Source organism: Lactuca sativa, chromosome 4 (assembly GCF_002870075.4).
Source record: "Lactuca sativa cultivar Salinas chromosome 4, Lsat_Salinas_v11, whole genome shotgun sequence".
In the NCBI taxonomy this organism is placed as follows: domain Eukaryota; kingdom Viridiplantae; phylum Streptophyta; class Magnoliopsida; order Asterales; family Asteraceae; genus Lactuca; species Lactuca sativa.
The window spans coordinates 403,201,667-403,273,755 of NC_056626.2; the positions used below are offsets into that span (position 1 = coordinate 403,201,667).

General features: G+C 36.8%; 4 protein-coding genes across 6 annotated transcripts; all 4 read left to right on the top strand.

Annotated features, from left to right (window-relative positions):
* Positions 1-829: 829 nt before the first annotated feature.
* Positions 830-29,426, top strand: LOC111920477 (uncharacterized). The gene is made up of 10 exons (XM_023916052.1): positions 830-848; positions 926-1,055; positions 1,380-1,401; positions 25,797-25,869; positions 26,296-26,657; positions 26,767-26,949; positions 27,071-27,311; positions 27,397-28,030; positions 28,175-28,349; positions 28,416-29,426. Exons 1-10 carry the CDS (start codon positions 830-832, stop codon positions 29,424-29,426), a joined length of 2,850 nt encoding a protein of 949 aa, XP_023771820.1.
* A 78-nt stretch (positions 29,427-29,504) lies between these two features.
* On the top strand, positions 29,505-30,011 carry LOC111920478 (uncharacterized). The gene has a single exon (XM_023916053.1). The coding sequence runs from the start codon at positions 29,505-29,507 to the stop codon at positions 30,009-30,011; it is 507 nt and encodes a 168-aa protein (XP_023771821.1).
* A 28-nt stretch (positions 30,012-30,039) lies between these two features.
* LOC111920479 (uncharacterized) lies at positions 30,040-30,573 on the top strand. Its single transcript, XM_023916054.1, has one exon. It carries the CDS (start codon positions 30,040-30,042, stop codon positions 30,571-30,573), a length of 534 nt encoding a protein of 177 aa, XP_023771822.1.
* Positions 30,574-40,351: 9,778 nt separating this feature from the next.
* Positions 40,352-47,912, top strand: LOC111920499 (serine/threonine-protein kinase BLUS1). Of its 3 annotated transcripts, none has more exons than XM_023916079.3 (21): positions 40,352-40,737; positions 41,458-41,881; positions 42,749-43,003; positions 43,089-43,213; positions 43,330-43,374; positions 43,706-43,787; positions 43,873-43,941; positions 44,010-44,180; positions 44,345-44,410; positions 44,499-44,567; positions 44,662-44,805; positions 45,057-45,130; positions 45,258-45,512; positions 45,599-45,699; positions 45,793-45,869; positions 45,990-46,100; positions 46,216-46,258; positions 46,340-46,380; positions 46,477-46,538; positions 46,647-46,698; positions 47,582-47,912. In XM_023916079.3, exons 2-21 carry the CDS (start codon positions 41,717-41,719, stop codon positions 47,630-47,632), a joined length of 2,058 nt encoding a protein of 685 aa, XP_023771847.1. In that variant the 5' UTR covers positions 40,352-40,737; positions 41,458-41,716; the 3' UTR covers positions 47,633-47,912. The 3 variants fall into 3 exon arrangements, with proteins under 3 accessions (XP_023771847.1, XP_023771848.1, XP_023771849.1); XM_023916080.3 differs by having other exon boundaries at positions 40,352-40,722; XM_023916081.3 differs by having other exon boundaries at positions 40,352-40,608.
* The last annotated feature ends 24,177 nt before the right edge of the window (positions 47,913-72,089 follow it).

The window sequence follows — 72,089 nt, forward strand, 5'->3', positions numbered from 1 at the left end:
ACCAAAATGAATTTCAATATGCTGCTTTAATGTGTTCAGTTGTTGTTGTGATTAACAAAATATAGAATTCAACCATTTTACATTTTATCTTTCTAATTATAGATTATGTTTTTAACATATTGATACTTGTAGAGTCATTTTCGTTATTAAAATATCAAATAAGTTAGAGTAAATTGCACGAATGGTCCCTATGATTTGGGGTAATTTCCATATTTGGTCCCTAAGATATTTTTTAACTCGAAATGTCCCAATTGTTTGTTTTTGTTGCGTTCTTGGTCCCTGTCTCACCTAAAAAGACTATTTTGCCTTTGATTTTTTATTTTATGCCTACCACATCTTATTTAAATAAATTAAAAAATCAATGGAAAAGTAGTCTTTTTAGGTGAGACAGGAACCAAACACGCAATAAAAACAAACTATAGGAACCTTTTAAGTTAAAAAAATAAGTTAGGGACCAAACGTGCAAATTACCCCAAACCACAGGGGTCATTCGTGTAATTTACTCAATAAGTTAAATACTTATTTTTTTCTCAGAAAAGAATTTTTTTAACCGGAAATTATTGACAACCTGGAAGATTTTCTATTTAATAATGACTTAAATAACATTATTAATTTTAATTTAACCCTTTTAAATTTTATCTTTCCAATTAATCTTTTTTTAAATATTGATGGTTGTAAAGATAATACCGATTTTAAATGATTATATAAGTTGGTTCCTTATATTTTGGGATAGAATTTAGTTTGAGCGGGAAAATATTGACACATGGGTACTAATTCTACTACAATAAATAGCCAAGTACGCTACTGTAAAAGTAGATTGTGACGAGAAATGTCAAGCTTTCAAGAAGGTATGTTCTCGTATATATTTTTTTTCTTTTTCATTTGTTTTGTTGTAATTAAGACTAATTTTATCATACACAATCAGCCATAATCCAGAACTTTAGCAATGATAACAAGAAGCAACAACAAGAAACTGTTCAAGAAAAGCTTCAACAATTTAAGGTCGAAAAACAAAGAAAAGACAGAGAGCGTTGGAAACCTGGAAATGGAATGAGGTTGTTGATCTTCTAAGTTTTGAAGATCAAGAGTTGGATGTTGAAGCTGTGGAAACAACTGATACAGCAGATTCAACAGCATTAACAACATCAACCTGACCAACCAAGAGGCCCCGTGTCACAATTCATAAACAAAACAGATTTCATCAGCTTCATGATGAGGAAGATAGTGAAAATCATGTTGTTATGGGGTGAAGATGATGTAGTCATGGACACCTAAGTATTTTATTTATTAGAGTTTTCTTCTTAGTGTCTCATTTTAGGGTCTTTTTTCTTAGGATTGTTTTTGTTTAAGTTTTAGGTTGTTTTTTATTGATTTTTCAGAATTCTAATGGTTATGGAGCAGGTTCTTTTTTTAATGACATTTACTATTTTAAAAAAATATTAAATAACAAACTGTTTGGAATTAATTTTAAACCAAAATGAACAACTATACTTTTTATTTATGGATCTTTATTTGTGTTATTTGTTGGTCAAATAAAAGAAGTATCTCCTCTTAATACTCAACAAAACTATTTATGGGTAGTTATATTTGTTGGCAAGTACCACGTGCAATAAAAAAAAATATTAAATAACAAACTGTTTGGAATTAAATTTAAACCAAAATGAACAACTATACTTTTTATTTATGGATCTTTATTTGTGTTATTTGTTGGTCAAATAAAAGAAGTATCTCCTCTTAATACTCAGCAAAACTATTTATGGGTAATCATATTTGTTGGCAAGTACCATCTGCAATAAAAAAATGATTAGGATATCATAATAAAGGGATGCAAAATAGCATTGTACTAACCATTTGGGCGGACAATCCAATAAATGTAAGACAACGCAATAAGTAACAATGTATTTTTTTTATTTGACACTTGTTACTATCAATTTTTTGCAATTATTTTTTATTTTTATCTAAAGCCCGAAGTAAATTGCTAATTATAGCAATAACTATTCAAGTACATTCAAATTCTTATAATCAGATATGTTTGGAAACATATTTATTCAAGATGAATTTAGAGTAGGATATTGTGATATATGATAGCTTATTATAGAATCAAACTTTTATTTTTTATATAAAATATTAACATTTTTTAAAGGACAACGTCTAATTGCATAAAACACTGAAAGTAGAATTTGGTAATAGAAAAAAATGAAAGTAGGATTCTGTGATTTCTAAAAGTAAATTATATACAGAAAAAAATGAAAGTATGATATTATTTTCATGTTATATTACACAAATTAAATCATTACCACAATAGAGAGTTATCTTTAATGACGTTTAAAAAAAAATTGGTGGTCAAATTCATCTGTTATATCTAAAATGGTTATATTGATAAAATGTTCTACTCATATTGAGTTGTAGATAAATGACGTTGGTGTAACAGTAAGTAGGTCATTAGAAAATGAAAATAACATATTTTCAGGTTAATTACAAGTAGCTTTTGTTACCAAACAATATTGTTATTTCAGAAAGCACCATGCATTTCAATGTTAAACAGCTAAAAAATGAAAATTGATTTTTTGTTAAATTAATACAGAAATTTTGATTATTTATTAGATAAAAGGATAATGTATATCCAAATAGATGATGAATTTTCAAAACAATATTTGAATATTCATGCACATATATATGAATTGCATCTTATCTATTCATAACAAACTTTAAACATATAATATTAGATTGTATATTTATACTATCCATATCGTAGATGCATTATAGTCTGTCATTGACAAACAAATTTCGCAATTCAGATAAAGAGAGAACACCCTCACCATTTCCACAGTCTGCACATACGTATGTCTTCCATATTCTTAAACTATATTTTTTTACTTACTCATGTATACAAAATATTCATTAACTGTGTTTTTCGTTCTACATGCATTAACAATAGGGCTTCTTAACAACAATCTATTCTACAGGCATTAAAAAAAGGTATGTTTCTTTTCCATTAGATTATATGTTACTAAAGTAATATGTATTAGCAATGAAGAAAGCATAATTGCTTGTAATTTCTATTGAGTTTATGTAGTAGTTACACAAAGATTAAGCAATATTATTGTTATTATACTATTAGTTAATTAAGCATATCTGATTGACTAAGAAATTTAGGATTTACCTTTTGAAACCATGAAAATAACACTTACTTGTAAACGTAGCTTTGTTGCAGTTAGTTTCTACCCTTACCAAGTTGATGATTCTCCCTGAAAACATCATATATAATAGAAATATTAAACATACTGTACGTAATATATATGTATGTATTATGATTGGTAACATGATTTTATATAATAGAATAATCCATACTCCAATTCCATCCTTAATTTATAAAAACAAAATCACCATAAAATCCACAAAGCTAAAGAACAATAAATTTACATTTAAACAACTTCATAAATTTAGTTACCTTTGTTGCATCTCCATGTAACTATCGGACCAATGATCCTCTTTTGATCCCTCGACATATAACTCGTAATCATGAATTAAAGCCAACACTTAAAGCCATAAAACCCTCAGTCGAGAGCATCGAGATGTAATTGATGAATGCATCTCTCAATTTGTAGAAAGCATAACTAGATCTGCAGATATGATTTTAGGGCATAACGAGAGTAATAGAGAAAATACGGTCTTATGGCATCATTGATTTATACAAATGAGGCAAGAGAGAGAGATGAAGAGTTTCGCCGATTCAAATTGTAACATCCCGAGTTCAGGAGTGCAAGTTTAGGGTTCAAAGTGAAAATGTGAATGGACAACTCGGCGAGTCCATGGGTGGACTCGGCGAGTAGGGTCGCGATTCTGGTCGCGTGTTAAGTGGCCAACTCGGCGAATCGGCGGCTGGACTCGGCGAGTTGGTGCTGTGTGGAGAAAACCCTAATTTCGGGGGTTGAGCCCTATATAAAGGACATTATACCCTCTCCCCAACCTCCTTACTCTCCCTTGAAGTCCAGGAAACCCTAATGTGCGTTTGTGAGTGATTTTGAGAGCTTTTGAACCTTGGAGAAGTGTTGTGGAAGAGATCTTGGAGAGATAAGAGGCTTGGAGCAAGGGGCTTTGCAAGGATTTGGATTTCTCTTCTGTTGGAGCTTTCTTTTGAGGTATTATTTCGTTGCTTGGGCTATTATTCATCTATATTCATCATTTTGGAGTTTTGGGAAGGCATAACTTGTGATATTTTGAGTGTGGAAGTTAGATCTGAGGTTGCTACCTCAGATTTGGAATGGAGAAGGTCTAGAGTGCATTAAAGTCCCTGTTCTTGAGTGATTGGTGAAGCCATCTTGTCCCAAACCCTAACCCTAGAGTGTTATATGCTTAGATCTCTTTGGATTCACGTAAAGTTTGCCACTTTATGTGATGGATGGGTTGTAGAAGGGTAGATCTATGGTTTGGATCATCTGCATGGCCTTGAAAGCCTCTGTATGGGTTAAGACTTAGAGGTACTCGGCGAGTCACAAGGGTGTATTCGGCGAGTTGCATGAAGATAGGCAAGAACTCGACGAGTTGGAAGAACAACTCGGCGAGTTGGTTAAAGATAGCCTTGGACTCGGCGAGTCTGATCGTGAGGTCCTAACCTTTTTCTGGTTAAGCTGTGAATCGGTGAGTCAAGGGATGACTCGGTGAGTTGAGTGAGAAAGGACTCAGAGTTTGTTGGACTCAGCGCGTCTTGGGGCGACTCGGCGAGTTGAGTCGCGGATTGGGAGTTCTGAGCATGGGGACTCGACGAGTCAGCGGGTTGAGTCGGCGAGTAGAGTCAGTCAGGAGGTTGACCTTGACTTTGACTTTGACCAAGGGTTGACCAATTGACTTCCAGGGGCATTTTGGTAATTGTTGGCATTTGTTTTGAGTTCAGTGTTTTGGTGTTGGCTTGTGGTGGAGATCGTGTCAGTGGTCGAAGCAGCTTGGTCTTATCTCTTCAATCATCAGTTGTAGGTGAGTTATCCTCACTATATTGACAGGGTCTATGGCACCAAGGTCGGCCCTTTATCGGATTGTAATCCGGGTATCGTTGTTATGTTATTGCTTTGCTATGTTTGCATCCTGGTAGTTAGGATGGTATATGTTAGAGACCTGGTGAAGGTCGAAATCCTGGTATATAGGATGATGCTATGCTAGTGACCGGTTAGGTCGGTATCCTAGTTAGGATGATGTTATGTTATGTGATCTGCTAGATCGGTTTGATTGGATGTGAATTGTTATACGATTGAATGTTTATGTGCACATGGTTGTTGGACTGGGGTTGGGTTGAGGCGGGTCCTACTTTGTGCTGTAGGCCAACATACCCAGGGCGGACCGGTTAACCCGAAGGCCCCGCGAGCGGTCCGGATAGGCTGTAGGCCCCAAGAGCGCGGAGTAGACGTGTCGAGGCTCGGAGAGTGGACCAGGCCGACTGAACGCCCAGTGCGGGCGGACCAGTCATACTGTAGACTCAGAGAGTGGACCAGGTGGATTGAAGGCTCGGTTCGGTGGACCAGTCACACAGTAGACCCGAAGTGCATGGCTGTTCTGTGTTCTGTTATGATATGGCATGTTGTGCGTGTATGGTATATGTGGTTGTTATTTTGGGGGTATCTCACTAAGCTTTCGAGCTTATAGTTGTGGTTTAATGTTTTTCATGTTCTTCATGAGACCATAGCAAGGCAAAGGCGTGATCGTACCGCTCATCATGATTATGTTTTATGATGTGGTTCTGGGAAGACTCTGATAATAATTGTATTGAAAACCTTTTTGTAATAACTTTATGAAACTGGGTTGTTTTTGAAAAGTTAAAATGGTTGAAATTTTTAGAGTGTTACAAGTTGGTATCAGAGCCTTGGTTTGAGTGAATTGGAGGAACATTCATGTGAATCCAGTCTCAAATCAAGGAGAGTTTTCAAAAGAGAATTTAAAAAAAATGGTTTTCAAAATGAGTAAAAGAGGACGCAGGGGTGTGATTAGCCGGGGCCAATAAGTAACCCCAAAATACCATACATGATATTTGTTTTTGAGCTATGATAGAATAGCATGCTAGTATTAGGCTAGGGATCTTCAGGATTTCATGATAATGTTGCCTGATTTATGATGCCTGCTAGCCTAGGGTTTCTTCCATGGGAGATTTCCAGTGTTCCTCTAGGAGTGAGGGTTGAGTGCTTGTTATGTATGTTCTTCACTAGGGTGTTGTGGTGATACTTGATACAAATATGGGTAGGTGTGGAAGGTAGTATGGGCCCGTACTACTGAAAGCACAGGACCCATACGCGTATCAAAGAAACCACAACCTCTAGGGTTGGGTTGGGGGTTGGTTCCCGGGTTAGTGGGAAGTATCTGAGATCTTGCGGTGTTTTTTAGTATGGTGGGTACGAGGCATGCTGGGAGTGGATCCGGGTCAGGATCGGGAGCAGGAGAGGGCGGTCAGGGTGGGTCAGTACCGCCCAAGGTTATTGGTCAGATGAGCACAAGCGAGTTGGATGCTAGGATTCGTGAGATCCTGCATGATGAGGTTGTTGCGTTATTCCGGGCCGAGTTTCCGGAACTGTTTGGGTCGATCAAGACCGTTATGGTTGAGTATTTTGATGAGCGCTATGCGGCTCTCACAGAGACGGCTGTCGCGACGGCTACATCGGTTGTAGCAGCGGCAGGGGGAGGAGCCAGTAGAGGTTTTCAGTATCGGGACTTCGATAATACGAAGCCCCCTACCTTCGATGGGGTTCAGGACCCGATTGTTGCTATGAGATGGTTGTCGGATGTGGAAGGGTGTTTCTTTACGTGTTCATGCCCTGCTGATCAGAGAGCGAGGTGTGCTCTGAACCTGTTGAGGCTCGGGGCGAAGGATTGGTGGAGGTTGACCACGGGGTCATATTCGGATGCGTAGAGGGTTGCAGTTTCTTGGGATCAGTTCCGGAAGATGTTTAGCACTCGTTATGTTCTGCGGGTTGAGAGAGAGAGGTGGCTCAGGAGTTCTTGGAGTTGAAGCAGGATTCAGAGTCGGTGACGGAGATCACCAGGATGTTCACTGAGAGGGCGATGTTTTGCCCTGAGTTTGCTTCGGAGCAGGCTCAGATGTCCCGATATCTGAGTATGTTCAAGAGGGATATCAGGCAGTTTGTGTCCATGCAGAGGTGCGAGACCTTGTTAGAGTTGCAGGAGGCCGCCAGGCGGCGTGAGTTGGAGATTGAGTTGCAGTTGAGAGAGTAAAGGCAGGCCCCAGCACAGTCTCAGCCGGCGCCGAAACGGTTCAAGACCGTTGATTCTAGATTGGGAGATCAGAGCAGCCGCACTTGTGGGAAGTGTGGGAGGGGTCACATCGGAGTTTGTAGGTTCGGTGGTGCGTGCCGCAAGTGCAGAAAGGAGGGGCATTATGCGCAAGATTGTCGGCAGACAGCCCCGGTTCAGGATTTGAGGATTTGTCATCACTGCCATCAGGTTGCACACTTGAGGGTCAACTGTCCATAGCTTGCTGCAGGACCGGTGTAGGCTTTAGCACCGGCCACATTGAGGATTACGGGTGGAGGTCATGGTGGAGTGGAGCCCCCAAGGGCTCAGGGTCGTGCTTTTCAGCTTTCAGCAGAGGAGGTCAGGGCAGTGTCGGATGCAGGTGCGGGTATGTTTATTTCTTGATATCTTGATGTATTGTGATTATTATGGAGTGGTGTATATCTGCTAGTCTCGTTGTGTGATTTTTGGTATTATATTCGTTTGTTCCTTGAGGGTTATGGTATGATTAGGGTTTGGTATTGGGAATTTCATTGGTTATCAACCATGGGAGCTATTAGCGGAAAATCAGGCTTTTGGTCTGAATGTCGGGTAGCATCTGCAGTCTGAGGAGTGGTTAGCTGAAGTTCAGGCTTCTTTCGAGTCCGAGATGATCAGTGCTGATATGTGATTTGGTGAAGGTTGCTCGTTCTTGTGGGAATCAGCTCGCATGTAAGGGAATGTTGTGTGTAGGGTTGTTAAGGGAGGTCGGTTATGGCGACCGGTGGTTGTTAGTCAGTGCTCTAAGTGGAGGAGAATTGGAAATTCTCCGGAAGATCGATAAGCATGAGTAGTCGATTAGCTGTTGGGGATTCAGCAGTGGTTCGGTCAGCCAAGAGCATAGGCTGGTATGAGCAAGTGACAGGCAGACGGGGTGGGATACAGACCAAGGGTGATTGATTGTGGAAGGCCTGGGATCGGGCCGGGATTGAGTATGTAGGATGGAGATAGAGTTCGGAGCCCCTAGAAGGCTAGAACAGTATGCATGGGAGAGTTTTCCTAGAAGGATAATTCGGGATAATGAATGCTTGAAGAGCGGTCCGGATAGACTGAAGGCCGGTGGGCGTACCAGTCAGGCCGAAGGCTCGGAGGACGGTCCAAACAGGCTGAAGGCCCTGGAGGGCGGTCCAGACCTGCTGAAGGTTCTGAGAGTGGTCCAGATTGGCTGAAGGCCTGGTAAGGCGGTCCAGTCTTGTTGAAGACTCTGCATGTGTTGATTGATCTGTATGAGGAAATGGAATGAGTATGTCGTGATGTGATAGCATCAGAAGGTCTGGCCCTGGGTATTGAACGCGATTAATGGAAGGTAGTGCATGGACTCGAGAGTCCTTTCGAGCGGATTCAGAGCATGTGTGGTGCCTGGGATAGCGGTTATGCTATAAGGGAATGGCGTAGCATTGGGTGAGAACCGTGGCACTTTTTGTAGTGATAAGGCGGCCAAGTAAATTTCCTTGGATAAGGAAAGGGAAGGGTATGTAGCTCCGAGAGGGAGTGTAAGTTCACGGAAGTGAAAGCGTTAGTGCGGAGGTATGATTGGGGTGTTCCAATTATGGTTATTGAGCAGTGTGTCTGCGGCAGTGGTATGGTATCATATCCGGGTTGGATGTCTGCTGAGGTCACGGAAGGAATTCCGAGGGTGTAGAGCCAAAAGGCTCGGAAGGGATGCAAATATGGAGTCTTGGATTCCCAGTTGATTTTGATCAAGGAATTTTGTATGTAGTGGTAATTCATCATAGGGGATGTTTGGAGGTGTCGTCAGTGTGTCGGATTTTCCCAACCTGAGGATGCTAGAGCCAGTTCAGCATGTGTATGTAAATGTGGATGAGAACTCATGGGAGTTACTCTGAAGCTGAAGGATGTGTCCTCCTGTCAGTATGGAAGGGGTAGATATGGGCTCAGGAAGGGAGCAGGTTAAGCCTCAGCAGTGAATTCAGTGAAAGATATGTCTGTCAAGGAGAAATGATAGCAGTGTGGTACCGGGTCGGGATCCCGGTGGTTTGGGGTTATCTCCAGCTCGTATGAATCGAGTGATTGTTGTGATCTGGAACAATTGAAGTATCGTGGAATGGTACTCGGTTGATAAGTGTGGTTATCAGAGGATGAGGCCGGTGGCCGGCTTGAAGCGGTGGTCAGGACACCGCAGGGGGAAAGTCGGGTTTTGGGTTTCGATGGTTGTGTTTTGAGGAACCTAATCTGGTTAATGCTAGGTGATGCATTGCGAGAGTAGTTCTGGAGTTGTGTTGCCGCAGGCTTCGAGGACGAAGCCTAATTTAAGTGGGGGAGAATTGTAACATCCCGAGTTCAGGAATGCAAGTTCAAGGTTCAAAGTGAAAATGTGAATGGGCAACTCGGTAAGTCCATGGGTGGACTCGGCGAGTAGGGTCGCGATTCTGGTCGCGTGTTAAGTGGCCAACTTGGCGTGTCGGCGGCTGGACTCGGCGAGTTGGTGCTGTGTGGAGAAAACCCTAATTTCGGGGGTTGAGCCCTATATAAAGGACATTATACCCTCTCCCCAGCCTCCTTACTCTCCCTTGAAGTCCAGGAAACCCTAATGTGCGTTTGTGAGTGAGTTTGAGAGCTTTTGAACCTTGGAGAAGTGTTGTGGAAGAGATCTTGGAGAGATAAGAGGCTTGGAGCAAGGGGCTTTTCAAGGATTTGGATTTCTCTTCTGTTGGAGCTTTCTTTTGAGGTATTATTTCGTTGTTTGGGCTATTATTCATCTAGATTCATAATTTTGGAGCTTTTGGAAGGCATAGCTTGTGATATTTTTGTTGGAATAGTGTCTAAGGTTGCAACTATATTAGGCAAGTATTTGACCCGGTTGTGCATGGTCCTTTTGGGTAGCCTTCACCATAGCAACTTGATAGGATGATTTATTAAGAGAGAGTAAATATTATTAGTATATTATGAGAATAATATAAAGAATAATATATTGTTATTTGATTAATATAAGTCATAAATTAATTGGAATTAATTTGGTGACTTAAATAGATTAATTAAATAAGAGGGTATAAACTGTCAATTGTTTAATAGTTAAACTTTAGACTGTAAATCCATATTGATATGTATTGGACGGATTCTAGAAGCTAAGGATAGCTTCAAATCGTCCAAGGGGTTATCTAAGGAATGGATTTGGATAGCCTTAAGAGAAGATTATCCAATTAGGGTTTAGGTTGTAACCCTTAAGGAGTCTACAAGTATAAATAGACCCTATGGCATGAGGAAATCGGCACTTCATCAAAAGTAAGAAAACCCTGGCCGATTTCCTCCCCTCTCCTCTCTCCCAAATCATCCTCCTTGCTATTTGGTGTTTGTAAGCCATTAGAGGAGTAACAATTGTGACTCTAGAAGCTCCAAGACAACAAGATCAACAAGGAATTCAAAGGTATGATTCTAGATCTGTTTCAATATTGTTATTACACCTAAATAGTTGTTAGAAGTCTTGGATTCAAAGCATGTTTAATTAGAAAGCCTAGATCCAAGCATTAGGGTTTTGCATGCGCACATAGGAAAGTTCTTATGGCTAAAACTCATCAGTGGTATCAGAGCCTAGCTTGGTTTTCATTAAATTGATGCTTATTTGTTTGAACCGAAACTGAAAAATTCGATTTTTGTGTTTCTGAGTCATGGACTCGGCGAGTTGGCCTGACTCGGCGAGTCCCATGGTGCACTCGGCGAGTCCAAGCGTCAGGAATGGCCAGATTCGGGATTTCTTCATGATTATCTTATGGAAACTTACCTTAATCATATTAGATCAACCCTAATCCGATTTTTTGATATATATGACTATTATCTTGATCTAATTAAAGATATTTATCAACTAATAAAATATTTAATTTCCTTATATGATAATTAATTAATTATTTTGATTATTTTGGTAATTATCTTGAAAGAAATCTTGAATAAATCAAATATAGATAATTAGGAAATTAATTGTTAATTAAAATTTTTTTTATTTAATCCTTCATGTTTTAAAAGTTTAAAACTTGTCCTCAAGTTTTGAAATTTATATTTTGTGATTAAAAGTTTTAATTTAGACAATTTAAATTTCAAACCCTAGATTTTAAAAGGTTTAAAATACAACCCTATACTAATATAATATTACAAGATTAATATATATATATATATATATATATATATATATATATATATGTATGTATGTATAACTAAAATGCTAGTCTTACCGTTAGTAGGCCTCATTCACGAAGTCGATCTGTAAGGTGTGTATAAGGTTGCGGCCTATAAAATGGCGCTTAATGGGTGTACACTCACACCCACCGCTTGCTTGATCGGTGGAGGGTCGTTAGTCGAACGGGTAAGATAGGGCAACCTCATCCTCTCATTAAAAGTATAATAGGAAATACAAAGTAACTACACATATTTTTAAAATTTCCCAATCTTAGTTACTTTAGGAAAAGTGAATTGATGCAATCCCATGAAATTACACTTTGCACCCTTGCTAAGAAGTTAGTGGAGCGTGTGTGGTTTACCGGCACACTAATTGGTTATAAGCAAAGGTGGCAAAGGGTGATTCATTGTTTATCATAGTTCGATGGAGCGTGTGTGGTTTACCGGCACATCGAATAGGTGATCGTTACAATGAAGGCACCATGTGAATTTGCATGGTAATTCACACCCGCTTTGTGATCCTCGGTATCCCAGTCACAAACAAGAGGGGCATATCGAAATTTAAACATGCCATTGAATAGTTTCAATGAATCTCATCCGAACCTAGGAATTCTCAATACATTTAGGACTTAAAGTTATGGTTTTATGGTGGAGAATTAGTGAATCGTCATTCACTTACCTTCAATTTATTTGCATGTTAGATTACGGCATCCCTTTTCTAATATGTAAATGTTGTTGTTGGATCCTAGCCCTAATTTTTCTTATTGGGTGATAATTAGGGATTCATATTCTAATCTATCTTTGTCCTTTCTATTTGTAGATGTCGAACGCCAACAACGCTGCTGCTAGTTCTTTCACGTTGATGAGCCTTTGCCAAAAGATCACCTTCGATGGAAAGAACTTTAGCGAATGGATAAGATACATTCGCACCATTGCTCGCTATGAGGATAAGGAGTATGTCCTCGATGAGAAGCTCGAGAAAATCAACCCTGAAATTGCTACTCCGGCTGAAATTACCGCTTTTGAAACTCATGAGCGAGATGCAACGAAAGTACATTGCATCATGATAGCCACCATGAACTCCGAATTCCAAAAGTCCTACGAGGACATGTACCCGTACGAGATGCATCAAGACTTATTGGAGAGATACCACCAAAACGCGAGACAAGAGCGTTATGAGATTTTCACTAACATGATTTCCGCTAAGATGGGTCATGGAGAGTCTCTTACCGTGCACCTGCAAAAGAGGCAAAGGTATGTCGACCGCCTTCGCAAGTTAAATGTTGACTTTGGGGAAGACTTGGCGATCGACATGGTGCTTCACTCTTTGCCTCCGATGTACAACCAATTTAGGATGACCTACCACATGAACAAAGAGGAGGTCACCCTAAGCAAACTCCAAGGTCTCTTGAGGGTCGCTGAGAGCAACTTCAAAGACAAGTCTGTTGCACCAACTCCCAATCCACCCGCTGCTCCTGTCTTGGCTATTGGTCAAGGAAAGGGAAAGAAGAGGAAGGCTTTGGCTAAGAACTATCGCAAGGTTAAAGCCCGAGATGGTGCCTCTTCTAGTGGGACCAAAGTTGATCCCGCTAAGCCCTGCCCTAACCCTAAGGAGGCAGAGTGCCAACACTGCCACAAGATAGGACATTGGAAGAGAAGCTGCCCAGAGTACCTGCAAGCCATCAAGGAAGGAAAGATCAAGCCATCTTTCGCAGGTATATATACAATTAAATCTAACGATTCTAATCATGCTATTTCTTGGGTTCTTGATACCGGTTGTGGTTACCACATTTGTTCTAATGTGCAGGGAGTAAGAAGAAGTAGGGATGTGGAGCAAGGAAGGATTAATCTAATCATGGGGAACAGAAGATCGTCACCTGTGACCAAGATTGGAGTATATTCTTTAGTACTTAGGAATAATTTATGTTTAGATTTGAACAATTGTTGCTATTCGCCAGAAATGGCTAGAAACATCATTTCATTTCATGGTTTATATAGACAAGGTTTTAGATTTTCTTTTAATAATGAGAATGGTTCTATTTTGGCTTATCTAAATGGAGTCTTTTACTTTGAAGCTATACCATGTAATGGAATTTATGAAACTGTTATGATTGTTGATAACTTAGGAAATGATGTTTTGAACATAGATTCTTCCACTAGTATGGATAAAGCATCCTTGTGGCATTGTCGTCTTGGACATGTCAACAAGAAACGCATAGCCCAACTCCAAAAGGATGGAGTGTTGGAGTCATTCGACCTTAGGGAAGATGACACATGCGAGTCTTGTTTACTTGGAAAGATGTCTAAGTCACCCTTCACGAGTACGTGTGAAAGGGGTGAGGGTCTATTGGACTTAATACATACCGATGTATGTGGACCGTTTAGATCAACCACGAAGGATGGGAACCGCTTCTACGTGACTTTTACCGATGATTATAGTAAATATGGCTATATCTATTTAATCAAGCAAAAGTCAGAAACTTTTGAAAAGTTCAAAGAGTTCAAGAATGAAGTGGAGAATCAATTGGGAAGGAAAATCAAGATGCTTCGATCCGATCGAGGAGGAGAGTACCTAAGTCTTGAATTCCACGATTATCTCAAGGAGTGTGGAATAGTTTCGCAATTGACGCCTCCTAGGACACCGCAGTTGAATGGTGTGGCAGAAAGGCGTAATCGAACCTTATTGGATATGGTTCGCTCTATGATGAGTCGTGCTTCACTACCAATCTCTTTTTGGGGGTATGCCTTAGAGACTGCCGCCCATATCCTTAACCGAGTCCCTACTAAGAAGGTTGCCAAAGCAACTCACGAGATGTGGACAGGGAAAGCTCCCTTGTTGGCACATATCAAGGTTTGGGGTTGCGAGGCTTTTGTAAGACGAGATACTCACGACAAGCTCGAACCTCGAAGTGAGCGATGTATTTTCGTCGGCTACCCGCAAACATCCTTTGGATATCTCTTCTATAGACCGAAGGACAATGTTGTCTTTGTTGCGAGGAGAGGAGTTTTCCGAGAGCGAGAACTCATAGGACAAGGAGACAGTGGGAGGCAAATCGAGCTTGAAGAGATTCAAGAGTCGATAGATGAAGGAACCTCTATCGCTGGCACTCAACCCGAGGAGGAAACTCCGGTTGATCCGATTGACGAATCCTTACCTCTTAGACGTTCCGATAGAGTTAGAGTTCTACCCCAGTTTTATGGTTTTCATATTACTACCGAAGGGGACACGTATATTAGTGATGGTACACTAATAAATCTTGATGAACCTAATAGCTATAAGGAAGCCATGGCAGGCCCGGAGTCTGCGAAATGGAAAGAGGCAATGGATAGCGAGATCCAATCCATGTATGATAACCAAGTTTGGAATTTGGTTGATAATGTGCCCGGACGTAAGACCTTTGGGTGCAAATGGATCTTCAAGAAGAAGATCGACGTGGATGGGAACGTACACACATATAAAGCGCGATTGGTTGCGAAGGGATTTACTCAAACTCCCGGAGTTGACTATGATGAGACCTTCTCATCAGTTGCGAAGATAAAATCTATTAGAGTGATGCTAGCGATTGCCGCATTTCATGATTATGAGATTTGGCAAATGGATGTCAAGACCGCTTTCCTTAACGGAAAGTTGGCTGAGGATGTTTACATGGCTCAGCCAGAGAGGTTTGTGGATCTGAAGCATCCGAATAGAGTGTGTAAGCTTGAGAAGTCCATTTATGGACTTAAGCAAGCGTCTCGCAGATGGAATCTTTGCTTCGATGAGAAAGTCAAAGAGTTTGGATTTATACGAAGCGAAGATGAATCATGTGTGTATGTCAAAGCCAGTGGGAGTATAGTTAGCTTCCTCGTTCTATATGTCGATGACATATTACTCATAGGAAACGACATTCCGACTCTGCAGGAAGTTAAGTCCTGGCTCGGGAAGTGCATCGCTATGAAGGACCTCGGAGAGGCTTCTTACATTTTGGGAATAAGGATAGTAAGAGAAAGAAGTAAGAGACTAATAGGACTTAGTCAGAACACTTACTTAGAGAAGGTACTAAAACGTTTTAGTATGGAAAACTCAAAGAAGGGAGAATTACCAATACAAAGTAATGCCAAGTTGAGTAAGACTCAATGTCCGAGTACCGAAGCTGTGATAGCAGAAATGAGCCGAGTACCATACGCTTCCGCAGTTGGCTCAATCATGTACGCTATGACTTGTACTCGCCCTGATGTAGCCTTTGCTTTGAGCATGGTTAGTAGATATCAAGGGAATTCTGGCAGAGCCCATTGGATTGCGGTGAAGAATATCCTTAAGTACCTTCGGAGGACGAAGGAATGGTTCTTAGTCCTCGGAGGGAGTGATGACTTGAAGGTGCGAGGGTATAGTGACGCCAGTTTTCAAACCGGCAGGGACAACTGCCGTTCGCAGTCGGGCTGGGTCTTTACCCTAAATGGAGGAGTGGTGACATGCAAAAGTTCCAAGCAGGAAACCGTAGCTGATTCAACCTGTGAATCAGAGTACATTGCAGCGAGCGAAGCGTCGAAGGACGCAATATGGCTAAAGAACTTCATCGGTGATCTTGGAGTTGTACCTGCCATAAAGGAGCCCATGGAGATTTTCTGTGACAACGAAGGAGCGGTTGCCTTGATCAAGGAACCAAGGGATCATGGTAGATCACGACATATCGACAGAAAATATCACTTCATTAGACATCGTGTAGAAGAAGGACAACTCGTAGTAAAGAGGATATCATCAGAAGATAACCCAGCAGATCCGCTTACGAAGGGACTGAGTAGGGATAAACACTTGCAGCATGCTAGGAGTATTGGACTGAAGGATGATATTAGCATAGATTAGATAGTATTAGAAACGTGTAATAGATAAATGTAATTAACATTTGATGATTAAATAAAGGAGTTTTATTTATAAGTAATGTTACTGTCTTATGTTAATTGTTTAGCTATTGTTTCACTTTGCATGTTTTGACTTCCAGAATAATTGAGTTTATTAGGAATAATCGAATTGTTCAAATTGTCCATAATCGTTCATATGTTGGAAGTAGATATGAATGAAGATTGTCATGAATTGGTGTGTAGATTGTCTAAATGGTGTTAGACATAGCAAAGGGTTGTTGCAACGTTCATGAGTGCTTATGAACTAGTTTTGAGCATTAGAACAAACCCGCGCTTGCTGGAATCACCTTATGGAATATGATATAAAAGGGTGATCGCAAGACGATAATATCATATAGTCTTAAAACCTAGATATATGGTTTGTTATTTGCTAATTGATTGTACATTGATAATGCGAAAACGCATTGGTAACTCAATGTTATAAAACGCATTGTTGTGTATAGTTGATTATTGAATAAGTAAATGCATATAAGTCGAAGTTTATCTGTAACTTTTATCTAAGAAGGTAAAAGCGATATCTCGGCCGCTCGATGATTTGATTTGACTTATGTGTCGGGCCCAGTCAGAACTGAATTGATGTGTTCGATTAAGTTCTATGTGGAATAAATCAGAGATCGAGAAACCTAAATGCATGACTAACCATTCCATAGGATTGTCAGCATGATATCTAACAGAGGACTGTACGATCCCTTATCTAAAGGACAATATTGATTAGATCAGAGTTTGACAGCGTCTTTGAGAGCTATGATTGCAAACCGAGTTGTACTTGAGCATATAGTTACTAGACTTATCCAAGTGGGAGACTGTTGGAATAGTGTCTAAGGCTGCAACTATATTAGGCAAGTATTTGACCCGGTTGTGCATGGTCCTTTTGGGTTGCCTTCACCATAGCAACTTGATAGGATGATTTATTAAGAGAGAGTAAATATTATTAGTATATTATGAGAATAATATAAAGAATAATATATTGTTATTTGATTAATATAAGTCATAAATTAATTGGAATATTTGGTGACTTAAAGAGATTAATTAAATAAGAGGGTATAAACTGTCAATTGTTTAATAGTTAAACTTTAGACTGTAAATCCATATTGATATGCATTGGACGGATTCTAGAAGCTAAGGATAGCTTCAAATCGTCCAAGGGGTTATCTAAGGAATGGATTTGGATAGCCTTAAGAGAAGATTATCCAATTAGGGTATAGGTTGTAACCCTTAAGGAGTCTACAAGTATATATAGACCCTATGGCATGAGGAAATCGGCACTTCATCAAAAGTAAGAAAACCCTGGCCGATTTCCTCCCCTCTCCTCTCTCCCAAATCATCCTCCTTGCTATTTGGTGTTTGGTAAGCCATTAGAGGAGTGACAATTGTGACTCTAGAAGCTCCAAGACAACAAGATCAACAAGGAATTCAAAGGTATGATTCTAGATCTGTTTCAATAATGTTATTACACCTTTATAGTTGTTAGAAGTCTTGGATTCAAAGCATGTTTAATTAGAAAGCCTAGATCCAAGCATTAGGGTTTTGCATGCGCACATAGAAAAGTTCTTATGGCTAAAACCCATCAATTTTGAGTTTGGAGGTTAGATCTGAGGTTGCTACCTCAGATCTGGAATGGAGAAGGTCTAGAGTGCATTAAAGTCCCTATTCTTGAGTGATTGGTGAAGCCATCTTGTCCCAAACCCTAACCCGAGAGTGTTATATGCTTAGATCTCTTTGGATTCACGTAAAGTTTGCCACTTTACGTGATGGATGGGTTGTAGAAGGGTAGATCTATGGTTTGGATCATCTGCATGGCCTGGAAAGCCTCTGTATGGGTTAAGACTTAGAGGTACTCGGCGAGTCACAAGGGTGTATTCGGCGAGTTGCATGAAGATAGGCAGGAACTCGACGAGTTGGAAGAACAACTCGGCGAGTTGGTTGAAGATAGCCTTGGACTCGGCGAGTCTGGTCGTGAGGTCCTAACCTTTTTCTGGTTAAGCTGTGAATCGGTGAGTCAAGGGATGACTCGGTGAGTTGAGTGAGAAAGGACTCAGAGTTTGTTGGACTCGGCGCGTCTTGGGGCGACTCGGCGAGTTGAGTCGCGGATTGGGAGTTCTGAGCATGGGGACTCGATGAGTCAGCGGGTTGAGTTGGTGAGTAGAGTCAGTCAGGAGGTTGACCTTGACTTTGACTTTGACCAAGGGTTGACCAGTTGACTTCCAGGGGCATTTTGGTAATTGTTAGCATTTGTTTTGAGTTCAGTGTTTTGGTGTTGGCTAGTGGTGGAGATCGTGTCAGTGGTCGGAGCAGCTTGGTCTTATCTCTTCTGTCATCAGTTGCAGGTGAGTTATCCTCACTATATCGACAAGGTCTACGGAACCAAGGTCGGCCCTTTATCGAATTGTAATTTGGGTATCGTTGTTATGTTATTGCTTTTCTATGTTTGCATCCTGGTAGTTAGGATGGTATATGTTAGAGACCTGGTTAAGGTCGGAATCCTGGTATATAAGATGATGTTATGCTAGTGACCAGTTAGGTCGGTATCCTGGTTAGGATGATGTTATGTTATGTGATCTGCTAGATCGGTTTTATTGGATGTGAATTGTTATACGATTGAATGTTTATGTGCACATGGTTGTTGGACTGGGGTTGGGTTGAGGCAGGTCCTGCTTTGTGCTGTAGGCCAACATACCAAGGGCGAACCGGTTAACCCGAAGGCCCAGCGAGCGGTCCAGATAGGCTGTAGGCCCCAAGAGGGCGGATCAGACGTTCCGAGGCTTGGAGAGTGGACCAGACCGACTGAAGGCCCGGTGCGGGCGGACCAGTCATACTGTAGACTCAGAGAGTGGACCAGGTGGATTGAAGGCCCGGTGCGGCAGACTAGTCACACAGTAGACCCGAAGTGCATGGTTGTTTTGTGTTTTGTTATGATATGACATGTTGTGCGTGTATGGTATATGTGGTTGGTATTTTGGGGGTATCTCACTAAGCATTCGGGCTTACAGTTGTGGTTTAATGTTTTTCAGGTTCTTCAGGAGACAGTGGCAAGGCAAAGGCGTGATCGTACCGCTCCTCATGATTATGTTTTATGATGTGGTTCTGGGAACAACTTCATAAATTTAGTTACCTTTGTTGCATCTCCATGTAACTATCGGACCAATGATCCTCTTTTGATCCCTCGACATATCGCTCGTAATCATGAATTAAAGCCGACACTTAAAGCCATAAAACCCTCAGTCGAGAGCATCGAGATGCAATTGATGAATGCATCTCTCAATTTGTAGAAAGCATAACCAGATCTGCAGATATGATTTTAGGGCATAACGAGAGTAATAGAGAAAATACGGTCTTATGGCATCATTGATTTATACAAATGAGGCAAGAGAGAGAGATGAAGAGTTTCGTCGATTCAAATTGTAACATCCCGAGTTCAGGAGTGCAAGTTTAGGGTTCAAAGTGAAAATGTGAATGGGTGGACTCGGCGAGTCCATGGGTGGACTCGGCGAGTAGGGTCGCGATTCTGGTCGCGTGTTAAGTGGCCAACTCGGCGAATCGGCGGCTGGACTCGGCGAGTTGGTGCTGTGTGGAGAAAACCCTAATTTCGGGGGTTGAGCCCTATATAAAGGACATTATACCCTCTCCCCAGCCTCCTTACTCTCCCTTGAAGTCCATGAAACCCTAATGTGCGTTTGTGAGTGAGTTTGAGAGCTTTTGAACCTTGGAGAAGTGTTGTGGAAGAGATCTTGGAGAGATAAGAGGCTTGGAGCATGGGGCTTTGCAAGGATTTGGATTTCTCTTCTGTTGGAGCTTTCTTTTGAGGTATTATTTCGTTGCTTGGGCTATTATTCATCTATATTCATCATTTTGGAGTTTTGGGAAGGCATAGCTTGTGATATTTTGAGTGTGGAAGTTAGATCTGAGGTTGCTACCTCAGATCTGGAATAGAGAAGGTCTAGAGTGCATTAAAGTCCCTGTTCTTGAGTGATTGGTGAAGCCATCTTGTCCCAAACCCTAACCCGAGAGTGTTATATGCTTAGATCTCTTTGGATTCACGTAAAGTTTGCCACTTTACGTGATGGATGGGTTGTAGAAGGGTAGATCTATGGTTTGGATCATCTGCATGGCCTTGAAAGCCTCTGTATGGGTTAAGACTTAGAGGTACTCGGCGAGTCACAAGGGTGTATTCGGCGAGTTGCATGAAGATAGGCAAGAACTCGACGAGTTGGAAGAACAACTCGGCGAGTTGGTTAAAGATAGCCTTGGACTCGGCGAGTCTGATCGTGAGGTCCTAACCTTTTTCTGGTTAAGCTGTGAATCGGTGAGTCAAGGGATGACTCGGTGAGTTGAGTGAGAAAGGACTCAGAGTTTGTTGGACTCAGCGCGTCTTGGGGCGACTCGGCGAGTTGAGTCGCGGATTGGGAGTTCTGAGCATGGGGACTCGACGAGTCAGCGGGTTGAGTCGGCGAGTAGAGTCAGTCAGGAGGTTGACCTTGACTTTGACTTTGACCAAGGGTTGACCAATTGACTTCCAGGGGCATTTTGGTAATTGTTGGCATTTGTTTTGAGTTCAGTGTTTTGGTGTTGGCTTGTGGTGGAGATCGTGTCAGTGGTCGAAGCAGCTTGGTCTTATCTCTTCAATCATCAGTTGCAGGTGAGTTATCCTCACTATATTGACAGGGTCTATGGCACCAAGGTCGGCCCTTTATCGGATTGTAATCCGGGTATCGTTGTTATGTTATTGCTTTGCTATGTTTGCATCCTGGTAGTTAGGATGGTATATGTTAGAGACCTGGTGAAGGTCGAAATCCTGGTATATAGGATGATGCTATGCTAGTGACCGGTTAGGTCGGTATCCTAGTTAGGATGATGTTATGTTATGTGATCTGCTAGATCGGTTTGATTGGATGTGAATTGTTATACGATTGAATGTTTATGTGCACATGGTTGTTGGACTGGGGTTGGGTTGAGGCAGGTCCTGCTTTGTGCTGTAGGCCAACATACCAAGGGCGAACCGGTTAACCTGAAGGCCCAGCGAGCGGTCCAGATAGGCTGTAGGCCCCAAGAGGGCGGATCAGACGTGCCGAGGCTCGGAGAGTGGACCAGACCGACTGAAGGCCCAGTGCGGGCAGACCAGGCATACTGTAGACTCAGAGAGTGGACCAGGTGGATTGAAGGCTCGGTTCGGTGGACCAGTCACACAGTAGACCCGAAGTGCATGGCTGTTCTGTGTTCTGTTATGATATGGCATGTTGTGCGTGTATGGTATATGTGGTTGGTATTTTGGGGGTATCTCACTTAGCTTTCGAGCTTACAGTTGTGGTTTAATGTTTTTCATGTTCTTTAGGAGACCATGGCAAGACAAAGGCGTGATCGTACCGCTCCTCATGATTATGTTTTATGATGTGGTTCTGGGAAGACTCTGATAATAATTGTATTGAAAACCTTTTTGTAATAACTTTATGAAACCGGGTTGTTTTTGAAAAGTTAAAATGGTTGAAATTTTTAGAGTGTTACACAAATGGTTGTGTTTAATTCATGTGTCGGTTCATTTCGTATTCCCCTTTCTGAATGTCGACTTGAAAAAGCAATTTTGGGTTATGTTGGCTGTAAGAATTGAAAAAGCAATTTAGGGTTTAGTAGAAGATAAGAGAGTGTTATAACATTACCCTATATTATTATCAAAAAAAAAAATAATGAATGGTAAACATTCACGCCTTCACTAATTAACGTATGTATAGAAACAATAATTAATATATATATATATATATATATATATATATATATATATATATATATATATATATATATATATACTAGCCGTCTACCCGCGCAAAGTAGCGGGCGGCGAATAATTTGATCTCTTTAGAGTTAAAATCATTTTGCGTTCACTTCGAGAAATGAATATTAAATGACATCTATTTTTCAAGAGCATTACCATACCATATTAAAGGGGTGTTTGGCTAAGGTTTTTTAAAACAACTTATTAGGTTCCACATCACTATAAGTTAAAAAAGTGTTTGGATTAAAATAACTTATTCCGGTGGGCAACCTCTAATACGTCATTTTTTCATAAGTTACCCTACACTTACTTATTAACTTATAAGCTAATAAACTAATAAGCAATAAGTTTTTTTTGCCAAACACACCCTAAATGGTTATTACTTCCATTTATACGTACCCAAACCACTTGTAGTGTTTATCGTCCTTTTTTTTCGTTTTCCTTAATTCCTTTATTAATTTAATGTCCTACTAAGTAAAATGCTAAAATATATAAATAATAGTTTATAAAAATAAACCTTTAAAATATCAGGTGTTGTGATTCAAAAGTCGATAAATAGGCCTTTGAGAAGGCCAAAATACTCAAGTGTCAACTTGTTCATTGTGATTCTAAACCAAGTTTGGTCACAAATTAAAACATTTTTATTTAGGTTCTCGAAACCTTAAAATATTGAACAAAATCTATATAGAACCTTATAATAAGGACAATAATCACCGTAATCAGGAAGTCCATGTGATGAAACTTGATAGTATAAGGACCAATGATGAAAAATGTTTCATTTTTAGACTAAACAAGATGAAAAATATACAAACTATCTTAATCATGTCAAATATTGTGTTTAAACGTTCTTTATTGCAAAAGTAAGATGCCAAAATATACAAATTAATGATAATACAATGCTCTAACTGGCCCTCTTGGTTGAGTTCTTTGAACCTGCAAAGCCAACACATTAAAGAAACATAGTAAAAACCTTTTTAGGAACAAACCTGATATAATAAAGCCTTCACCAAATATATTTATAAGATAAAAATACAAAAAGTTAAAAATGATGAAATCAATTACAAGTAAGGATTAAAATAAAAACCTGTTAAGAAAGAGCCATCTGCAGGAGGGATATTTGAATCAACATGTATTTCTGATGGTTTCAAATTTTGAATTATCTGAAATTTAGGGAAGGAGATAGAATTTGTTGAGAAATATAAGGATTCAAAACACATGTTAAAATTTAATATTATTTTATTGATAACCACTTGTACTATTAGCTTAATGATTTGAACGTCTTAAAAAAATAATATTATTATATTCAATCTATTTTTAGAAATAGTGAGATTTTTTTTATAAGATAGTAAATATATATATATATATATATATATATATATATATATATATATATATATATATATATATATATTAAGGGAAAAACAGTTTTGAAACGTATTATATGAAGGTTTTTTTTATATTCTTACATTAAATTAAATATAATAATGTAATGTGAATATTTAAAATATTTCACATAACATAAAAAAAAAAAAAATAGGCTTTTAAATAAACATTATTTTTTTTATTATTACATAAAAAGAATAATTTATAAAAATGTTTATATGGTTAAAACAAATTATACAAAACAATACATATTTGTATTTCATACTGACATGGAAATTTTAGTAATGGATTGTCATACCACTATTCGAGATTTTTCTGCATTACAACACGTTCACGTATGGTGGAACATACTAGTTGTTCGAGTTTTGTTTGTGTGGGACGACGTTGAACATGAGAGACTTCTTATTTGGCTGCTTGATCGCAACGTAAGTATTAATACAATAAAATGAATATGACATTATTTGTTTAATGTTCTATTTATAGTTCACATATTGTTATTGTATTACATATCTCAGAGAGACAAAATGATTGCAATTGTCCCACGGGTTTTGAGGTCAATTTTGAACATGAATTTGGTTGGACACGTTATCTCCTTAAAACATTTCCGAATGGATCATTTTTACAAAGACCACCCAAGATATCAACATTATAAAATTTTCTTTGGTGAGTGGGGTATATTGATAAAGAGTAACACCATTTTTACTCTCTTGATAAATGATATCGCCAATTCATTTCCAATTTATCCGTTGTGTTCTTCTATCACAAGTCTCACAATAGATTTTAGCCGTCGAAGAATGTTGATAAGTGCATTTCTATATTTGATTATATATATATATATATATATATATATATATATATATATATATATATATATATATATATATTGTTTTTTATATATTTCACACGACAAATTAAATAATACTAAATTTGGTGCATTGTAGATGTCGTTGGAAAAATCGTATGGGGAAGACGAATGAGGTCATTCTATGCATTTGAACTATTTATCCAAAATGAGATGTAAGATTATATGTAGATATAAATATATAAAAATATTAATAGTATGCTAATATAATGTATTTTCTTTAAATGCATTAACCAATTATTATTATTATTATTATTATTATTATTATTATTATTATTATTATTATTATTATTATTATTATTGTGTGTTTTAACAAAATTTAGTTTGAATGAATAGGGGGCATACAATAAAGTTGATGTTCAATCACGTACCGATGAGCCTTATGATACAAATGTATCTTGTAATTATCAATCAATCCATAATTTATGTCTCTAGGGTTAAGTTGGTCCACCAAAATATTTGTAAGTTAACTGTGCTACATTATATATAGTTTCAATTATTTATAAATAAATTATTTCAGTATATCTTATTTACTGTTTAATACATGTCCATACAGATAATATTTTGGTTTCAACTGCATTAACTGATATCACGCTAGATCCAAGAATGCCAGAAGCTGATAGGATTCGAATGAGAGATAGGGAAAATATTTAATTTTTCCATTGTTATTTGTATGTGTCGTATGTGTATGTGGTAGTTATTTGTTTGCAGGATTTAAGGTTTTTATTTGTTTTTATAGTTTTTTTGGTATTTATTTGTTTGCGGATTTTGTGATATGGATTTTTGGTGCGTTTTAAGATTATAAATTTTACTTTCTTTGTTTGACAATTTTTACCAAATGTTGTTATAAAAGTATATGTACTTATTATTATATTGTCAATTAGAAGAATTTGCGATGATGTTTGATGAGAAGGAAATAAACATAATAATAAAGTTGATACTAATTCCGATTATCATTGTACTAATAACATTTAATTCCCAAAAAACTAAAATAATCAATTACACAATGTGCTTTCCATTTTACTGGATAATGCAATAACTACAATGTTTGTTTTTTAACTGACACTGGTTTGTTTATGATTTTTGTAATTTATTTTTATTTTTATTCAAAACTCAAAGTATATGGCTATGTCTTGCAATAACTAGCAAAGTACATTCAGTTTACCTACGATTCAATATGATTTTTCTTTTTTTTTAAACAAAATGAAGTCAATACTATCTATTTAAGGAGTTTCATTTCTACTATTTGTGTGTCGGATATAAATATGTTTTTCTAATGTGTTCAGTTGTTGTCATTAAGAGAATATCAAATTCAATCATTTTACATTTTATCTTTCCAATTATAGATTTAATAATAAATGTTCAATATCATATATTCTATTTATGCTCAATTAATACAGTAATAAATTTCATATATAAATAATAGTCTTTATAGAATTTGTCATGAAAAAATAAAGTATTTATTATTTTTTGTTGTCGGTTTTACAGTTTGCAATGAGGTTTGATGGCAAAGAAAATAAACATAATAATGTTATTCAAGTTGATACAGAACATACAAAATGTATGCTTCGTACGTACAATCGTTATTAGTATTTCATCATTATATATTTTTCATATAAAAAAATTGTTGCAGAAAAAAGAAAAGCATATAAATAAGGCATGTTACGAACGACGAAAAGAGAAAAACAAAATGAGACGAATATCTAACGAAGACGGAAATAGTCAAAACACAACATATTTGACTAATATGACTACCGTAGATAGAAGTTTAATGGATATTACGAATGCATCTCCTAGAACCGAGATCAATGTCAATCCGTCAGTACGAGATGAATTGCTAAGTCAAATTTCGACATCAACAAGTTAATATTTATTTCTTTATAATTTATTTATATTTGTTAATTTTTATTTCATTCTTAATACTTTTATTATGTACCTGAATTAATCTTATATTTATATTTTTTTTATTTGAATCAAATGTCTAAAGATCCACAAGGTTGTACCCATGGTAATGCCACTCCATCGGTACAAGATGGTGGCGTTCCAGAGGATCCATATGCTTTTGTTTTTGCCGGTATCCGTAAAAAACATCGTGTGGTGAAGTTCAATGACATATGCAAATATTGTGGAGCAAAACGATTGCAGTTTGAATCTCCTGGTTTTTGTTGCATGAATGGGAAGACAAAGTTGGCAGACTCCTTTATTCATAACGAATTGCACAGTCTTTTCACTGCAGAAACCGAATTAGGCAAATTGTTTAGAAAAAATATACGTGCGTACAACACCAACTTTTCATTTGCATCAATGGGTGTAGATGTGGATAAATCAATGGCTAACATGACATCTGGAGTATACACTTTTTGTGTGAATGGAGGAATATACCATAGAATCGATCAGTTAGTTCCAAGGAAGAAGGATGAACCTAAGTACTTACAATTGTATTTTTACGATGCTGAAGCTGAGATGTCACATAGACTACAAACCAATTGTTGAAATTTTGACTCGCGTTCTTGCTACAAACCCATACGTTGCAACATTCCGTAGGCTTGCTGATTTAGGACCGCTCGACAATTACAGAGTCACTTTAAATGCATCGATAGAACTAGACCAGAGAGTGTACAATCGGCCAACCACATCTGAGGTTTGAAATTAATTATGTACACACTTTTTTTTAATGAAATGAAACATTTCACGTATTAAATATACCCATGCATTTTACATGCCAGATTCAATCATATTTTTTCAATAATATACTTTCACAGGTTGCTGGTATTTGGGTTGAAGGTAATGACAACATAACCGCGTATAAAAGAAGTATTATAGTTTATGGGAGGTCTGAAAAACCATCAACAATTCAGTCTTATTGGGCATGTTATGATTCATTGTCTTATCCTCTATTCTTCCCAAATGGTGAGCCTGGATGGCATTATAAAATACCAAGACAAGGAGTTTCGATCAATGAGATTGTTAATGATACCGAAATCATCGAGGAAGATCTAGAAGGTACGCATAGCCATAATTTTTAATATCGTTTTTGCTCCACAAACATGCACATTGATATAATATTTTCATCGTCAACATTGTGTAGAGACTGATGGAAGAACCGGTAGGAAAACTGTAAGTATGCGGGAGTACTACTGTTATAAGTTGCAGATTCGTTCAAACTTGAACTTAATTATGTTAGGAGGAAGATTGTTCCAACAATTTGTGGTAGATATCTACATCAAGATTGAGACTTCGCGTTTGGAATTTTGTAGAAAAAGCCAATCCAAAATAAGAGCGGAGTTATACCAAGGTGTTGTGGATTGTATCAATGACGGGGAGGATCAACCAAGTATGGTTAGGCGACGAGTTGTTTTGCCTGCAAGTTTCATTGGAGGCCCTCGTGACATGCGAGGACGGTTTCTTGATGCTATGGCTTTAGTTCAAAATTGCGGGAAACCTGATATATTCCTTACAATAACGTGCAATCCAAATTGGCCTGAAATCCAAAATGAGTTACTTCATTCGCAGACAGCTCAAGATAGACCGGATTTGGTTTCAAGAGTTTTTCGTTCTAAGTTACTTGATCTTAAGGAACAACTCTTCAAGAGGCACGTCCTTGGCGAGGTTGGTGCCTATGCTTATGTAATAGAGTTCCAAAAACGTGGTTTGCCACATGCCCATTTTCTCTTGATAATGACACCTGAATGGAAGCTCACCAATGCAGACCATTATGACAAGTATGTGTGCGCTGAAATTCCAAACCCGACAAAGTATCCGATACTACACGATCTAGTTAAAGCACACATTATCCATGGCCCTTGCGGTACGTTAAACGAAAAATGTTCCTGCATGTAAGGTGATCCACCAACATGTCGTTTTAGATACCCTCGACAATTCAATGAAACTACGACGCAAGGAAAGGATGCATATCCTGTTTATCGAAGGAGAGATACTGGAATTGTGGTGAAAAAACAAGGTATTATGATGGATAATAGATGGGTTGTTCCATATAACCCAAAGTTGTTGATGATGTTCAACTGCCATTTAAATGTAGAGGTTTGCTCGAGTACAACATCCGTCAAATATGTCTTTAAGTGTATTTACAAGGGTCATGACAAATAGGTTATCCATATTGATCCAGATGCACAACCTGTTCTTATTAATGAGATAAAACGTTTTCAAGATGCATGTTATGTCTCTGCTCCGGAAGCAACATGGCGAATTTTTAGTTTTGCTCTTTCTCAAATCCACCCTAATGTGATCACTTTGCAACTGCATCTACCGAACCAACAATTGGTTCGATTTAGTGATGCTGATACAATGACATCCATTGTTGAGAAGGAGAAAGATAAGAGACCAATGTTGACCGCATTTTTCAAGATGAATAAAGAGAACTTGTGCGCAAGAAAGTACTTATACAATGATTTTCCCAAACACTTCACGTGGATTACCCAATCACGTCTATGGAATCCTCGAAAACAAGCACCAGCGGTAGGTCGTTTGGTTTATGCTAATCCTGCTGAAGGGGAGAGATACTACCTACGTGTGTTATTATGTCATATTAGGGGCCCTACATGTTTTGAAGATCTATACACAGTCAATGACGTAAGACATCCTACATTTCGAAAAGCGGCTCTTGAAAGAGGGTTAATAGAAACCGATGATAGTTTATCAGAATGTCTTGCAGAGGCATCCCTGTTTCAATTTCCCAGTTCTCTCAGAAGGTTGTTTGCAACGATATTGGTTTTTTGTGATCCTGGAGATGTTCGAAAGTTGTGGAATTCCCACTACAATGCTCTCTCAGAAGATTATAGGCGACAATACGACAATGTTGAACGAGTGCAGAATATGGTCCTCACATATATCAACATATTCCTACAATCTATGAGTAACAAGCTTGAAAATTTTGATCTTCCCGCTATAAATACAGAGTTGAATTTACAATCGGGAGTATTTTGCGAGGTACAAGAAGAGTGCTCTATTGTTGTGGAACTTGACCATTTGCATGCGCAAGATTTTCTGAATCCTGAACAAAAATATACGTATGACGAGATCATGAAGCATGTGTGCACTGATTGTCCGGGAGTGTTCTTCATAGATGGTCCTGGTGGAACGGGGAAAACATATCTATAGAAAGCTTTACTTGCTAATATCTGCAAACTTTGTCATATTGCACTCGCTACAGCTTCATCGGGTGTTGCAGCTAATAACATGTCTGGGGGGAGGACAGCTCACTCGCGATTAAAAATTCCTCTAAATCCTGAGAATAACTCATTCTGCAACATCCAAAAACAAAGCGGTACTGCTGAACTACTTCGGCTTGCAAAAATAATCATATGGGATGAAGCATTGATGATAAAGCGACAGGTGGTGGAGGCGGTTGATCGGACAATGCAAGATATCACTGGAGTGGCGCTCCCTTTTGGTGGAAAGATAATGGTTATGGGAGGCGATTTCAGACAAGTTTTGCCAGTTGTAAGACGCGGAACACGTGCACAAATTGTAGACTCCAGCCTACGAATGTCACCTCTTTGGCCTTCGATTATAAAGTTGCGGTTAACAATAAATATGAGAGCACTAACTGATCCGTGGTTCTCGAACTTTCTATTACGGGTCGGTGATGGAGTTGAAGAAACAGTGGACAGAAGCTTTATCCGCATCCCTGATGATATGGTCATTCCATATACTGATAAAAAAATCATTGGATGCTTTGATTGATGCAGTATTTTCCTGATTGGAATTTAATATGTCTGAATCAGATTATATCATCTCGCGGGCAATATTATCCACAAAAAATGATAGTGTCGATGAGATTAATGATTACTTGATTGATCGATTCCATGGAGAAGAGAGAATTTACTATAGTATCGATGAGGCCATAGATGATAAAAATGGATTCTATCCGCTGGAATTCTTGAACTCGCTCATTGTTAGTGGTTTACCCCCTCATTATCTTCGGGTGAAAGTCGGATGCCCGATCATACTGTTACAGAATATTGATCCAGCAAATGGATTGTGTAATGGTACTCGATTGATATGCAAAAGCTTTCAGCAAAATGTCATTGATGCAAAAATAGTTGTTGGTCAACATGTTGGCAAGAGCATATTTTTGCCAAAGCTTCCACTATCTCCGTCTGATGATGACTTGTTCCCATTCAAGCTGAAGAGGAAACAATTTCCTATTCGATTATGCTTTGCGATGACAATCAATAAAGCCCAGGGACAAACAATTCCGAATGTGGGTATTTATCTTCCAGACCCGGTATTCTCGCATGGCTAACTTTATGTTGCATTGTCCAGAGGGGTCTCACGTGGAAATACAAAATTGTTAGTGAAGCCTAACGAAAATTCCAAAGGTGATGGAGTCTATACAACAAACGTGGTATATAAAGAAGTGTTGCGAGATTAATGATGTATTAGCAGTTATGTGTTTTTAGACATTTCCATATTTGATGTATTCTTATACAATTCTATTATTTTTGTTTGCACGACTTACACAATTTATATTTTGTGTCGGCTTGAACCGTTTATTTTTATCGGTTATTTGATGTATCGTGTCAAAAATAGCGTCAAAGTTGGATTCAATTGTCTTTGACATGTACTTTCTTTTGGAACATAACATTTTTGTAAAAGAAATATTTTGTCGAAAAAAACTATTCGCCGCCGCCGCTTTGTGCAGGTAACGGCTAGTGTAAAATGTACCTCTTTACCTTATCCATACTCTTGGATAGGGTATGTCTAATCCATGCTCTCGGACCAATAACTATGTCCATTCCATACTCTCGGACTAAGGACAATTGACTATGCCTAATCCATGCTCCCAGATTAATGACAAATAACTATGTACTCTCCATACTCTCGGACTAAGGACAATTAACTATGTCTAATCCATTCTCCTAGATTAATGACAAATAACTATGTCCTCTCCACACTCTCGGACTAAGGACAGATGATTATGTCTAATCCATGCTCTCGGATCAATGACAAATCTTAAAGTTCGATCCTCCGTGTATACCTTACTCAACTCATAAGGTGATACTATCCAATATTCCTCTTAATTAATTTAGGTTTACTCTGTATCCTAAATCATCATATATTATCACATATGCTTTTAACACGTATTTCAGGCCATAACAAATATTTCACACACAAACATATATTTAATACTTTAACTAATATTTGTATTAAAATCATGTTCATGAAAGGGACTATGCACTCACCTATTAAAGTGGTGATGCCAAACTCGGGCAACTCTTCGCTTCTAACAATTCTATTTTTCTTCAACGAAACCTAGTATCATTATCGCTGGATTTTAGTCTAATTTTTAGAGAGACTATTTATGAGCGATATTGTTTTATAAGTGTTAAACAATACTTTTCAACCACTATGTATAGACAGGGACCGTACATGAAACACCGGAGGGCAGGACCATTTTGGCATTATAACACTTTTGAAATCCAACAGCCCTATGCGGTCCTTCAAATCAGATTCCTGGTACTGCGAGCGGTTAAAATATATTATGATAACAATTTTTATATTATATTTTATAATATATATATATATATATATATATATATATATATATATATATATATATATAGTTTATAAGTTCATAATAACGATAATAAACTTAAACATAAGTTATACTTACAGTAGGGTAAGCATAACTTACTTATAAGGGGATTTGGCTAGGAACCGGTCTCTACGGGGGCAGAACTTTTGAGCCGAAAGCTCTTCTTCTCGGAGCCTTCTAGTGCTCCGGGACTTGCCTCTTAGCACTTGGGAAGTACTAAGGTTTGGGAGAGGCTAAGAGAGGTGTTTGAGAGAGAAAGAATGGGAAAGATGTGAGTTTTTGGGGTGATTTGCGCCTCTATTTATAGGTTGCGTCCGGTTTGAATGCGGGGCATTCCTTTGCTGAACGTTGGGCGTTCGTGGCCAGGTGTCATCATCTGGTGCCAAGCCGTGGTGAGGAAGCAATGGCTCAGATCATGCCACATGTCGCTCGTTGGTTACTCCAAAAAATAATTATCTTCTAAAATCCATAACTTTTACATACGAGCTCCGTTTTTGACATTCTTTTTATCCACAAGCTTCGATTTTGATGTTCTTTTTATCCATGTGTCGCTCGCTTGTATAATGATTTCATACGTTATCTTTTCATCCTAGGTAATAACCGTAACTTTTATATTCCTTCGAATGAGTATCTAACTCTTGGATTTCTTGACTGCAGGCGGTGCTCAATCTTGCACTCGCACTTTATCCTATGTTGGACTTTCAATCGTAACCTTTGAGTTACAAAATAGATCCTTATTAGAGACTCCTACTTCTTCTTAAACATGTTTAACTTAAGAGAAGTTCTTTACTTCGATTATCGTAAAAGGCCGATGAGTCATGTTCTAATGACCTCACGTCGTATGATGCAACACTTAGACTCAGGTCTTTTAGAGTCAAATTCCAGAACGGAATATACCTTCCTTCATGTTCTAATGTGATATAATCACATTCTAGCATGTAGAACATCTATCTACAAGCTTCTTACTTTAACAATGATCGTGATACTTCTTCTGATCACTTCGATTATCTTTCTCTTCAATCTTCTGGATTAAGTTGGATACTACATCGAACTTGGTTATCTAAACCACATAACACACTCATCTTTGTCGGACTTGATTTGATATGACCACCAGGGTCGGAACAACAATCATCTTCTTAGTCTTTACCGAAACAATGGTAATGACAGACATGAATCAAACATAACCAATTACTAGCGCGTTGGTAACATTGTGACTTTCCTCGATCCAAGTGCGGGTCCTGTGCTTCTGGTAGTATAGGACTCTACTACCTTTCACACCTACTCATACTCGTCCCAAGTATTGTCTTGTAGTTTTTCCAAGTCACCATACAAGAATTTTACATAGTCATTTAACACATCGGATAACATAACCAAGCTTTGTATTATTTCTTGAAATAAGTGCATAGATGTTCAAGTTCACCCTACACTAGGCCTCTTATAATATGCTACACCACATGATACTACCTATATGGCTACTTCATATCCCGATCTTTGGATATACAATCCTCACTCCTGATTCCTTGCATTGTCACTTGCTTCGTCGAGGATCATCTGGAATGCTCTTGCCTTTGGCTTTAGTGGTGAATTTGGCATTGTTGCTTCATTTTTCTTCGGGTAGTCCCTAGGAATATTCCCTTCTTCGTTACATCTGAAACACACCTTCTTGTTGAATGCACACTCATTAGCATAATGCCCATACTTTCCACACTTGAAACATGTCACCTCCTCGCCACATTTTCCAAAGTGTTTCTTCTTGAACTTATCGCACCATCTTGCTTCACCTCCTCCCCTCCTAACTTCTTTGAACCATACTTTGAGAATTTTCTCTTCTCGTTGGACCTTTAAGATCCTTCAAACTTTCTCTTCTCGCCAACTTCGACCTTGTTGGCAGCTTTACTCGTGATCATCTCCTCAACAGACTTAGCATCCCAGATAGCCGCCTCAAGAGTAGGTGTCTGGCGTACGGGCACAACATATTCCCATGGTGTTCCCTTATGATTGACTCCAAAAGTAAATAACAAAACAAAAAATACTCCTCAACGTGAGCATATCATTCTCACGACGTGAGAAGTCATCCAGACACCTTTTGTCACACCCCCAAACCAGAACGACGGAAATGTATGGGGGTGGATGACTTCATGTTAAGTATCACAACACATGAATCATAGTAAACAAGCAACAAAATCCATTGCATGAATATTAAAGTTTTACATTACATTCGAATCACATATGATTGACTCCAAAAGTAAATAACAAAACAAAGACATGAAGCTACAATGCTCCATCTTCTGAATCCCTGTGCGTGTACCTGTCTTTTAGTTTCCTGAGAATACAAGTGATTTTGAAAGTGTATCAACATTTAAGTTGGTGAGTTCATAAGTATTTTATTTTAGAAAGCATGCATTTTGTTCCTTGAAAACCTTAGTTTGTTCCTCCAGAAAATCCAATATTTCCTGATGTAATCTATTGTAAGAAAAATGTGACCCAATACAGTTCCTTCTACAATCACTTAGTAGATACAACTTATATACTATATAGATCGAACAGACAGTCGATTGTGTAGTTCTGCCCTAAGCCCACAACCAAACAAGGAACATGAAATGAGGCAGACTCCACACCTTCCACTGTTAGTCGAATCTACATTGTATGTAACCCTAGCGCATACACTAAGTAATTACAGAGTTAACATTGATGGTCCTTTTTAAGTGAAATTTACATTTTACTTAGGAAGTAATGTAAAATTGATGAATTTATATGAACTTTGTTGTATATGTATGTACTTAATTAATGTTCCATCTGAAAAATATGTTTTTGTCCTAGAAAGTAGTATGATGTACTTGTATGTTATGACCTGACCCATATCTATTACCCCCTATGATTTCTTGGTGTTACATAAATAATATTATTTATCTAATCCCGTTTATGAATTTTAATATATGACCCTAAAGATTCAAATACGACCAACATCATAGTTATTTTTTCCTCTCACATTAATTCCAACGTACTCCTACTTATGCATGAAATTAAAGACGTTAACTGCACATACAATGGTAAATGTATAGCAACATGTCACTGCCTACGAAGATACATGAAAAATTGCCTTACACAAAGCATCCATTAAACTTTTTTTTGGTTATATGTTGTGATCTAAATATCCCTTCCATTTTGATATCTACAAACATGATTCATTGATTCACTCATTCTTAAGGCCCATCAAGATGTTTTATTGATTTATGAAATGAATATGATCAAACAAAATCATTTTGGTGTCTTTAAATTCTTAAACCCATTTAGTTCATCAAGGGTATGAATGATACCAAAATCCAACAAAAAAGGAATGAATCATACATTTCATTATCCATGTTTATCTTGAGTTTCATGTCATATCTAAGTGTAGCCTTTATAATTATCATGTTTCCGAAAAACTTTTGATGTGTATTGAAATACATAACACTATGCTGATTCAGCCAATGTAAAAATACCCTATGTTAAAGGATACTATATTAACTTAACTAATTTTTTAAGATTCACCTAATAATATTGATCCATGAAGTGAAAACTTGAAGGCAGTTCGATCCAATTAGGGATGGACTTTTTAGCCGAAAATCGAACCAAAATTGGTTGGAGCCAATTAGTGGTATTCGGTCCAGTTCCTGGTTTTTCCAATCCATAATTTTTGGTTTTTGGTTCTTTTGGTTCTAGTACCAATCACCTTTTTATATAACATACTTTTTTTTAGTAGAATCAAACTGAAACAAGAATCAGACCCAACTTGAATTGGTTAGTGATATTTGGTTCGATTATTGGTTCCCCGTTCTATAACATTCCGAAATCCAAGGTAAATTTTTCATTTTTAAAACAATAAATCATAAAAATGAGTTGTTCCAAAATTGATCAAAGTGAATATATTATTTAAACATCAAAGTAATATCATTAATTGCAAATGCAAAAAACTCTGAGGGATGTTGTGCAGTCACACCGGGCCCTTCCATTTCAAACCGAAAGTACCTGAAACCATAAATATGAAACCATAAGCACAAAGCTTAGTGAGTTCCCTAAAATACCATATACCAAAACATACAAGTTTCATGGGCTACCCCATGGTCTTTCCTTGCAATGCCGATGGCCAAATACTGGTCTTACATACAAGTGCAATGGGCTACCCCCATGGTCTTTCCTTCCGAGGGCCAAATCCCGGTCTTACATACAAGTGTTAGGGGCCAGATCCTGGTCTTTCATACAATTTCCAAGGACAAATCCTAGTATTTCATATAATTGCTAGGGGTCAGATCCTGGTCTTTCATGCAAGCATCACAGAGACAACTAGCATTCCACATAACATGTAATGGGCCGAAATTGGTGCCTTTGACCCATGGATATAGTGAGAAAACTCACCTCACAGTCTGAAAGAATAGTTGCACCGACCACTGCTATAAAAAACTATCTCTACCGGTCACCTATATAATTAACAGGAACCCAAATCTCAAACTATAAATCAAATTACCCAAAATACCCTTAGGTCAAACTTGGTCAAAATCCCGATCAAAGTCAAAAGTCAACCGTGTCGACTGGTTCAACTAAGTTGAGTATGTTGGGCGTACTTAACATGTACGCGAGGGGGGGGGGGGGAACTGTTCCTTGAACAGAAGTCGAGGGGCTAACCACGTACATGCAACGTACCCTGTGGTACACCCAACGTATGTGGCTGCCATCCTCCTAATCCATTAAGAGCTTAATCCTTTAAGCTCTTTCGTCCAAAATCCAGATCTAACCCTCAAATGATATCCTTAAGCATAAAGTTTCCAACTTTATGGTCTTGCATGGCTGTTAAGTCTTCAACATGCAAAAACCCTAACTTCTTAACCCATTAAGACATCCAAGACCATGCATAGAGGAAAACTAGGGACCAAGGTCACATTTTTATGGTTCACAATGACTCCATAATGTGATAAAGTTTCCAATTTCATCCATTAGAATGGTCCCAACAAACATATATAGTCTTTAAGTCTCAAAGGGACCATAAATGCATCTTTTTCAACTTAATACATTAAGTCCAAGTCTCCAACCTTCAGATCTGAATCAGTATGATGTTTAGATGGATAAAGTTTCCAACTTTATCCATAACAAGGTCACAAAATTTCAAGATCTAAAATTTATGCACTTAAAGTGACCAAAGGTCATAACACCCCAAATTAGCTAGATCTAACAATTTCATCATCAAGATTAAAACTTTATACCTCCAGAAGAAAGATCAAGGTGAACAAGGTTTGGATCTATAAGCTTTAATGCAAGCAACGCTTTTTCAAAGATTTCCTTCTTCTCCAAGGTGCACCAAGAACACTCCAAAGCACTCAAAAACACATTCTTTTTGCTCACAAGGCTCAAACTAGGGTTAGAGTTTCAAGAGAGGGTGTTGGAGAGGTGGAGACTGAGAATGAAATGGGTTTGGGGGAAGTTAAGGAGCTTAAATAGGGCTCAAAAACAAAAATAGGGTTTGGGCACTGATCGCGTAAGCCTAACGTACTCCTGGTACAACCAGCATACTAGGGATGCCCTAGTACGCCCAACGTACGCGGCTAACCCAAAAATATCCTAACTTCAAACGGTCATAACTTCTTTGTTTCAACTCCGATTCCGATGATCTTTATATCCACCACAAGGTATTGAGGAGCTTATAACTCTATCTAATTACTTTTGACTTCAAACACATCGAATTAAAATCCATAATTCATAAAAGAAATCTGAAACACTACTTTTCCCATTTAACCCTTTGACTCTAAAGCCAAAACCGAACTCTTGGATCACATAATCTACATTACCCACTTCCAAATGGGTGTAAACCTCTCTTTCCCAAAGCCCGAAGCCTTATGATACTTGATCTTCGGGTCACAGACCCGAATTATGAAACGAATCGAAATAGGGTGTTACACGTTCACTCCTTAATTTGTTTTCAATTATTCCGGTTCAGGTCCGGTTTCGTAACTGGTTACATTCTTAGAACCAATATGCATTAACAACGAATATATGTGAATTTGGCTCTTCCATTAAGATACATCGAACTCATGAATGTCACCAATCTTAATATTAGTTATACCTTATAACCACTCCCGTTGTTACAACCGATTATGGAGATTTGGAAAACCCCCTCAGATGTTTCATAGGAACACATTTGGCATTTTAAAGAAAAACAATATACTCTACACATTAATTCATCACTATAACACATCACTAATAAATGCACCAATATCCTACAAAATTCTTAATCATACGATGATATATTTTTAATGTGATCAACACTTTCATGATGTATGAAGAAATGAATGGTCTTATGTCACATATCAGTGATTTCACTTGAGTGAATCTTTCATGAACCATTAATTTCGATCGAGATAAGCCAGCGGGTTGTGATAAAAAATTATTGGCGAGTCGATTCTTGATCATAATGTTTAGTATGCTAAGGTTATGAGCCTTAGATAAAGTTATGTATCATTAGACATGTAATGAGGTGTTGCTAAAAAAACCCAATAGTTAGACATGTGTGTAAGGTCCATACATACACCATATCATTGAGGGTTCATTTAAAACCCCAATATCATCTTATGATTCACATAATATCTTGTTACGAGATATCATATAGTGTTTTTAACATGTTTAATTCTATATGACCCTCAAATATTATTAAAGTCATGTCTTTTTTTTTTTAACGTTATATATGTCAATATTTTCATATACATATTTATCATGTTCTTAATTTGAAATTAATATATTACATTTAAGATAAAACTCTCCTAATATATAAGACAAAACTTGTCATAACATCAAAAGAAAAGGAAAAGAAAGAAAGCATAAAAAGACCTTTATAAGATTTTATTTATTTTGTTATTTAAGAATTTTTAGAAATGTTCGACAAAACTAGTTGGTAACTAAAAAATTGGAAATTATACCTTTTATTTATAAAAAATGTTTGACAAAAATAATTATTAGCTTTTAAATGTTTAAAATTTATTTAAAAACGAAAAGCCTCAAAGTTAAAAACCCACGAAAGCTATTTGAACTAGCTTTTGGATTTATAGCTTTTGTTAAAAATAAAAGTTAAAAGTTGTTGCCAAACAATTTTTTTTCGCGTTTTTTTTTTGAAAATTAAAAACTAAAAGCTTTCAAAACTTTTAAATGCTCTACCAAACATACCTTTGTTTAAGATAATTTTATGTTGTAAATTTTGAGGTATTGTTATTCAAAATTTCACTGTTAAATATATATATTATTATATGATATGATATTTGTATATGAAAAACTAAATATCTTCTTAGGTTTTATTTTTATTTATCTTCCTATTCGTATAAAATTATTATATATGAAGACAACTAGTCATTTCTTAATTTTCTCTCTTGATTTTGACACTTGTCCTGATCTAACGAGGAAGATGATAAATAAAAAGAAAATATTGGAAAATATTTGAGTTCTCTATAAGTATATATCAACGGTTAAACTTTCAATACTAAGTCACAACTATAACATTAAAATAAACTTTATTAATCCTTTCTTAAAATAATAGAAGTATTTAATGGAAAATAATTATGATGCTCTAATAGCCAAACAAGTGGCTCCACCCACATCAAAGTTCAATATGTGAACGACCCGACGGAACCCAAACTATGCCAAACGAGTGGGCTCCAATTCATCAAATTTCTTAACATATGTATGGTTACAACTTATACATATATAGTCGAATTTGTTAATAATCTGATTAACATGTATTTTTGGCTAACTTATTCTCAATTGTTTAAATATAAGTAATAAATTTGTTCATTAATTTTGTGATGTAGATGTTATCATAATTTTGAAGTAAGTTCTTAAACTTTACAAAAATACCATTAATTTTTGTAATAATATTCAATTAAAAATTTTACATTTGAAAGTTGAATAATCTTTTTTTTTTTTTTTTTTTTTTTTTTTTTTTTTTTTTTTTTAATAATCAACTGATCTATTTAAAACATTTTCAAGGTTATGTGGCGTCGTTAGATATTATTTTGTAAAAATATTAAATTTTTTAGATTAGATGATATTTTCCCTAATTATTTTAAGACAAGAATATATGAACTATTTAATTATTATGACTTGAGAAATAATCACATTTGAAGTTGTACTGTTCATTTTTTTTTTATATTTTATAATATTTTTTATGTTTTCGATAAACTGATAATTTTTTAATGAAGTAAAATAGCCTCTTTAATATCGATTATGATAAAATTAGTTATAGATTAATAAAATAAAATCATCTGAATAACTCTTTTTTTAATCTAATCCAGAGATATTTTCCTTGGTGTTTTTAGTGTTCAAAATCAAATTGCCTTATTCAAACTTATCTGATCAAAATAATAAAAAAAAACCATCAAATACTATTTTCTTTAACCTATTAAACTATAATTAAATCTGATTATTTTTTTATATATACGCTGAAATACACCTATATATTATCATTCATTGTATTAAAAATTTAATGGAAAAAATCTGGTAGCCAGCGCGAATAACATCCTAGACTTTTGGGATCCAAATCCAACAAGCATTTGTAGAAAGAGAGATTGGGATCAGCTGCAGCATATTGATATTTATCTGTCCTCATTTTTCGAATAATTAACGGTGAAGATTCGATCCCCCACAAGCTGTAGACCATAGCTGTTCTGTGTGATTCTCTTTTACACATCATCTATGGCGGATTGATGATTAGTTCAAACTCCTAAGGTACAAGGCTTATCAAATCATCTCACGACATCCTTCGCTTTGGTTTTTTCTCCTTCTTTCCTCTCCTGCAACCACTTCTATACTCGAATTCCAGTTCTCGTCTCCTGTTGTCGCGTACGGAAACCCTTGGTTTGTACTTTTATTTTTTCACAAGTTTCTATAATTGCTTCTTCAGCTTTGAGTGAATTGTTTAGATTTTTTCTGCTTGTTTATATGAGAAGTTGTGTTTTTTTTAGTGAAATTGATGTTGCTGTGATTCTTCCAGCTTGAATTGGTTGTTACTGGAGCGAATTTATGACGATTGAACCTATGAGGATCACATTTCTGATTAGTATTTGATGTTGTTATTGTTAATTGGGGAATCGTGTCTACTTGGACGACGAACATTGACTTAGTCAACCGATTAGAACGTGCTAGCGTTTTGTTTGAATCACAAGAAAAGTAGCTTCAGATTGCTCTTAGAAGTAAGCGAAAATATAGAGGGGAAATCCAGAAGGAGTTTATCAATGAGTTATGATTCCGTTAAAAATTCTGCTGCATGCCATGATTCATTAGAAATTATGAAGCAAAATATGTTTTGGAACTTGTTTCAAGTAGGATTCTTAATAGACTTTCAAAGCACACTTTTTACCTATTATGGTCCACGGGCATCATTTTCTTTCTTAGAGAGGCTTAGATTAGTTGTAAATTGTTGCTTTTAATCCTTTTAGTGTTATATTAATGAATTTAAGCTGTTGACTGCATGTTCTAATTTAGTTTCATGTTTTACCTCACATAACATGTTACAGCAATGATATACATATTAGGTTACTAATCACCATCTTTGCATCTTCCCTTCATTTCTGGCAGATTTGCAGTAACAAAAGCCATCATTACCAGTGAGTTAACATACACACGAAAGTCGTCATTTGTAAGTGGTTGTATATCATTTGATGCCTGAAGCACTTTGAAGGTTGTTCTGATGAAGTAACTGGATTTGTGAAGTTATATACTGATAGAACAGCCATGTTGCCTTGTTGGAAGGAATTTAACTTTAAGTTGACTCACACCTCTATCTCTTTAGAGCTTATGTTAAATAGGGCTTTACTTTTATAATAATCTAGAAGACATGGAAGATCCAAAAAAGAAGTTCCCTCTCGATGCAAAGGATTACAAGCTATATGAGGAAATTGGTGAAGGAGTCAGTGCATCCGTGTACAGAGCTCTCTGTGTTCCACTAAATGAGACGGTTGCAATCAAGGTTCTTGATTTAGAGAAGTGTAATAATGACCTGGTATGTTAGTTTCTCTCTCTGTGTCTTTCATTTCACCATTTGGTCATGTTTTATGTATTACATGCACAAACACATATATGTTGATGTATCTATACATGTATATACTTTCTGGATGAGGGTTATCCACACATGCATATACATTCAGGGCTAAAAGCTAAAGAAACTCCAATTCTTCTATCCAAGTTGGTTATGATAGAGGCATGATTATCTTTTAAGACAAAATGTAATATTATCTTTGGTTATTAGTCCAAAAGTTTTTTGGACTACCTAGAATTTGATTAATACACATCGATGTGGGGATAAGCTCATGTTTCACTTGGTTATGTACCAAATTGCTAGTAGAGAACACCCATTAAAACCTCACACATGGAACATGTTCACACATGGAATAATAAGCCAATATTTCATATTACTTCTTAATTTAGCAAAAAGCAGAAAATAATAATGCATCACTATTGAGAAAGCCAAAAAGGTGAAAAACAAGAACATCAATAGGACAATCGATAACATAAAAATGCATAAAACCTTATACTACTTCAAAAACTCCAAACCACTATATAGGACAACAATCTACAAAATTCAAAACCAGAAACTCAAAAACTAAGAATTAAAGATGCACCAAGAGATCATGAATAAAGAACAACCCCACCACAATAACACAACAACACAACAAGAGATCATGCAATAAAACATAAAACAAATATAAGGGCTATAAAGCATAAAGCAAAAGATTACAGACAATGAAATGAAACCTTCATACCACCCCTTGATTACTAAAATAGGTTGCCATGATAGTGGTAATCAGTGCATTTGTTGTTAAATTTAATATTTTAATATTTTAATGTATTATTCAATCAATGTAATTAGGATGGTATTCGTCGGGAAGTACAAACCATGAGTTTGATTGAGCATCCAAATTTACTACGTGCATATTGCTCTTTCACAACTGGCCAAAGCCTTTGGGTTGTTACACCATATATGGCTGCTGGATCTTGTCTTCACATAATAAAATCCTCTTATCAAGAAGGTTTTGAAGAGCCTGTTATAGCTACATTGCTGCGAGAGGTTCTTAAAGCTCTGGTTTATCTTCATAATCAAGGCCACATCCATAGAGATGTGAAGGTAATAGTACTACACACCCTTATTTCTTATCACATGATTCAGTTATTCTTTGATTTCTATCATTTATGAGCTTGATGGTTTTTAGGCAGGGAACATATTAGTTGATTTTAATGGGTCTGTGAAGTTGGCTGATTTTGGAGTATCTGCATGTATGTTTGATACTGGTGATAGGCAACGTTCAAGAAATACCTTTGTGGGAACTCCTTGTTGGTATGTTTCCTTTTTAGCACATGCTATTCTACTTGTTGTTATCTGTAGTGTAGTAAATGACATTGCATTACAGATTTTATAAATTATTTGACCATGTCTTGGAAATGTTTTCTTAGGATGGCACCTGAAGTTATGCAGCAATTGCATGGATATGACTTCAAGTAAGTGATGATTTATTTGTTCATGATTATTCTATATAGAGAAAATGACAAAAATGGTCCCTGAGTGTCGTTTTCTGTAATTTGGTCCCAAAAAGTTTTCTCTTGCAATTTTTGTCCTTATTTGAGGTTTTTGTGACGTTTTGCTCATTACTTTGAAGTATCATAGTCCATGTTCCATGTAAAATAACTATATTTCACAATTTTTTACTATTTTATTTTATATTTGCTAGAGAAAACTTTTTAGGAATGTTCTTATAACTTACTTCTCTATATATTTCTATTTTTATTTTGTCTCTGAACTAAAGAATTGTGTTGTGTTGTGCATCAACAGAGCAGACATCTGGTCATTTGGAATCACAGCACTTGAACTCGCTCATGGGCATGCACCATTCTCCAAGTATCCACCAATGAAGGTGATTCTTTTGTTTAAATGATTTTTTAATGCGTTTGTTAAAATTACCCTTGTACCCTTATACGCTCATGTCTCGTTTTTTGCAGGTTTTGCTTATGACTCTGCAAAACGCACCACCAGGTCTTGACTATGAAAGGGATAAAAAATTCTCAAAGGTTTGTTTCATCTTTTACAAGATCTCAAATGTTCTAGAATGTTGTGCTAACTTGCAGCAGCTTTGCAGTCTTTTAAAGAAATGGTTGCTGCTTGCTTAGTGAAAGACCCAAAAAAACGCCCCTCATCAGAGAAGCTTTTGAAGCACCCTTTCTTTAAGAATGCGCGAACAATTGACTATTTGGAAAATACTATTCTTAATGGTCTTTTCCCATTAGGAGATCGTTTCAGGATGCTAAAGGTATTATGCTAATATCATGCTAGACCTCTATACGATGATATGTTTATACAAAATCTATATTGGAAATAGATGGTTATTTGTTATAAGAGTAAAAAGGTGGTTTACCTTGTTAAATGGACCCCACAATTTTGGTCATTTTTGAACTCCTTTTTGTTGTTTTTTAGGCAAAGGAAGCAGAACTTCTTATGCAGAACAAGGAATTATTTGGGGAAAGGGAGCATTTATCACAGGTGGAATTTCCATCAAATTATATAATATTTTCATAATAATATATTGCTCTCTCTGTGTCTGTGATGCTAAAATCTTTTTCATATGCAGCAAGAGTATATTCGTGGAATTAGTGCTTGGAATTTCAATCTTGAGGACTTGAAGAATCAAGCTGCTCTTGTATGTTTTTTTTTTGCTCATGTCATTGGAATTAATGAGAAAAAAAATAAATATCTGGTGTTGCATATTTGCAACTTTCCTTTTTTAATGACAGATCCAGGATTATGATGAAATATCAAATACAGAACATCTGAATGAAAATCCAAAGCAAGAAAATGGGCTCAATGATGTTGGGTTGCCAACAGAGAGACCTTCCCCTGAGATATCTGATCATTCAGATACTGGATCTCACCATGAGGTATTATAGTTCATAGTAAAACTTGTAGGGTAAATTTCAGGAAATAGCAACACATTTATGCACTATAATATCCATAATAGGCAACTTACTTACATCTATTTAACAAATAAAAAAAGTACATTGCTCTTATATGTTGCTTTTATTGGTAAAAAAGCCAATTCAGGTAAAAAGAGTAAATAATGAATGTCTGCTGCTATTTCTTGAAAATTGTCCAAATAAATGTGTAGTAACATCAAACTTTATCGTTGCAGGATGCAATCGATGAAATTCCTGATTTGGAGACTTCACTTGCAGCGTTTCCTATAAAGCCTCTTCAAGCACTCAAGTAAGATCATGTTTTTTAAAGTTCTTTATCATTTAGAGTAAACAATAAATGGAACAATGGATATAAACTGAATTAATAGCATGATTTAGAGTTTTTTTTTTACATGTATTGATTGTAAATTATACAGGGGATGTTTTGATGTCTGTGAAGATGATGAAAACTTAACAGATAATGAACAACAAAGTGACATGAAGCCATTAATCAAAGCTGAAGAACAGGAAGCTGAAAGCAATGATACTGATAATTCTGGACAAATAAAATCCTTACCACGTCCTACTGATGGGCTAAGAAGATATCTGAGTGGTTCACTGCTTCCAGATAATAATAACAATAATAATAATAATCATTTTTCTCGTAAAAAGTTGGTTGCTGATTTTGACAGGTAATTATGGATTGTTTATTTATTTATTTTTATTGTATGAATTTGTGTTTTGACTATGAATTTGACTTGTCATTATGAATATGAAGGGATCATCTGCAATCAAGATTCCAAGTACAACGCAATCATAGTGGTCCACTGCAGTGTCGTCAAAAACCTAAAGGGAATAATATTAATAATTCTACATCTGGTAAGGCATCTTTGACCAACTTGTTAAAGTCAACTTTTTGTGGTAAATGTCTTTTTTAACCTTGGTATCTATTATTATTATTATGTAATGTAGGTGAGGATGTTTCAGAAGGAGCTGTGGTCCAGCGTAAGGGACGGTTTAAAGTCTTATCTGCAGATCATAATCCAAAGGTACACATTTTATAAATTATTATTTCCATTCTTCTACTTTCTACATAGAGTCTTATCTTTTACACATAGTATGTATGTTGCTATAAATGGTTAATGCTTATCTTTTCATTTTGTTTTCAGAATCCTGTTTCTAGTGGTAATAGTAGTACCAATTCTCCAATATCAATCACATCAGCTGCTTCTGTTCTTCCATATTTGCAAACCATTCTTCAGCATAATGCTATGCAAAGAGTACGCGTCTCATACATACTCTTAAATCTTAATTTTTATATAACTTTAAATTCCCTCTCTCTGATTGGTTACAAAATTTGCTCTCTCATTTCATACTTTTGTTTATGTTGTCCAGGAAGAACTACTTAAATTAATCAAGTTTGCAGATCAATTCCATGGTACTTCATCATTTTTTTTTTTTTGACTTTTTTCATGATTAAGTTGTGATTTTTATGTTTTGTGTGAATTTCCTTATGCAGGCAATGCTTATGAGGGGTCAGGAACCAATGGATTTTCACAAGTAATTGATCCCTTTTTTTTTTCTTCTAATTAATACATTGAAGATGATTAAATAAACTAGAAAATTAAATAGTCGTCTGTTTTCCTTTATATGTAGATGCATGTAAATTCTCCAAGGGAAAGAGAACTGCAGGCTCAGGTTATCGAGTTACAACAAAGGTATATATATATATAGGATAATATAATACAATTGTGTTTTCAAGTTGCATAATTTATAATAAAAAATTGCATATATTTATATAAAATAAAATATTTCATGATTTTCAGCATTGGCAGTCTGGTTGAGCAATTACGAATACTGAAAACAAGAAATGCAAAGGTTTGTCTTAATCTTCATCTCTTTATAGTTTATATACATGTTATTTCATAAACTAAATATGATTACAGTAACTATTGTTATAATAAGAGTAAATTACAGAAATGGTCCCTGTGGTTTAGTGGAAATAGCAGGTACACTCCTATTTTGATTTTTCTTGCATGGACAGCCCTCATAGTTTCATTTTGTTATAGTTTTGGTCCTTCCAACTAACACCGTTAGAACTGGGCCGGGAAATCTGTGTAAAATGACTAATTTACCCCTGTTGGGTCTTATTCTTGTGTACAAGACACCTTTGGATAGTACTTTTTTAACACAACGTTGTTACTTTGTTATCCATTTACGAAATTAACCCTTTATATTATTATTATTATTGTTAATAAATAAAGCGTCCCACAACATGGTCATATTTAAAAAGCTATTTTGGTCATTGTGGTATATTGTTTTTACTTGTTTAGTCTAAGGACAAAATGGTCATAACTAAAAATCCAACAGCCGAGTTGTTAGATTTAGTGAGAAGGCTGCATGGAAATAAAACCTTGAGGATTGACTGTCTATGCAAGAAAAAATCAAAATTGGTCTGAATCAACTGTTTTCACAAAACCACAGGGACCATTTCTGTAATTTACTCTTAAAATAACGATCCGATTGTTTCAAATAAAAACCTTTTAGGAGATTGTGTACATCAGAATACACTCAAGTCTACTTTTAAACTAGTCTATCCTTTTGACCTGTTTTCTTTTTAGCTAATTTTGCTCAACATCCATCAGTTGGATTTGTTTTTAATAAAATATTTAATCCAAATCGACCCATTTTTACATACATAGGTTCAAATTGTCTTAGTAAACAATCATAATCTCAATCGTGCTCCTTTTGGCTTTTGCAGTTGGAAAGAAGTATTAGCAGTTTAACAGAAAAAGATAGCATCCAAGAATGATATACGAGATAGCACATGCTTTAAATATATATAATATATATCTTCTCCTAATATTATGTTGTGGTGGCTAATTGTTGGTTTGTAAATTTTGCAAGTATTAAAGCATATATATGTTATATATTTGTTTGTGAATGAATACAAGGAGGAATGGGGGGCTTAAGGCTTTGAAGTTATGAGTTGCCATTCCTCTATATAGCATACATACATAGCATCCATGTATATTCTATTAAATGCTGTAGTTTATGTATTCAATATCAAAATTATTAATCTGGTATTTTAATTTTCTTTGGTCTTGTATAGGGCTGTGTAGAAAAACCGAGTCCTTTTGGAAAGATTTTGGTATAATTAAAAACGAGATTTTAGGTTAGCTTTGGTTTTTGTTATATCCAAAAAAAGCCGCACGGAAAATCCAAATAAATATTGTTTTATGTATAATTTTTAGGGATAATGTAAGTGAGGTCTTATGAAATTATGAAGCGCAAAACATGTCATGACAATGTTTCTTTGTGTAACAAATGAGAATGGTGCCATCCTCTTTAATATAGGGAAGCGTGCTTTCAAAATACCAAAAGCATGTTTAATGACATTCCGAAGTTTTGTATGTTCATGTTTAAATTTTTCTTTATTGATCAATGCACGTTTTTGATGAAAATCTCCAAGCCAATACTTCATATTACAATAAGTGGCCATAAATCAATACAAAGATAATATTTGTCTGTAAATCATGTGTATTCATGTCCCGTCATTTCCAAATCATTATCTCACAATCGTTTCACACCCCTCTTCCAAAAATAACGGATGTACATGTACATGAGAATTACGAGAATTATCGTTTGATCGTGATCCATTATGAACCTACAAAGTAGAACTTTAAAAAACATTACATTAATCATATTTCAAGTAGCAAAAAACAATACATAAACATATTTCAAGTAGCAAAATAACACTACATTAACCATATTCCAAGTAACAAAATAACAAAAAACACTTCCAACAAAGGCAAAAAGACCAAACAAATAGTTTCAACACAAGAAAAATCATTGGACAATCTTTCCATCCTTCAAAACTCCTAAACTTGTACCTGCCATCTCAAGCCATTCTTGTAATATATCGGGAACATCGGACAAATGCATCCACATCTCTCTCATGTTCATGGTCCCTCCAAAAATATGATATGCAACAAAACGTAAATGATCTGTAGGGCCTAACTGAAGCACCTTTAACTTCTCCAAACATTGAGAAATTGTATACCCTTTAGTCAAACTTTATAGAGTTTTTTTCATTTCAAATGCTAAATCGTCAGCGGTAATAGAAGTTCCATCAGGTGAAGAAGCGGACGGTGAGGCACTAGGAGCTATATGAGTTGAGGATTCAGCCCTTTTTTGGGGTTACAGGATGGTGAAGCAGCAGAAGGTGGTGGCTTATTGTAACACCCGTGACTTGAGGTAATAATAATTATTTAATATCTTTGTAATTAATTGTTGGGCTATGAGTTAAATAACGGATTATTGAGTTGGGCCATTAGCAAGTGGACCGTCATGATTGGGCTATCCGAAGACGTACATTGGGCGTAAGCTTGGCGTACGTGGGGCGTAGCGCAGTTATGGATGTAGGGAGTTCATGAACGTACACGCAACGTACCAAGGAGTACGCACAGCGTACGCGAGCATACTCAAAACCCTAATTTTTAGGGTTTAAGCCATATAAATACAACATTATGTCCCAGACCCTAGCCTCCTTACCAGCCACCTCGATTCAGAAGGCCCATTTGAGAAGTTGGGCCCAATTTAGAAAATTAGGCCATAAGTGGGCTTGAAAAGACTTTATGGAATTGGGCCCTTCATGTTAATAATTTGGGCCTAGGTCATGTTAATAATGGTTATTTTACCCCAAGAAGGATTATTGGATTTTGACTAAGTGGTATTTGGTAATGATAGCTCGGGGAGTCATGGGAGCAGCCGTTAGAGATTCCTTACCATGAGATTCTGCATTCAGCTTTGAGAGGTGAGTTCCTCCTGTAGGAACGGGTTGAACGCACCAATGCCGACCCGTTTATGTACGTTAGTATGTTTCGGACTAAGGTCCGATGTCGGGCAATGCCCGATGTAGGTTATTATGTTTCCGGATTCCGATCCGATGTCGGGCGGTGCCCAAGGAATGTTTGTATGCTTGATGTCTTTGTGATTCTTGCATGTGCTTGTTTTATATGTATCCGGACTTCGGTCCGATGCCGGGGAAAGCCCGAAGAATGTTTGTATGCTTCTAGATTTCGGTCCAATGTCGGGCAGGACCTGAGGAATGTTTATATGTTTATGTTATGTGATTATTTATGTATATTTGTTGATATGTTATATGTATACCGAGCTTTGCTCGATGCCGGGCGGGGCCCGATGTGTAACACCGTAAATTTTTAAACAAAAATTTCATTTTAGAATCACATAAATCTCATCAACACATTTCACAAAATCCCAATTGTCAAATTATCGAAAACACATTTTCATAATTGTTGAGTAAAATCCAGGATCCACTAAAACATAACTCCATCTCGTGTGTACAATCAAGCCGGAACCTTTTCACGATCCTGAGAGGAACCTGAAACACATATCACATAACACGGTAAGCACGAAACTTAGTGAGTTTCCCAAAATACCACACACGTCTCATTAGCCTCTCATGGCTATACTCGAATAAGACCCTCCGGTCTATGTGTCTCAGTAGAACCCTCCGGTCCCACAACTCGGGTGGACCCTCCGGTCCTAACTCAGTAAGCTCAAAATAATACACAACATAAATCACAAAGACATAATGCAGGATATCACAATACTCAATACAAGCACATAAGACCCTCCGGTCACACATAAATCACCACTCTAGATAAGTATAGTGAGAAAACTCACCTCGAAAGCAAGTAAGGAAACTGTATACCACTCGAACAGTCTAATCCCTGCTTACATGTAACAAGCATCTCTAATTAACACTTAAAGATCTCAACTCATGATAGTCCCTCTTTAACTCTTGGGATGGTAAAAACCATTTTACCCCTCCATGAACTCCATCCCTCAAGTTGACCAAACCCTAAAGTCAACAAAAGTCAACACTCGAGTCAATAGCCCATGTTGACCCAACTCGTAGAGTGCATCTATGAAACTCGTCGAGTCCCTTTGGTTCCTCAGAACCCGCATGAAAGTCTAACTCAACTCGTTGAGTTGACCCTTCAACTCGCCGAGTTACAGCGTGCTCAGACTTATCGGGACAAACTCCAACCGACTCGTCGAGTCAGCTCATCGACTCGTCGAGTCCCTTAATTTGAATTCTCATTCAGACGTTTTAAGGAAAAACTGATGCCCTATACTCCGGATCTATCCTCTTAAGTCTTGAATATCACGTAAAGTTTCAAGCTTTATGTTCATGCATGGCATATTAGGCTCATAATGCCAATACAAGCTCCTAAAAGGGTTAGATGCAGAAGAGCTTGCCTCCAGCTCAATAAAGCTCGGGTCTTTGGACTCACAAGGCCTCCTACAGTCCAGATCTGAGGTTCTAACCTCAAGCCATGATCAAATGACTCAATGACACAAGATGGATGGGAGAAAACCCTAAAAACTCCCTAAACCACGATCTCATAAGGAAATGATCAAGTTAGCATTTTTTACCTCCAACTGAAACAATTCTCTAAAGAATCTCTGGATCCAAAAGCCTCCTCTTGATCCAAGCTTTGATGCTCTCCACTTCTCTACCAAAAGATCACAAAATGCCCAAGATTAACTATCTTTTCTCTTTTAGCTTACTCTAGGCGATTAGGGTTTCACTCTGGGGAGTAAGGTAGCTGGTGAGGCGGAAATGAGGACTTAAGGTCCCTTAAATAAGACCCAACCCCAGAGATTTAGGGTTTCTTCACACTGCATCAACTCGGTGAGTCGACTCTCCGACTCGTCGAGTTGGTCATTAAACCCACGTGGCTAATCCGACTCTACTCGAAGAGTTGGGCATACAACTCGTTGAGTCACTCAATCAACCCAAAAAATAAATATGAATATTATACCTGAGAGTCGGGATGTTACAATTCTCCCCCACTTGAATTAGATTTCGCCCTCAAAATCGCTCCTTGACAACACATAGATCAAACCCAATAACCCAAGAAGCACCACCAAAAATCTCATATCATACAACAACCTTCCTTCCAAGAAACCCGAAGCTAATCAGGAACTCCAATCCTGAAACAGGACGGACCCCTCTGCCCCTGCGTACCAGTTTTGACTCTCCAGAACTTGGAAACTCTAGTGGTCTGTCTCCCTGCTACACCGCCCATGAAAGATATCATCATGTTAGTCACTCATCGAATAACAAACCCCGATAACACACTACCAACTCTGATTTTCTTGTTGTGACTGATGAAAGCAAGTCGTTGACCGATAATTGGCTACCGATCACTCATGAAAAATATACCAATCGATCCAGACCGTAGCTCTAAAAGGAACGGAAGGGTCACATCCCACCAGGGACCCACCACCTGTACTATTATTAGAACCCATCTGAAAATGCACCTCAATACTTTGTCCTTAGACACAATAGTATGATCATTCCCGCTCGGAACTATCCTCTGGCATCTATACTCATAAGCCACCACTTCCTCTCAAATATCTCTCCCAATGCCGGGCACCAGGTCAGCTCTTGACCCAACAACTGAACCTCCAAGGCTATCCTTGCACACTCATTAAAACGACTTACAGACTCCTTCTCACAATAGCTATCTCAACCCGTCATGACACCTAAAGTCACGAGGTCCGCTCCAACTCAAGAGAATCACTACAACCCCATATGAGGCAGTCTCACCTCCGACCTCTGTCGCCTACCACCTACTATTTCATGCATCTCGTGGTCCTTCCCCAAACCAACAAATTGACCTGCACAGGTCCTAAACGTCAGATGGAAACCGTTACCTCTCAAAAGGAAACTCATTCAGAAATTTGGAATCTCATCCTGCCTACTTATTACACAAATATGGCCAAAATCAAGCTCGGGAGTCTGATTCAGCAGAAAAATTGGAGCCACTCATCTTTAATCTGATACTCAAATCACTCCCTGTGATCCAAAAATCTATGCGTACACCACTTTTCCAATCGGGATGTAACAATTCTCGGCCATCACAGAGACCCCAGGATTGCCCCTAGTCCAGCCTCCAATTTCCCAAAGACTCAATTATTAAGACTACCCAAGCCTAAGAACTCCTCTGCGTCATGCTCTGACTAGTGAATACTACGGCGCCCCGTAGTTACAACACCCTTTCTTATTGACTAATAAGTGCTACGGCTCCCCATCGTCTTAAGACACTACCTCATTGACTCGTGAAAGCTACGACTCCCCGCAGGCTTACGACACACTCTCTCACTGACTTGTGAATGCTACGACTCCCCACAGGCTTATGACACACTCTCTCACTAACTCGTGAAAGCTACAGCTCCCCGCAGGCTTATGACACACTCTCTTACTGACTTGTGAAAACTACGGCTCCCCACAGGCTTACGACACACTCTCTCACTGACTCGTGAGTGCTACGGCTCCCCGCAGGATTACGACACTCTCTCACTCACCATGGGCTCACCCCATGGTTTTTCCCTGACAGTCCCAAGTGATTACTCACACTCGGATCCACTCGCTCTCTTATCACCCCACAATCTCATCCTCGAGTCATCACCCCATTGAGCCTACTAGCTCATGCTCTGTGGTCCAATCATAGATAGGTACACATTGTTGGATAAGGTGTCTAAGTCCATAACTATTTTTGGTATGTACTTGACTTAACCCAACATGGTCCATTTGGGTTGCATGGCATCATGCATTTGGATAGACTAAATGAGAGAAATAACACTTGTGGCTTATTAATATATTATAAGCTCTAATATATTAACAATATTATTTAATTAGTATTGATCAAGAATTAATTTGGAATTAATTAAGTGATCAAAATATAACTAATTGGATATATGGGTTGATTATGTAAATCATCCATAACTTGTATATTGGGCTAAAAGGCTCCATGGATTATCAAGTTGGGTTAAACCCATAGGATGCTCCATAGGAGTTACAAACCCATGGGTCATGGAAATGAAGAGTCATGTCACATTAGGGTTTACATGGTGTACCCTTGATGTGACACACTATATAAAGAACATGTCATCTACCAAAATTGGCTACACTAAGTTACAAGAGGGCTAGGCCGATTTTTACAAGTGTTAGCATTCTCTCAAAGTCATTCCAAAGCATTTGGTGTTGTGTGAAGCATTTGAGGCATCACACTTGGGGTGCTAGGCTCTCAAGGTTTTCAAGAAATCAAATCAACTACAAGGTATGTAATTCTATCCATCTTTTAGATTAAAAGTTTCCCATGTATGCTCGATAGCATTATGAACCTTGGAAATCATATTTTGCATGTATTTTTAGACAAACATAGATCCAAGGTTTTCTAGGGTTGCATGTACACTTAAGGGTGTTAGAATGCTCAAAACGCATCACACACACCCACCTAAATTAAGCATCTCTACTCCTGACGACAATCGCCACAACAAGACACTTTCTCCTTCTACAATTCACATTCTTGGACAATCCCGTCCGATGACAATTAGCTGAAGGGATCCCACTGGAACAATGGTCACTCGGTACTCCACTTGACATCTCACAAACTCAAGTCTCAAAATAATCCAAAAATTTAGGGCATCATACTCGGATACCCCAATACACCATCACATAACCTCACGATGTCTTTCCTTGACCATTGATCTTCCACTCACGACATTATACTCAGATACCGCAATACACCCTATCATAATCTCACAATGTCTTGCCTTGACCAGTGATCTTCTACTCGCACACCTCGTAACCTTGAAATACTCCAACTCACAACTTGAAACACGGAGGGATCGTCAATGACTAAGAACACGTTGACGACAATCTGAAAACTCATCCTTTACTGCTCAAACCCATGCGAGAATACTCATACCGACTCTGAAGTTGGGTGCCCAAACAACTGCTGTCCTTTGTGGAATGCAGATAACAACATACACATCAAACTAGAAATTCTCAACGGTCGAAACTGGACCTTAACGAGCCAACCGCCTCGAACTCAACCACTAAAAACTAAAGATGAAGAGTTCCTAATCACAATAAGGTCTATGGCCAACTGCTAATCATTGTGGATAAACTCACCCTTTCCTGAACACGTACAACATGCATCAACCCGCTCTGCACCTTGCCTCATCAACCAACAACCCAAGTCTCATGTGTCCGCACCACAGATCTTCATAACCAGTTCTCTAACCACCCTTGAACAGCTTGCTGACCCTTTCAATAGAATACCCAATTCTCCCCCAAGGTTCGAACCATCACCAATTGGCATACCAACAATCTATTTCATAGACTGTTTCACCAGATACATCACACTTGACTCTTGGAATCGTACAACGTAACACTCGATGATCTTCCCGATAGAGACCAAACAACTCAAAATATCCCGAATCTCAGATGAAATCCTCAGACCCTTCCCATCGTGACTGCCTTTAGTCATTCCCAAAATCTCATACTGACACACCGCCAGATATCCCAACTGTCCTGAACTAGTCACGACTCTCAATCTGGAAGTAATGCACTATCACACACTGTGTCTTCGATCCCTCAACCAACATTACATCGCGTGGATCATCATAGAAACATGAGACCTGACTCTCACAGTCGATACACAACGTAGGTAACGAGGGCCGCCACCCCGGTATACTCCTCTTGATCCCCTGAATCTGCTGCTAAAAAGTATGCCTTACTCGGTCAAGGCATCTCCTTGTCCTCATCCGTATCAGTCCCCATCAATGACTCTTTCATGGTATAAGAAATACCTCGCATCAACATATCACAATTACTCTGGTGAAAACATCGCAACTATATGATACTTCACAGAATTACCTCCAAGCTTTGGAACTGGAAGCTCGTTATCTCCTTCGCTCCACACGAGAAGTGGAAATAGTGTAATCTTCATCACAGGATGTGACATCTTAACTATTGGTCGATCACTCAACCCAGACCGAAATTCTCCCCAGCGTATCACCTCCACTTCAAGTAATGCAACTCCAAATGGCAGCTCACCAGTCAACTCCTCGGGATCTAAACTCTATTCCCTCACCAGGTACACTCTATCGAAGCTCAATCGACATGGCCCTCTGGCCCCACAGTTTACCATATCCTTCCTCAATATGAACACCTATCGTCGGATAACTGGTAACGATGAAAATACACTCTGCTACGAATCATGGTACCCAAACCATGTTATCTACCCTTATCCTGCTATTTAGAACATATGGGATTCTCCCTGCTTCGAGTATGGGTCATCTGCTTTTAGTAGTATGGGCCCATACTACTTGCTAGATCTACCCATACTCTCCACACGGATAGTCCCAGATTTCCTAAGTAGTTGTTCAACCTTCTCGATCACCAATCCTGATACACATGGTCGCTTTCCAGCGAATAATCTCCTTTATCAACGTACTCAACTTACTAAAGTCACTCCCCAGGCTCTTCCTAGGTTCTCACACTTCTCTTCCATCAGCTGCTGAAGAACTCCTCATGATGCCAACCATCTATCTCTGAAATATAGTCATATTCACCCGGTAGCCGGATCCCATCATCAAGAGTTCCACAAAGCACAAAGCAAGCAACATTTGGGCATCAAACAACCTCCAACAACATGTAAAACCACTCTGGCATATAACTCCTCTCGCTCTATCCACTACTCAAAAGGCATTGCCGACTCATGCAATCCCACCCCTCGTGGCATCTAACTACCCTCTTAAAAGATTCCTCCAAAAGCACATCTAGGTATCCATCCTAAATTACTCCACTACATAAAGCTCTCTCTAAAATATTCCTGCTAGATACTCCTACTCAACACATACTCAAGGCACATAACAGATAGCAACAACTCCTAGGCTAAGACATCACAAATCAGGCAGCTCTAGGCCTAAAATATGAAATACCTAGCCTATCCTCTAGCATGCATCACTAATATCTCGTAAATATCTCATAACACAAATAAGTAAGGGTATTTTAGGAAATCACTGTTCGGGCTCTGGCTGATTGTACACACTGCTCCAACTCGTTTTCTCTTAAAACTCTTTCTCATTTTAGAAAAATCAGTTCCTTTGATTTTTTTTTCAAATCCTCAGTTTGAGTTTAGACACACCGGAAGGTACGTCCGAATCCCTCAAACCAAGGCTCTGATACTAACTTCTAACACCGTAAATTTTTAAACAAAAATTTCATTTTAGAATCACATAAATCTCATCAACACATTTCGCAAAATCCCCAATTGTCAAGTTATCTAAAACACATTTTCATAATTGTTGAGTAAAATCCAGGATCCACCAAAACATAACTCCATCTTGTGTGTACAATCAAGTCGATGCCTTCCCGCGATCCTGAGAGGAACCTGAAACACATATCACATAACACGGTAAGCACGGAGCTTAGTGAGTTCCACAAAATACCACACACATCTTATTAGCCTCTCATGGCTGTACTCGGATAAGACCCTCCGCTCTATGTGTCTCAGTGGAATCCTCTGGTCCCACAACTCGAGTGGACCCTCCGGTCCTAACTCAGTAAGCTCAGAATAATACACAACATAAACCACAAAGACATAATGCAAGATATCACAATACTCAATATAAGCATATAAGACCCTCCGGTCACACATAAATTACCACTTTAGGTAAGTATAGTGAGAAGACTCACCTCGAAAGCAAGCAAGGAAACTGAATACCCCTCGAACAGTCTAATCCCCGCCTACATGTAACAAGCATATCTAATTAACACTTAAAGATCACAACTCATGATAGTCCCTCTTTAACTCTTGGGATGGGTAAAAGACCATTTTACCCCTCCATGTACTCCATCCCTCAAGCTGACCAAACCCTAAAGTCAACAGAAGTCAACACTCGAGTCAACAGTCTATGTTTACCCAACTCGTCGAGTGCATCTATGCAGCTCATCAAGTCCCTTTGGTTCCTCAGAACCTGCATGAAAGTCTAACTCAACTCGCCGTGTTACAACGTGCTCAAACTCATCAGGGCAAACTCCAACCGACTCATCGAGTCCCTTAATTTGAATTTTCATTCAGACTTTTTAAGGCAAAACGTATGCCATATACTCCGGATCTATCCTCTTAAGGCTCGTATATCACGTAAAGCTGCAAGCTTTACTTTCATGCATGGCATATTAGGCTCATAATGCCAATACAAGCTCTTAAAAGGGTTAGATGCAGAAGAGCTTGCCTCCAGCTCAATAAAGCTTGGGTCTTTTGACTTACAAGGCCTCCTACAGTCCAGATCTAAGGTTCCAACCTCAAGCCATGATCAAATGACTCAATGAAACAAGATGGATGGGAGAAAACTCTAAAAACTCCCTAAACCATGATCTCATAAGGAAATGATCAAGTTAGCATTTTTTACCTCCAACTGAAACAATTCTCTAAAGAATCTATGGATCCAAAAGCCTCCTCTTGATCCAAGATTTGATGCTCCCGACTTCTCCTCTAAAAGATCACAAAATGCCCAAGATTAACCCTCTTTTCTCTTTTAGCTCACTCTAAGCGATTAGGGTTTCACTCTGGGGTGTAAGGTACCTGGTGAGGCGGAAATGAGGACTTAAGGTCCTTTAAATAGGACCCAACCCCGAAGATTTAACGTTTCTTCACATAATGTTAACTCGATGAGTTGGTCATTAAACCTACGTGGCCAATCCGACTCTACTCGATGAGTTGGGCATACAACTTGTCGAGTCACTCAATCAACCCCAAAAATAAATATATGAATATTATACATGGGAGTCGGGATGTTACACGATGTCGGGCGGGGCCCGATATAACGGGCAAGGCCCATGTTATGTTATTATGTGATTATGTGTATAATATGTGGTAGATTGGGGAGACTTACTAAGCTTCATGCTTATAGTTTTCAGTTTTGGTTTCAAGTACTTTCGGTAGCAACGGGAAGAGCTTGGGATGACTGCAGTGCACACACCATGATTTTAGCTTGGGATGTTTTTACTCTGATATGTTTGACAGATGTTTATGATGTTTTGAGAAACAATGACTTATGATTTTCATGTGATGTTTGGATAACTATTGTTTTATTAATAATTAAAAACGAAATTTGACCATATTTTTGGGATGTTTCACTCATGATGGGAAGTTTCATCATCATCATCATCTATTGCAAGAAAAGGGGTGGCGGTAATATGAAGTGGTGGAACACGACAAGAGGATGCTCCAGCTACTAATGATGATTGGGTTGAGTAACTCCAAAAATGACTAGTGGCACTATTTCCATCAAAAAGATGTGCCCAAAGATCTGGAAAAGGCGATGAAATTGTTCTCAATGAAGCAGCCTTTGGATGCCCCTAAACCCAAATGTAACAAAAAATAGTATAAGAATATTTGACAACTTCAAACGTAAATGTTATATATATATATATATATATATATATATATATATATATATATATTAATATATATGTAACTTCTTAAAATCATCCAACTCCTCGGTTGTTAAGTTAAAAGTGTTTGTTTGAGAATTGTATATATTACCAGTTTTGTTTTTTAAATATATCGATCCTATGTATTTGCCTTTCAGATTTTCATATGGATTTTTCATTTGTTTTTGACTCAACTCAACGCTAAATTTTTCCATAAGAACTCTTCCAAGCCTTATCCATGAATCTTCTGCAAACTCAATCCTTTTCTACCAACACTGTCTACTTCTTCAATACAAGTATCCAATAAGCATTTTAAATGCTCATTGGTCCATTGTGGTTTTCCTCCCATTTCTAATAACCAATATATATCATAGACAAATAAGATTTCATAAGGTATTGTAGCATTCACAAACTGACAAATATGATTTCATAAGGTATTGCATATCATACATATTCCAACAAAAAAACAATCAACAACTAACATCATTATTTCATATTTCCAAAACCAAATAACAATTTTCAGCACATTCAACAACAATTTTAAGCATATTCAACAACAATTTTTAAGCACATTCAACAACAATTTGAGACAATAAAGAGTTTTTTTTAGCAAAATCACAACATTCACATCATTATTTCATAATTCTAAAACAAAATAACGATTGGAGTTCTTGATGTAACGCCCGTAGATCCGGGCTAGTCAATTAAGAGATAATAGAGATCGAAAACGAATTTTCGAAAAAAGATTATTTTGAATAAATAATCTTAACCAAGTTGTAGAATATGTCACAAGGTTTCCGTACATATAAAGAACGCCGAAATCCGAGTTATAACGAAGAAGTTATGGCCCGTCAAAGTTTCGCGATGGAACCGACACTCCACCAGAAAACGTAAATAGTGAATTTACGATAGAGCGATATTCATCCTTAGTGATCTAAACGAAAGTCGTAGAATACGTTAAACCGAGAGAGCCCATAAAAAGAACGCCCAAATCTGACTTCGTATGACGAAGTTATGATTTTTCGAAGTTTCGACTTAGTGGTGTACAACCCAAAATTCGAATATTAGATCGAGCGGTTTTAGCCGACACAACCTAAACGGGAATCGAAGATCTCGTTAATAGTAGCGTAACGATAAAAAGACAGACAAAAACGGACGTCGGATGAAGAAGTTATGAATTTTTAATGGACCAATCGTGTCCTGGCCTGTTAATAATATAACTTTTAAAATAAAGTCAAAATTAGCCGACGGAGTCTAAACAAAAGTTGTAGAGTACGTTCCCGTATTCGCGTGGATATAAAGAATGTCGAAAACGGAGATCGTATGTGAAAGTTACGAAATTTTAAAGGTTGCACTCGAATTTGCGAAGCCTGATGCGATGATGATGACATGGCCGATTTCCAGCCGTCCGATGATGATGACAGAACTCGCTTCAGATGGAGACACGTAGCCCTTTCTACGCCCAATGTCCGAACTCGGAACGCGCCGCGTACGAGAAGCTCTTCCCCGGCCCAGCTTCGCCCACTTTGCACCTCCGAGACCTCGCCACGTGTCTTGCCAGTTGCTGATCTTATCCAACGAACGCGTCGCGTACTTCGGTCCTACACCCCGTGTAGCGAGGCCTCTCGACCTATAAAAGGAGCCAAGGGCAGTCTCATTCTTCACCCATTTTTCACATCTCTCTCTAAATACTTTCTCTCTCTAAGTGCCCTAAACCCCCTAAACCCTAGGTAAACCCCTTAGCTCCCGAAGGAAGCCTCGAGGCTCCCAGAGTCCCGAGAAAAAGGGTCTTTTGGTTTCGAAACGCTGCTCCAAGCAAAGTCCGGTTTTCTTTAAAACCTGCTGTAAGTGAGCTACGCCTACGCTATTTTTAATATAACTTTTAAATAATTATAGTAATGTTATTAGGTCCTTAAAATAATTATTTGGGCTATTATTATGAGTTATATAGGGTGTTGTTTAATGCCTATATAATAATAATAATAACTAGACTATTAATTAGTCATGGTTAACGTTAGACTAAACCCTAGTAGTATTGATACTAGGTTTTATCGAGGGATAATTGTTTTGAGATAACGAAACGCTGTTCGAAGGCAGAATCACCACCTTTTTCAGGTGAGTGCATAGTTACTTTCATCTTACACATAGATATGAAGCATTTTATATAAATTATGTGCTACATATTATCTGAATACTTGCGGTCTATGTTGGATGAACGATTTTATACATGTTTTAAATGATTTTAACTGTATATGTATTTTATATATACGATAATGTTGGGGTAAAACATGGGTAGATGTAATAGATGGAGTATGAGTTGGATGATGAGTTGAGAGGTGAAATAGACCGTGAGGTGAGGGTGAGAGCTGGATGATGTGAGAAGCCTTTTTCCCCAAATGATGGCCCCGTCATTCAGCAGAGTATGGATGACAACCATAGACTATTCTAGACAGTCCAGTGGAACACTAGCAGGCTCGCAACCTGTAGGTGTTGTGAACGATATGTTCACCCGGTGTACTCTAAACCTTGGTGATCATGCAGACTTGGTGCCTAAACCCCGATCATGCATACTTGATGCCTAAACCCTGGTGATCATGCATACTTGATGCCTAAACCCTGGAGACGATGCAGACTTAGTGCCCATTGTGTAAACCGTGGCAACGATGGACTTTGTGTCGATTCCTTAGGAATGAGTGAACGAGAAATAGTTGATTCTTAGGGTAGATCCTTAAGAATAAAGAAGATAACGGAGATGGGTAATTGGGTTGATTGCTTGATTGTTTAAACATAATAATTATATTATTGTGGGTTGAACACCATATATACTCACCAGATTTCCCAACCTGACCCACTCAGTTTATTTATATCACAGGTGTTGTTATGATGTCACATTACACTGAGAGATTAAGGAGATGTAAATCACTAGTGATAATGAATGTAAGTTCTGTTTATGCTTATGTTTATGTATTGAAAATGACATCCCAAATGTTTTAAAATGAATAAAAATACTTTTCTTCGAAAATGCTTTGATAACGTATTTATCATGTTTTTCTGGGAACAAATTCCGCAATATTTTTATTAAAAGAGATACTCTGATTTTTATAAAGCATAAACAAAATCAGTCTTTTCTGGCCGAGAAAATGAGGATGTCACACTTGATGTTCTTGAAGTTCATGATAAGAAGATTCAAGTTGATTCTCATGAAGATGAAAAAGTTTTTTGCTCAATTGGAGTTCAAACCGATGATATGTTGTGTTCTTGTGATTCGTTTGAAGGAATGATTTCTTATCGAAAGCCATCAATCCAATAAATTCATAAATATCAAACTAAAAAAGATGTGATTCAAACTTGAAAAACTAAAGTTGTCAAGAATGATGTTGTTCTTGAATTCAAATCTTCAAGATGAAAAAAGACGAGAAAGAAAAAGAAGAACAAGATCAAAAGTAAGAACAAGTGGGTTTATTCAAAAAAATCTTCAAATGTTGTTGTGAAGCCAAAATCTATGAAACAAATTTGGGTTCCAAAAAACAATCATCAAATGTTGTAATGAATTTGAAGTTAAAACCCAAAATTGTTGATGGTTCTTATGAAGATGGTGTTAGATCGTTGAAGAACACAAAAAACGAGTTATACAACACACATCATGGGTGGTATAATATTCAATTTGGTGATTTTCTTGTTCCAACCAAAGAACCAATATCATCAAAGCCTTATTCATTCATTGCAAATGGAACTCGGATTATCAAAAAAATATATATAATTCTCAAATGGTTTCCAAAAATTCATGATTTCGATTAGTACTTTGCGTTTTTCATTTTTGATCATTTTGACTCATTGGATCCAATTTGTTTCAACCCCATTGTTGATCCAATTTCCAAAAATCAAAATCATATTCTCATATTTCTTTTTAATTTCGAAATCCAAAAAAAAAAAAAATTTGTTCGAAATTTTTACTGTTCATCAGTGATTCACAATGAGCCCAATAATTCAAAATATTAATTGTTCACTGAGCCCATTTTGACAAAATCCAATAGTATTCATTTATCTAACCTAATTTGCTTATATTAAATCTGATACTCGACGTTATTAATTGAGATCCTATGAAGACCTGTCAACATAAAAGTCAAAATCAATAGAATCGAAACTTGTTTTGAGTTGAGTTGGAATCGATTTTTACTTGGTTGATCGTTGATTGAAGGCAAGTCGAAAGCTATAGTGGAAATAATTTCGATTTTGACTGGTTCATGAGTTTGATGCTTGAATATCGATTTTTGATTGTTGTTTGCTCGAAGTCAATATGGATTTTTGGAGATGTTGGATTCGAAAATGGAACTGATGGTCTAGGAAATGGAATTCGATTTAATGAATGAATTGAGTATTTGTATATGATATTCGATGATTATGATGAACGACCCAAGAACAGATACGACTGGTGAATGAAAAGACAAAAAGGAAAGTCAAAATCAATGCATATGCTAGAGTTGATTTCGATTTTGATTGGAGTCGTATTTGGTTTGAGTCGAGTATATCGATTTCGAAGGTATATGTGTTTTTAGTCAAGTGTTGATTTCGATGATGTTGTTGATTACTCCTTAGGATCGAATGTCTTGGAAACGATTGTATTGGGTTGAGATAGTCGAATTTGCTGCTATAAGGTCAATGTCAAAGTCGACTGGTTATACTCTTCATTCACGATCTGAATTTCGATTTGGGGTCAATCGATTGAAGTCTTAAAGTCGAATGGTCAAAAGTGTAGTTCGATATGTGGCTTGCAATTTTGTTGTATGATTTTCACAGTTCGCATCTGTAAAGCGAAGTGTGGAAGAACGGGTACGACTTATATGTGGTGATTTTGATTTTTTATGGTAGTTATTCGATTTGTAGAGAGCAATTTCGATCTATGGATGGCAAGTTCGATTCTATGGTTTGTGAGTTCGATGTGTATAGTTCTCTTGGTTTCGCAATGAGTGGATTTGCTTTTTTGCCCGATGTCGAACACAATTTCGAAAGTAATGTTCGATGTGTGAATCGTGTGGACACTATGCAAAGGTCACTGCTCGCATCTGGGAAGCGAACCACAGAAGGAAGAGAAATTTCGATTTGTATATTGATTTCAAAGGATTGATTCCGACGGTTCGAAATTGGAGGCCCGCGATTTGAAATGTGTAGTTACTAGTATCGATGTTGATAGTTGACTTGGATGGTTTGATTTCGGTCGTTGTGGGTATCGACATGTGATGTTCGAATTGGTATGTGATAGTTGATTTCGAAGGTTGTTACCGAGCATTGGAGTCGATGGTAGCTACTTGTCATCGAACTCATATCCAACTCATATCCAACGGGTACAAGTGATTTGGGGAAGAAAACAAACTTGTTCGGTTTGCGCCCCAAGAACTTTTAAGAAGTGGCATAAATAGCCCACATTCAAAGTTGGAGTAAAAAAGCTTGTGAAGTGTGAAGAAGTTTTGCATTGAATCCCTGAAGTTTTGAAGTATTGGTCGAATTTACTCCGGTTGGCAATTAGGCTAAACATTATGAGAAATAGAGAATTTACATATCAGGTCTCTGTAGTTAATGCAAATTGACACTTTATGTCCAGTTTTGCAATTGGGGTAAAGTTTCGCTTCTTAGACTGTTTTTGGCACAACGGGTCCCTACAGAATTCTGATATTGGTAGTTTTTACCCGGGTTTTCGAAATACTTGCAACTCTCACCCAAAAGTAAAAAATTTTCACAAATTTGGAAAATTTTCATGACTTTTTTCGTGATTGTTTTTTCATGCAAGTTTTTCACTGTTTTATTTTTGGCACACATAGAGGGGGAGATTTGTGAAGTTTCTTCCTCGGGTGCTTCTCAACCTTAGTGGTTTTATAATCATTTGTTGATTATAAAAATAGGGAGAATGTAGAGTGAGTATTCGAAGCTTCTCGTATTCCTATGCAGATTTGAAGACCGATATTACTTTAAGGGAAAGGTAGTCTTGATCGTACGAGCTCACTGGATATTAAAGTCGGGACATCCGATCCTAACTTTGAGCGGGAGAATGTTAGGGTGGAAAGTCACTCTTGGATGTCATGTGTGCTTACTCCTTTGTATGTGTGTAATGAGTTGTCTTTCCTTTATAAGGAAGCGAGTGAGACTCATTTTATGGAAGAACAACTTTATGATAGATTAGTTTAGAGAGAGAAATATTGCAAACTCATTTGTACTCTTTCTAAAAACTAATGAGAGCTAAACCCGGATTTATTTACGCTTGTTTTTTTCATGTTCATGATTCTAGTATGATTCACTAAATCATTTCATATTTCGCATTTGTCATCATGATTAACACCACTACAAGGGATTTACATTAAAATACTATAAAGTATTTGTAGCATTTAGAAGCATGAGAAATATGACATGGAGGTTGACAAGTAACCTCCATTACTTTATATAAAGTTTCGGCCATACCTCTTGAAAGAAGGAGAATTTTTTATTTTTTATAAACTCAGAGTTTATAAAATATAAACTTTGTCTTTAGGTAAAAGACAAAAGAATTCAACTAGTCTAAAAGGTTGTGCATGACTTATTAATTCATACTATATGAAATAGTAACTAATTATACTATCTTATAATTATTATTTTCACAAAACAATAATTATTTCCTAATTAAATACAAGAATTGATATTATTTATTAATAACTGTATTAATAATAAATATACAAAATGTGTCAACTTGATAAATGTGTGACCATATAGGATTATATATTATTAACAATGTCACTCAATAATGATTATTGGGCATAAAGATTCAACATATTTAATACGTCATAAAACAAAATTTAAATTCATAAAATTTAACAATTCATTAATTTGAATGATATTTTAACTAATTGCATTGAAAAAAAAAGAAAGTAGAAAATCCTACTTTATATAATATATAAAATATGACAATGTATAACTAAATCATTAGTTTTTTAGATATCTTATGTGTATCAACTTTTCAATTTGACTTATTATTCAACCCTAACAAAACACATATGTAAATACATAAAATTGATATGATTTTAATGAGAATGTTAGAAGCTCAAAATTTTTTAAACATGAAAGGAATATAATAAACCGAAAAATAAATCTTGAATACTCATTAACCTTTCGATCTTCAAAATCTTTGTACACGAAATGGAAACATATAAACCATATTTGATCATCAACCAAACAAACCAAATTGAAAACCCTAAGAACATAATCTACCTCCGTGAACTATGTATAGTTATATACCACTATATTAAACGATTAATGATCATAAGTATCATAGGTTATAAAACTTTTGAGTTGTAGTGGTTGATTAATACTAATTAAGAGATAAGATGAAAAGTTTTGAAGGTATCAAATGAATATGGATAGAGTATTTTGGCCTCTATTTTATATATATATATATATATATATATATATATATATATATATATATATATATATATATATATATATATATATATATATATATATATATATATAAAATTCAAAATAATTAATATAAATCTTTTAGACATAATTAATTCCACCTAATTATTTATTAACACCTAATACATAATTATTATATTAATATCCAATTAATTATTAAATTAATAATAAAGGACAAATTTACCAAATTAATTATATTTATTTATTAGGCATTCAACTTTCATCTTTTATTTATTAGCTTTGTTTTTGCGTTAAGTCTTGGATAAAGTGGGTAACACATACATTCCTATGCAAACCAACATGTGTGTTACCACTATGTTGTGTAGTGAACAAATTTCCAACAATAATATCGAAAAGCCAAACAATGTTGAACATGAAAACAAATGATACATAAGATATAAGAGAGGTAACATAAGATATGCAGTCCTGGAGAACAACCTTCAATTTTAAGCTATACTAGTCTCCAACGTGATGAGATCATACACTTATATATTAAACTTGGACCATACAAATTTCAAAAATCAAAGTATCATTCCACTCCTAGTGGTCTTAGGGTTCTATGCATAATTTTCATTGTCCATAAAGTTTTTGTCAGATTCTATGAAGATTAAAAAATCAATTATGTCACATAAAGAATGTGAAAGAGAAGCAAACCACTCAATACATTATGGATAATAGACTATGTCTTAAAGTTTCTATTAAGGCCATTAAAAGGCTCCGGTTTTAGGTACACACAATAAGAGGTCATGATGAAAGACCTAACTCAAGAAATCAAGAGGATTTCCTTGAATCGATAAAGTTCATTGTTTTAAAAAAGAAAGTTGATTCTTTGTGTTAGAAAATGCTCATAAAAATACAAAGTACACATCACCAAATATAAAAAAATGTGTGTTTTAGCTACATATGTACAAAAAACAATTCGTGACGAAATCGGGACAACAAATTTTTGTTTGATAGTTGACGAATCTCAAGATGTGTCTAAGATAGAGAAATGTATATTGTATTGAGATTTGTTGACCGATAAAGACATGTCAAATTTTTTGAGATATTGGGTTCTTTGAATTATCATAAAGTTAGTGTTCAAGATATTTAAAGTAAATGATATGATGGGTCCATTTTATGTAGTACTAGAGGACATTGTTGTAGAATGTTATACATCTTCTCAAAGAGGCGATGCAATATATATATATATATATATATATATATATATATATATATATATATATATATATATATATATATATATACTCACACATACGTAAATACCGATTCAAAAACTACTTACATATGAAGGTTAGGAATTACGTTTAGATCAACCGCTTTGTGTTCGTTAGATAAATAAAATTTTGGTCCCGAATATGAATAAAACTTATAGATATGTAATTCGACCATGTTGTAATAAAGACAATATCGTCACAGAGCACCACTACTCAGTTGAATTGTTCATTGCTGCTATTGACAATCAGTTACAATAGTTGAACCCCGAATTTAATAGCCTGTAACAAAGCTTATTCGTCTCAGTGTTACAATAGATCCAAAAGAATCCTTCATTGTAGATGATATATGTAAATTGGTAACATGTTATTAAACTTTGGACTTTATAGAGTACGCAAATTATTTGCTGAAACTTGAGTTAACACATTACGTGTTGGATTAGGTGTCTAAGTCCATAACTATTTTTGGTATGTACTTGATTTGATTATGAACATGGTCCTTTTGGGATGCCTTCACTCATGCAACTTGATAGGATGACAAGAGGAGAGAGAGAGAGTAGAATTTATTATGTGAGTAATAGATTGGTACTCAAAATGGTTTTATTAATATATTACAAGATTAATATATTATTTGGAAATCATATTATTTAATTAGTATTGATCAGAAATTAATTTGGTGATCAAAAGAGACTGATTAAATGATTGGGGACTGATATTGGAGATCATTGATAGTTGCAATTAGGCTGATGGATCACCTTGGAATAAGGTTGGACGAATTCTATGGAAAGACCATAAAGAATTCGATTAAGGGGATTCTAGAAGGTGTCCATGGTTTGCTTAAGGCCTAAGTAGTCACATTAGGGTTTCCACCTAAAACCCTAGCAACCATAAGTATAAATAGACCCCATGACTAAGGATTTTTGGCAAAAGGATTCAAGAAAGAAACCCTAGCCGATTTCACCTTTGTCCTAAGTCATTCCTCCTTGCATTGGATGTTTGTGACTCCATTAGAGGTGCAACACTTGGGGCACTAGGCTTTCAGAAGTCAAGATCAAGAAGGATTAAACTTGTTATTACTACAAAACAAGAGAGGTAAAGATTCTAACCCTGATCATATGTGATTTTCGAAACATATATGCTAGTTATAGGGTTATTGCTTTGGTATTCATAGTTGTATGTTCAAAATAAGAAAAACCTAGATCCAAAGCAATTAGGGTTGCATGTACACCATAGGAATGATGTTATGCTCAAAACAAAATGGTGGTATCAGAGCCTAGGTCGGTTTTCTATTGAATAGATGCAAAAGTGGACTACCAAAGATCAGGAAATCAAAAAACCTGCTGTCTGACTGGATGACTCACCGAGTCCATGTATGGACTCGACGAGTTGCATGAACTCGACGAGCTCCATAGTGGACTCGACGAGTTGAGTGACCTGGTGCCAGGATTTTCGATTTTCTAGCTAGATTTTGATTAGAATAATTACCAAATCTCGTTTTTTTGCCTAAATTCGATTTTTATGATTGGTATGGATATCCTTATCAAAATTGGTGGATATGGTTAAATATGGATAATATAGAATTATTTTGATTCAAATATTTAACCTATTAATTTTGAAAAAGTTTTAAATTACACCCTTTAGGTTTTATAGTTTAAATTTGAAATTAAAAGTTTTAGTTTTTTTTTTTGAAATTTAAATAGTTAAACCTTAATATTTTGAAAGGTTTCAAAATTTGCCCTCAAGTTTTCGAATTTAAAATTTAGTATAAAGTTTTAATTTTGAAATATTAAATTCTAAAATCCTAGTATTTTGAATCGTTCAAATTACACCCTTATGGATCTTATTAAATTAATTAACTGTTTAATTAAAAGAGAATTAATAAATCCAAAATTGTATAGTTTAAACTACTTAGTATTTTAAATGTATAAAATACACCCTTATACTATATAAAATTAAAAGTTTAATATATTATATATGTATAAGTTAAAAGTCAGTTTACCGTTAATAGGCCTCATTCACGAAGCTGGTCTATAAGAGGTGTTTAAGGAAGCGGCCTGTAAAATGACAGTCATTGGGTATCCACTCTTACCCACCGCACCCTTAACTAGTGGAGGGTTGTTAGTCGAACGGGTAGGATATGACACAACCTTCCATTATAAGTATAATGAAACACGAAGTAACTAAACACTTTTATAAATTCCCAAATCTTAGTTACTTTAGGAAAAATGTGAATTTGGTGCTAATCCATGAAATTGCACATTGCACCTTGTTGGTCGTTAGTGGAGCGTGCGTGGTTAACCGACACAGTAATATGAGACATATGAAGGATGGCAATGGGTAGCTCGTAGATTATCATAGATCAATGGAGCGTGTGTGGTTAACCGACATATTGATTAGGTGATATACGTCTTTAAGAGTACCAAGCTAATTTGCATGGTTATTCACACCTTGTTTGTGATCCTTGGTATCCCAGTCACAAACCTAAAGGGCATAATCGAGATTAAACATGCCATTGAAAAGTTCAATGAATCTCAAAAGATCTAGGAGTTTCAATTCATTTAAAACCTAATTTTCATTTTCGTTTTTCATGGTGGAAATTGGTAAATCGTCATTTACCTACCTTCAAATATTCTGCAACTAGATTACGGCATCCCTCTTCCGAGTTGTAGAATATTGTGTTGGGTCCTAGCCTTAATATTTCATTTGATTTTGTGTTATATTAAGGACTTAAATCAACTAACTTGAATTTCTCCCATTATAGATGTCTACGCCAGACAACTATGGTCTTCTCGAATCTTATGGAAAAAGCTTTCATCATGAAGATGATGTTCCCGAAAATCATACTTCACTTCCTCCACCTCCTCCAATAATTCTCCCTAACCCACAAGTTCAAAGACTTGAAAATTTCAAGGTCACTCAAGACCTATTGGCAAGCAAACACGAAGATGGAAAGTCTATATGTGCTCACGTCTTGGAGATGAAGTTGCATATTGACAAGTTGGGAATGTTGGGTGTCGTTGTCTCAAGGAAGTTGGTTGTTGACCTTTTTCTTTAATCACTTTTTGACTCATATAGTGAGTTCATTAATGATTACTATAGGATGGAGCACGACATGACCCTCATTGATTTAACTTATTTTCTAATTGATGTTGAATCAACAATGATTTGGCGCACTAGTAAAGCAAATTTGACTGGTAGATCAACTTTCCAAGCTGCCATGGACATAGGCAATGACATGGATATCCCAGAAATGATTTCTTCTCCTAAAGGAAAATAATTAGGCATGGTCAAAAGTTTTGATCATAAGAGAAAAGCCAGTTCCGAAATAGTTCTATGTGAAAATGCCAAAGAGTCTACCTGTTTCTATTGCCATTTAAAGGGACATTGGAAACGAAGTTGCCTGGACTACCTAAGAGATCTGAGAGAGAGGGTAAAATCAAATTGTATGGTTCTACTTCAGGTATATCCACTATCTAACTCTATTAAGTTTGTATTTGTAGATTCTTAATACATGATGTGATAAGATTACATTTTGATGTTTTGTAGGATCGAAGAAAAGAAAGGAAGCTTAAAGGAAGAGCATGCTGAGTCTGATCGTGAAGAAATGGATTTCGATCGCATGGTTCGATGATCGGATTTTTGAGTTGCTACTTAGAAGTTATGATATATTGCTTAAAAATATGCAATAGCATAGTTTTCATTTGATTTTGCGTTGTAAGGACAAGTTTTTTCCGTAATTCTATAAATAAAATAATTTTTTTGTTTTTGTCTTATTTATATTTCCCTGCAATGACATTTGTGAAAATTGATGCTTGTATTTCTATTGTTAGCAATATTGAAAAGGATGTGATTCTTAGTTATGTTATTTGTGGTAGTGTCAAAATTTACCAAATAAGGAAAGACTTTCATCACCCAAATTTCAATTGGACAGAAACTTGAAATCGCGCGTCTTGTATTGTGTGATCAATGAGAACCTTCATCTTTGGTAAATTAAGACTAATTCCTTGTTCACATATGGATCTGAGTCAAGTGAAGGACTAGGGGATCTAGTACACATTGTTGTGCATTGGTCAGGTCCACCACAAAGAACAAATAAGACTATTCGTCATGATTTACTAAAAGTTTTGTAAACATGGTTATGCTTATATGATTAATTGTATTTCTAATACGCTGAAAAGTTTCAATGTATAGCAGAACGAATAAGAAGAATCATTTAGGCAGAAAGATAAAATTTTCTCCAATCTGAAAATATAGGAGAGTACTTAAGTATTGTGTTTTATGATCGT

Excerpts from the sequence above, each read along its gene's own strand:
- LOC111920477 (XM_023916052.1), top strand. Across the intron at positions 1,056-1,379 it reads AAACCTGGAAATGGAATGAG|AATTCTAATGGTTATGGAGC; the intron begins GTTGTTGATCTT and ends TTGATTTTTCAG. Across the intron at positions 26,658-26,766 it reads TGGCTAACATGACATCTGGA|CTGAGATGTCACATAGACTA; the intron begins GTATACACTTTT and ends ACGATGCTGAAG.
- LOC111920478 (XM_023916053.1), top strand. The coding sequence starts at position 29,505 with ATGTCTGGGGGGAGGACAGCTCACTCGCGATTAAAAATTCCTCTAAAT.
- LOC111920479 (XM_023916054.1), top strand. The coding sequence starts at position 30,040 with ATGTCTGAATCAGATTATATCATCTCGCGGGCAATATTATCCACAAAA.
- LOC111920499 (XM_023916079.3), top strand. The coding sequence starts at position 41,717 with ATGGAAGATCCAAAAAAGAAGTTCCCTCTCGATGCAAAGGATTACAAG. Across the intron at positions 44,181-44,344 it reads ATCGTTTCAGGATGCTAAAG|GCAAAGGAAGCAGAACTTCT; the intron begins GTATTATGCTAA and ends GTTGTTTTTTAG. Across the intron at positions 45,131-45,257 it reads AAGCCTCTTCAAGCACTCAA|GGGATGTTTTGATGTCTGTG; the intron begins GTAAGATCATGT and ends TAAATTATACAG.